Source organism: Conger conger, chromosome 17 (assembly GCF_963514075.1).
Source record: "Conger conger chromosome 17, fConCon1.1, whole genome shotgun sequence".
Lineage (NCBI taxonomy): Eukaryota > Metazoa > Chordata > Actinopteri > Anguilliformes > Congridae > Conger > Conger conger.
In genome coordinates, this window is record NC_083776.1 from 35638688 (window position 1) to 35710776 (window position 72089).

General features: G+C 41.1%; 1 protein-coding gene, 2 non-coding genes and 2 pseudogenes across 3 annotated transcripts; all 5 read left to right on the top strand.

The window, feature by feature from the left end:
• Positions 1 to 2594: 2594 nt before the first annotated feature.
• LOC133117244 (U1 spliceosomal RNA) lies at positions 2595 to 2735 on the top strand (annotated as a pseudogene).
• A 33006-nt stretch (positions 2736 to 35741) lies between these two features.
• LOC133117213 (U1 spliceosomal RNA) lies at positions 35742 to 35905 on the top strand. Its single transcript, XR_009706013.1, has one exon. It is a non-coding gene; the product is annotated as a U1 spliceosomal RNA (small nuclear RNA).
• A 63-nt stretch (positions 35906 to 35968) lies between these two features.
• Positions 35969 to 36077, top strand: LOC133117551 (5S ribosomal RNA; annotated as a pseudogene).
• A 3163-nt stretch (positions 36078 to 39240) lies between these two features.
• LOC133117777 (5S ribosomal RNA) lies at positions 39241 to 39359 on the top strand. Its single transcript, XR_009706315.1, has one exon. It is a non-coding gene; the product is annotated as a 5S ribosomal RNA (ribosomal RNA).
• Positions 39360 to 52597: 13238 nt separating this feature from the next.
• LOC133116319 (uncharacterized) lies at positions 52598 to 65168 on the top strand. The gene is made up of 8 exons (XM_061225760.1): positions 52598 to 52689; positions 54278 to 54375; positions 55428 to 55751; positions 57555 to 57872; positions 58561 to 58737; positions 58850 to 58986; positions 60997 to 61220; positions 64529 to 65168. Exons 1-8 carry the CDS (start codon positions 52598 to 52600, stop codon positions 65166 to 65168), a joined length of 2010 nt encoding a protein of 669 aa, XP_061081744.1.
• Positions 65169 to 72089: the final 6921 nt, after the last annotated feature.

A 72089-nucleotide genomic window follows, 5' to 3' on the forward strand; every position in this document is an offset into this window, starting at 1 on the left:
CTGCGAGTATGCCCAGAGGTTCTGGAGGCTGGCCCTACCGCTGCTCCGGCTGTTCCTGACCGGAGGAACATTAGACGGGCAGCTGGTACTGTTTGGTGGGAGCAGGAGAGTGCTGGGAGGCCCTAAAGGGAGGACAGCATGGCTGTCTTTAAACGCCTGCAGATGGGGTCTCTGGACGTGCAGGTCTTTCCTCGTGCTGGAGGACTGGGCCTTGTCACCACTGGAGGCGTGGCTGATTGCTAAGGCCTCCATAAAGGACTATATGAGGCGGGACTGGAGGAGGCACGGGCGAGAGAAGGCACGGAGCATGTGGGGGGCAGACGCTTGGGACGCCTTGGGCCTGGACTGAGACAGATCACAGGAGCCAGGTACTTTGTGTTGGTGAATGGTGGGATGTGTGGTGTGAGTTTGTTAAGACACATTCTGTCCCGTACAAAAGTGGTTGGTTTTAAGAAAAAGAATTGTGTATAATGGGTTTTTTTCTGTTGTGGTCCGGGGTTTTGTAAGGCTTTGTCTTTTAAAACTTCTTACATTTTATTGTTTTAGTTTTGTATGTGCGTTATATGTTCTATGTATCCATGGATGTTGGTATATTGTGTGTGTTTTGTCATAAATTGTGTGTATTTATGTATTTAATTGCTTGTATATATATTTAAGAGAAAAACCTTGACCATGAAATATGAAAATGTGATTTGAACTGTATATCTGTGAAGATATTGTTGAGGACCCGGCCCTAGGCCCGCCTGATGAGAGATTGACAGAAGATGGGTTAGGCAGGAATGCATTGTTAACCAATCGCATACGCCAATGGGGTAGGAGTAAAAGCTCCCGTAAGAGGAGAAGTATATGGTACAAGAAATGTACAACCGTATATGGACACTGAGGAGTCTGAAGTCAGAGGACTTAGATTTAGGGTTTTAGAGAGCAAGGCTAAAGGTCTGACTGAGGCCATGCGTAGAATGTGTTCTAGCATGACCGTGGAAGATACTCAACATGCTGAACGGGTAATTGGTGACCCAGGGAGTCTGGCGTTCAAAGAAACGGTTGATGTGATAACATACTTAGTTGACACGTGTGGGCTTGCTCCTACAGGGGAGGAGCACAATGCCTGGTTAAAGCAACAGGATGAGGAAAACAATGAAGATAATTGGGAGATCAAAGAGTATGAGGAGATGGAAAAATGTAGGAGAGATAAGGAAAACGGAAGGGATGTCAATACCGAAAGAAGATTAAGAGGCTTTAAGGGCCTTCCTGATTATAGCACAAATAATTTATCGGATAGATTCAAAGGAATAACAGTGGAGGAGTTAAATTATGAATTACACTCCGCTATTAGCTGGATTTCCTTTGTCCCTTAAGGCGCCACAAAAAAGGGCACCTGAAGAGTGTATTGAGATGGTGGCAGGCACTAACTTCTGGCTTGCATGAGGTCAAGGTGTGGAGGAAGTCAAGGAGAGACTATGAAATTGAAACAGACACCAATGATGAATAGGTTCCTTAAAAAAATACAAAAAAGCTAGTGTTTTTCCACTCGTATATTGAGATGGTGGAAACTCCCAACCGGAGGGGCACATGAGAAAGTATTGGGGAAATTTATTTTGAGGTATGAGAAAATGACAGTGAGACAAACCGAAGTGATGAATATGGTCATTAAAAAAGTTGCATAAGAGATAAATGTCTTCCCACTTGGTATACTGGGGACATTTCTTATCAAAAAAGGTACACTTTTATACGAGTTAAGAATATATGATAGAACCTATGCACTTGTAAGTCGCTTTGGATTAAAAGCGTCTGCCAAATGACTAAAAGGTAAAATGTAAATGTAAATATATAAGGAATAAGCTTTTAGAACTTAGGCTAGCATCTTAGAATTTTGCTTCACAAGATATCAACGGGCTGTTGAAGAAAGAGCAACGCAGAACAACTATAATCAAGCTTGAGTGGTAATTATAATCTATATTACTTGTAGAAGTAGGAAAAGTAGCACATAGAAGTTCAACTTTATAAGTTTCCTTTTATTTTTATGTCTTTTATTTTTCATTAAGATACTATATAAGGTAGAAAAATGTAGAGAAGTTTAGAGTTTAGATAAACATAATATTCTAGGAATAGTTTCTTTTAAACGTCCAGAAGGGGGAGCTATAGGATAAGGCTAAGGCCAAAGAGGATGGGTATTTGAGGGGTGTACCTTGAATTTCAACATCTTGGTGGAAAGGTAAATTAGAAAGCGCTAAAGGGGTATATGTAACTTGCATGTGATTAGCAAACTGAAAGATGATGTATAACTTGTCAGCTGTATAACTCTATTCTTTTGATTGATTATAATAAAGTATATCTTACTATAATCATATGTGATAAAGGTTCTTTTAGAGGAATACAGTGAATACAGGAAATCGTATACCAGATTTGCATCACACCCTTCACTTCGAGACTGGGCTGGAAGTTCAGTAGAACTTACCAGGGCTCCAGGACGTTCGGAGTAATTAAAGAAAAAGAGATTTCGTCCCCGAGACACCTCCTGGTGAGGTACTGCGTGTGGGAATGTGAGGTCTGAGCTTGGCAAGGAGTCCATGGCTCACGACAATATAATAAAATCTTTTAAAAGGAAAAGGTTCACCCAGGGCGAGGCTCGGCCATTGCACTCTGGCTGTGTTGACCCCTGCAAATTCCTCAAATGTGGGAATCTCGACTGCATAATTTCTGCTAGTGGGGGACTGCGTTTGCGCTCTCCCCTGATCAAGCGGTCAAACGATAGACTCGATTAATGCACAAATACCCCCTTGTGCTGCCTTTCCTTTGCTTACGGCCATACCACTCTGAATACGCCCGATCTCGTCTGATCTCGGAAGCTAAGCAGGGACAGGCGCTGCGGTTTCACAACGTTCAACACGTTGCGCACAGTGCTATATAATTTAGTCTATTACCCGTTTATGCTTCTCATGTCTTACCCAGACACTTGGGCAGCGCATTGCAAAGGAACAAGGCTAGCATCCAAATTCATTACGTACGCTGCTATTTTAGACACAACACAGGCTAAATCAGTGCAATGCAAATTCACTTCACACCAAGAGTACCGCACATTTTCCTTACACGTCTGTAGCCTGTCATGAAGCAGGATTGACGAGTTAGTGAGCGCCGCACTTCATTGGACAGTGGCACGTGTTTTTGTTCTTTTGGTGCTGTGCTCTAGCGATTTCAGTTTGAAAGGACACAGTGACAACCAAGTTCAACTGCAGACTGTCAGCTTTAATTTGAGGCCATTTTCAACCACACCTGACGAACCGTTTGCAACTGACGTCGCATCTTGCACACGGTCACTTGTCCATTTAGGTGTCACATTCTGGCAGGGCTCCAGCTTGGTGCTAGAGCGCTTCCATCAGACATTGAAATCATTACTGCGCTCTTACTGCACTGAGCTTAAGAAAGATTGGGAGGAGGGTCTACCCTGGCTTATGTTGGCTGCTTGGGAAGTGGTACAGGAAAGTACAGGATTTAGTCCAAATGACTTAGTATTTGGACATAAGGTGCGTGGTCCACTGGCAGTTATGCCGGATGATTTGAGAGACTGAGCCTTCTGTCAATATGATTGACTATGTGAATGGTTTTCGCCTCCGGTTACATCTGGCGTGTAAGATGGCGAGTGAAAAATTGACTGAGGCTCAGACAAAAATGAAGAAGTTGTTTGATCGCAGGACAGAGCGTTGAGTGTTCCATCCTGAGGATCAAGTCTTAGCATTATTGCCTATTTCTGGTTTGCCATTTAAAGCGAAGTTCACTGGCCCTTATTCTGTTATCAAACAGGTTTCAGAACAGAATTATCTGATTGAAACGCCTAATCGTAAAAGGGCCACACAATTGTGTCATGTGAACTTATTGAAATGTTATTACTCTCGGTTGATTAGCCCCAGTGAAGATGCCGCCATGGCAGTAAAGCCTGTTGTGGTGGCCACGGTCAACAGGTTGCCACCTTCTCCGTCTGATCCTGTGGTGGCAGCAGGTTCTGAGGGAGATGTGAGGGGGCCTGGTGACTGTCTTGCAGCCTGGCTGATCTGAGAGCTTTGTTTGGACATTTGCCTGAGAAAAATAGTAGAGAGTTGGAGGGGTTGCTGGCTGATTTTCCTTCTTTGTTTTCTGACACGCCTTCTTGTACTCACTCAGTGCAACATGATATTGAGGTTGGGGAGGCGCAGCCCAACGGTTCTATCAAGTTTCTATGGAGAAACGCCGCCGCATGGATGCTGAGGTTCAGTACTTGCTGGAAAATGGGCTAGCTGTTCCTTCGAATTCTAGTTGGGCATCCCCATGTTTGTTGGTAGGAAAACCAGATGCATCTGATAGGTTTTGCACAGATTATCGTAAAGTTAATAATGTAACAAAACCAGACTCATTTCCACTGCCTAGGATGGAGGACTGTGTGGATCAGGTGGGGTCTGCCAAATTCGTTAGCAAATTTGATTTGCTTAAGGGGTATTGGCAGGTCCCACTCACACCTCGAGCAAAAGAGATCGCTGCATTCATCTCACCGTCTGGGTTGTTCTCATATAATGTGATGTGTTTTGGTCTACGTAATGCTCTAGCAACGTTCCAGCGCCTAATGAACCAGGTGGTTGCAGGGGTGGAGGGCTGTGCTGTATATCTGGATGATGTGGTGGTATACAGTGACACATGGGAGCAGCATGTCAACCGCATACGTTCACTGTTAGAGCGACTTAAAGATGCTAACCTTACCATCAATTTGGCAAAGTGTGAATTTGCAAAGGCAACTGTAACTTATCTGGGGAAGGTGGTAGGACAAGGGCAGGTCCAGCCTGTGCGGGCTAAGGTGCTTGCTATTGATCATTTCCCACCACCCACCACGAAGACCGAGCTCAGGCGCTTCTTGGGGATGGTGGGATACTACCGTAACTTTTGTTTAAACTTCTCTACAGTTGTGGCCCCTGCTGAAATTAAAAGCTAGGTTTGACTGGACTCAAAATTGTCAGCAGGCTTTTGAAAATGTGAAGATGCTGTTGAGCACAGCTCCTGTCCTGGCTGCACCTCAGCTGGAGGAGCCGTTCCAGTTGCAGGTGGATGCTAGTCATGTTGGGGCTGGAGCAGTTTTGTTGCAGACTTCAAAGTGAAGTTTGGTCCAGATTTTGTTTGGAGTGTATGTCACAGATTACTTTTCAGGCATCAGGTAGTTAAATGTAAGAGGGAGACATATGGGAAGCAAGTGTATAAGGCAGTGTTAGCTGATAAGTGCATTGCAGATGAGTTTTTGCCCAAGTGTGATGTTTAGTGTGTAGCGCCATGTCAGTGGTTGGATACGCCTAAAGGGCAGTTCTGGATCTGTCACACTTGTCATAGCAAACTTGGTGAAATGCCAGCTGAAAGCGCAGTTAACAATTTAGCAGTTCATCATATTCCTGTTGAACTCGGCTGTTTAAATAGTTTAGAGCAACATTTAATAGCATTACACATTCCATTCATGAAATTGTTGGAATTACCAAAAGGTGGCCAAAATGGAGTGCATGGACCAGTGACATGTGTACCAGCTAACACTGTCCACACAACAATGTCCTACCCCGATCATACATGGAGGGCTCTGTTACGTGTAAAATTAACTTACAAACGCCATAACTACCAATTTGTAGATACCAAATGTATTACAGGCTTTACGGTCTTTGAAAACTAAAAATAAATATTACACAAACATACAATTTAATAGGGATTGGCTGAACGACTTTTGTATGGACAATGTAGAAGAGGGTACTCTCAGAGATCCCATTGTAGAAGGGAAGGAAGAGATTCCTGGGTATGTTGTTAAAGATGAGCTTTTGCACAATAGACATGGATACATGATTGCAGCCTGTGGATATTGGGTAAGAAGTACTTGATCAGTATTTTGACAGTATTTTAAATGTTGCTCCAGCAGAAGGGAATAATCCAGTGAAGGTGCTTTTGGATAAGACCAATGAAGCCAAGTGTTTCCCTGTGTTGTTTCCACAAGGTGGTCCTACCTTTCATGATCTGTGGCAAATTCGATTGACCTTGTCACGTTATTTTAACGTTAGAATTTTGCATGTGGATGGTAGGTTGTCTATATCTTTTCTGCACAGTATTTGACAGAAATTGTTGTTTCAAATGTGTCAATAGCTCTGAGAGGGTCAGACTAAAAATCAGTACTCGAATACTGAAAGATGAGCAGTCGCTAAAGAAAATGCTCCAAAGTGATGCGGGGTATCAGTTTTTGTGGCCCTTTCGTGGAACTCCTCCTTTTTGGCAAAAAGACCTATTTGCAATAAGGCAATTGGGCTTTGTTCCTTTTCATCTGCAGATATGCGATGGACAAACCTATTAAATAGTATTTTGCATCGTGACCATAGACACGAAACAGCTGAGGGTTTAGAGTGGGCAGACAGATCTTTTAAGACGCAATCCTGTCACTACAGCCCACATGTTTGATTTTAGGTGGCATTGTTTTTTGAAAGAGGTGCTTATGTCTTCTTGTCAACCAACTGGCAAGGTGCTGGACTACTTTTACAGGGTTGAATTTCAATAGCGTGGGTCCCCTCATGTGCATTGTTTATTTTGGATTGACAAAGCACCTCACATAGATAAAAACAGAGATGAAGAGGTCATTGACTTTGTCGATAGATTGGTCACTTCTGAGTTGCCTTGTAATGACACCTTTTTGGACGTTGTCACATCTGTGCAGCAACACAGTAAGAGGCATTCGAAGACCTGTTATATAAAAAAAAAGAAAAAAAAGAATAGTTTGTCGTTTTAATTTCCCCAGGCCGCCATCTATGCAGACGTTTATATGTGGGTAAAAATAGCAATTCAGACAAAACCTGTGACTGCAAAGTAGCAGACAATGAAGCACCAAATGAGCGTGCAGAGGAGGCAGGACATGTGAGGAAAATGAGTAAAGAACATTTTAACAGTAAAATCAGCTGTTGCAGATAAGGCTACATTTGACTTTGTTTGAGAGTGTAGGTATAGACCAGAAGAGTTGAGGCAACATATCAATGTGTTCAACAAAATACTCACATTCTACTGAAGAGGCAGGTAAATGAAGTCTGGGTAAACCAGTATAGTAAGAGTCTCCTTAAATGTTGGAATGCCAATATGGACATTCAGTTTGTTGTTGATGCATATGCATGTATTGTTTATATTATTTCTTATATATCAAAGGCAGAGAGGGAAATGGGTTTGTTGTTAAGTAATACCAGTGAGAAGCAGCAAAGCATGGCAATCTTGATGCCAAGGCTGCATTAAAACAACTAGACAGTGTTTACATGCATAATAGAGATGTCTGTGCACAAGAAGCAGTGTACAGATATAACAGATATAACTAATATGCATCTAAAGGAGAGCTCACGGAAAGAGCAGTTTGCTCCGACAGGTGATAGCACAGTAAAAATGAGTTTGCCGCTTAGTGTTTTGAAGCAAAGAGTAGCGTCAAGAGGTCTCAAAATTATGTGGATGACAAGTATTGTCGATCGCACCAAGAGCAGACCTGTTGCAGGTGTTTTCAGCGACATGTGCTTGGCAACATTTGCATCTGAGAATCGCATTTTGAGTAGAAGTGAAAGGTGTAAGAGCAGAATTAAGTTGGAGAATGACTTGGGATTTGTGGCAAAGAGAGCACGTACACAGCCTGCTTTATACGTTATGCACGGTTTTATGAAAGCGTTTTGCAATTGTTTTTGCCTTAGAGTAGACGGTGAACTGAAGCCACCAGGATTTGAAACTTTTGAGCAGTACTACAGTAATGGACATGTCTGCTGTAGTAATGGTGCTGAACAGACAGTGAAACAAGTTGTTGATAGGAATAGGAACATGTTTGACCTGGATGCAGATGTGTTAGATACTGCTCAAAATGTTGTTATAGTGAGGGTGTAGTTGAGGATATGTGGTGTGAGCTCTGCCCAGAACAGGAGTCGGAAAGGTTAGATTGTGAGCAAGAACGTAGGGAGCAGGTTCAGATGTGTGACAGTGAACTGGAACATATTCCAGAATTGTCAGCAAGTCCACAGGTTGCTTCTTTAGAGAATAACCACAAGGTAATGTCCAGGGCCGATGGTCTGAATTTAATTACGTCTCCACATGAGATACAGATGTGTATTTTTTACAAAGTTAGACAGTGGTGCTTAGATAAAGTCAGAGGCAAAAATTCTCCACCATTTCAGGTTTTCATCACTGGTGGAGCAGGGACTGGCAAGACCCATTTGATTAAAGTTGTACAGGATGAGGCTGTTCAACGGTTGGCACAATTGTGTGACAATCCATGCGTTTTGTTGACTGCTCCCACTGGAATCGCAGCATACAATTTAGGAGCAGCAACTATCCATAATACATTTTGTATTGGCACAGACAACCCTATACACTTTTGGGTGAGGAGAACACTCTCCGTGCCAAATTTAATCATCATGAAATGCTCATTGAAGAAATTTCAATGGTAGAACACAAGTTGTTGACATATATTCATGGTAGACTACGTCAGATTAAACAAACGGGCGACTTTTCTCCATTTGGGAGTGTTAGTGTTGTTACTGTTGGACTTTTTTCAGTTGCCTCCAGTGAAAGGCAAACCACTTTATGTGGATAACACAGGTCTGGACTTGTGGAGTAGTAACTTCAGTGTGGTGGAGTTGACTACAATTGTTAGAAGGACCATTTGAACAGCTGTTGCTGTTGCGGACACTCAACAAACTCTCCTTAATGACAATGTTGTCACAATGTTGAAAAACTGTGAAACTGGTGAACAGACTTCAACATTACATATATTCCCGACAAAAGGCCAAGTACATGAGCACAACATTGGCCAGTTAATTCAAAGTTGTGCTGAATATATACATGTTGAGGCTCAGGATTTTGAAAGAAATCCTAAAACGGGAAAAATTGAATTAAAGAATGGGCATCACTCTAAAGTGTACAATACATGCCTAACAGACTAGTCTTGGGGAGAAATGCTTGTGTCATGCTTCTTAAGAATATAGATGTTGCAGATGGTTTGGTCAGTGGTGTGTGTGGTACAGTAACACAGTACAAAAGGCAAGCAACACATTTCCCGAAACTGTATGTATAGTTTGACGATAAGCAAGTTGGCTTACAACGGCGGAAACGTTATGCCTCTATGTACTGAATTGATGTGTTCCACACCAATATTGCCAGAAGACAGGGTTTCAAATAAAGGTGGATTGCGCAGGCAGTTTCCATTGAGATTGGCTTGGGCTTGTACTGTTCACAAAGGGCAAGGTTTAACTGTTAACCAAGCCGTTGTGTCCTTGGACAAAGTCTGGGCAAATTATTCAAGATTTTAATGGAAAAGCCATTTATTGTAAAGACATTGTTCAGCAGGCACTTTGTCAAATGCCACATTTTATGTGTCACTAATCTTCCACAGTCATTGCCCACAAACAATTTCTCAGTATTTATGCTGAATGTTCAGAGTTTGCGAGGCCATTTGGAAGATTTGAAAGTGTGTACAGACTTTGCATGCCACGTGCCTTGCTGTAACCGAAACGTGGCTACCTGCTACCTTCAGAACTGAAAATGTTCACATTGAAGGATATGATTTTAATAGCAGCCCACGTTGCTTGGCTTATTCTAGCACAGACTCTGCTATCAATATAGGACCAACATGGTGGTGTTGGCATGTATACTAATGCTGCCTTGTCTTTTAATATTATACATTTGCCAGACTTGAATTTGGAATGTATTTTGCTGCACTGTGATGACACAAACTCCATACTTGCTGTCATTTGCAGACCACCATCCTACCCCATCTCTCTTTTTAAAAAACATTTACAGAAATGAGTTTCTATGTTATCTCCACTATGACAATATTGTAATTATGGGGGACTTCAGTGATGCCTTGAAGTCAACATCAATAACCGCCTTCATGGCAAACCAGGGATATGTCCAACATGTCAGTGAACCCACAACAGAAAACGGATCATTAATTGATCACGTGTAAGTAAAAAGCTCATGCCACTACTGTATACAGGTAACAGTTCTGCCAGTGTATTTCAGTATGCATGAAGCAATTTACATTACATTTACAAATAGTGAGTGTTAGTGTTCACGACATTCAACTTTTCATTTTTGGCCATGGTTGGTATGTGAAGCATGTGGTTTTAGAAATCCACATGTGACCGGTGGCACTGAGCATGCATTAACGTGCCAGTGGGGTTATCAGAACCTTAGTCACCTTGGTGCTACGTGTGGTACAGGCGTTCTTGCATGAATTGCTCTGTGCATGGTTAAATCATGTGCACTAAGTATGTGTACTGCTACTATGTACAGTACTACTTTTTTCCTGAGACTCCTGCCCTCCGTCCCCCGGAGCTCATTGTCCACTCCACCCGGGTCCCCCGCTCTGAGGTCATGGACTGCTGCTGTCCTGCTTCTCCTCTGGTTCATCCCCATCTGCTGATGCATCCTGGACCTACTGCTGCATTCCCACCACACCCATCTGAACTGCATATTTACATTCCTCTATGGACTATAAAACTCAACCTTTAGGCCCGCAGAGGATGGGCATCCCCCTATAGCCGGGTTCCTCTCCAGATTTCCTCCCATTGGGGAGTTTTGTCTCGCCACTGTTTGAGGGTTTCTCTCCACTGGGGAGTCGTTTACCTCATATGCTATCTGGGGGCTAGTATTTCCCTTTCCCCTCTGTGTTCTTTGGGGTGTCAATCTGAAATTGAACTACATTAAATTTATATAGAATTCATTTATTGATGCATTAGTTATGTTTACTATTAGTTAAGTAATGTGTTGTCTTCTGGCACTTTTGACTGTCTATTTTAATATTTTACATTCAATGCTATAAAGCACCTTCTGCTGTATGCTCAAGTGCTACACAAATAAAGTTATTACGATTATGTTTCTTGGATCCTCTTGCATTCTATTCACTACAAATGTAGCATTTAAATGAATTTAGAGTCCTCTGTGTTAATCTTTAATATATGATACTCTCCTGCCAGTTAAAGCCTGTCTTTAAGTCTTTAAATGTCTTCAATATTTATTTTTGCTCTTCAATTCATGTACTGAAGATGGATAAGAAGAAATGTTGGGCTGGGTGTTGTCAATACATTTTGTCACGTAGGCTGCAGCTGTAAATCTTACATCGTTATGCATACTGGCTCGCTATAAAAAACTAAAACCTATCGTTGACAAATCACTTGAAGCAAGAAAGTACCACTTTTTGCCAATAGATGGAATCCGCGTATCAGAAATGGGGGAGAAGTTAGTGACGCAGTTAGTCTGAGTAGAATAGATTGTGTAGTCAGCTTCACTGTTTCCACAAGGGAGCCTACAGTGTGCTTTTTAACGGTAGCTACTTGGTCAGTGGAATGATATAAATGGCAGCATTCGATTATGGTCAACAGCACCAAAAATGCCTGTCGCACCATCCATACATAACAAAAGTCCCAATATAGGATCGATTTAAACCTCTATAAATATATATTTTTTTATTTCACGTTGACAGTGTAGGCTATTGTGTATTCCGACGCAAATGACATTTTAATGGGTTATGGCATTCACTTCTCTCGAATGAAGTCTAATAGAAACGCCTCAAATTCCTTAAGGCTTCTTGGTTTGTAAGCTAACTTTCTGAACAGCCGTTTTGTATATACAGTAAATCCTCAAATTGTGTCCAGGATTCTATTTGAAGCCGGGCCTCGGATAATAGCCGGGGGCGTGGCCGATTCAGACAAATAAAGGCCGGCCCCCAAATACAAGCCGGGGTAATATTGCCTACCAGTAGGGCTATCAGTCCATGCGCATGTGATTTATTATGTTTGAGAATATTTGCAATAAACTAAGTCTGATAAGACTGACACTATGACTTACCAAACGGTGTTTCCTGATTAGTCTACACTAATTGATTTCTGATCGGTTGAACAGTGTTGGCCCACTTTAAGTGTAGCCTTTTACTTTATTTCTAAGAATAAAATTCTACACCAGAAGCCTAATAAGAAATAAAGGCCTGCCTCGAATACAAGCCTGCACCAAATAAAGGCCTGTGCTTTGTGCAGCCTAAGTAAATAAAAGACCCCGGACACAATTTGAGGATTTACGGTAGTCCTTAAAATGCTACAATACATTTTAACAAAATAACATTTAACGTCAATGCAAGATATGCCTTTTATGTGTTCATCTTTTAAATGTATGACACTTTCCTGCCCGTAAAAGCCTGTATTTTTTTTATTTTTGTTCTTCAATCCATATAATTAAGGTAGATGAGAAACGTTGCTGGGGGCTGGGTGTTGTCAGTACATTTTGTCACGTAGGCTGCCGCTGTTACTCATACATCGTTATGCTTACTGGCTCGCAAAAAGAAACAACCTGTTGTTGAGAAATCACTTTAACCAAGAAAAAGAGAAACAATACCACCCTTTGCCGATAGATGGCATCCGCGTATTAGAAATGGGGGAAAGTTAGTCATCAGCTGCAAGTTTTAAGACTGGATATAATGAGTCTCCAGCGAAAATAGTGAGCCTTTATTGGTATACGGATGTGATGAGACACCAACAATGAACGTGTGTGTAAAGTAGCCACATCAGGCAATGTCGAATTTAAGACCACTTCCTGTTTGCGCTGTATGATATGTTCATTGTAAGCCTGACCATAGCCATACCTTTCCAAGATATCAAAAATCACTTTATAGTTGTGTGATACTGTGATATAAGCCTCGCTTCCTGTTGCCAGATGGTGGCGCGATAAGATTGAGCCGTTTTTGGTATATGGATGTGATTACACTCCAACAACGAACATGTGTGTGAAATATCAGCCAGATCAGACGATCTAGAATGAAATTACAGCCACTTCCTGTTGGCGCGGCGAGACATAAAATTGTACACCTCGCCATGGCCGTACCATTTGAGATATCAGAAATATCCTGCCAAATTAGTATCAGGACTATCCTGAGACCATTCTCACCACATTTGGTGCGAATGCAATGAACCCCCTAGGAGGAGTATTTCAAAGTTGGAAAACACACAAAATGACTTCCTGTTCCGAGAAATGAAGGGATGCAAATGAGAAGTGAGTGTGTGCCTTGAGGAGACCCACATGTCTACCAGATTTGGTGCATTTACGTGAAAGTACATGTCCACAATATTAGAAAAGAATAGGGGGCGCTGTGTAGCCACGCCCAGATGAGTGTGTATATGGATGTGATTGCACTCCAACAGTGAACATATTTGTAAAATATCAGCCAGATCAGATGTAGAACAAAATGACGCCCACTTCCTGTTTTTGCGCTTAACGTGTGTATTATACACCGACATTGCCATACCGTTTGAGATCAGAAATATCCTACCAATTCAGAATCATGACGATCCTGAGACCATTCTGACCACATTTGTTGTGAATGCGATGAACCCCCTAGGAGTACTTACGTTTAGTACGTGTGAAAACGCACAAAATCCAAAAAGACTGACTCCCTGTTTGCATATTTCCATCGATGCGAATTAGAAATGGGTTTGTCTTGAGAAAACCCACATGCCTACCAATTTAGGTGCATGTAGCTCAAAGTGCCTGCCCACAATAGACGACAATGTGATAAGGGGGGCGCTGACAATGCGATAGAGGGCACTGTGGAGTCCCTCAGCCACGCCCGGGTCTGATCATCTGATAGATCCTGGTGGTCCTCAGTTCTGTTGTGTGCAAAATTTCAAGACTTCTTACGCATGGCAAGCACCTCAAAAATGCCTATTTGACAGAAGAGAAAGAATAAGAATTATAAACTTCCTAGGACAATGTTTAGTGTGCACAGGAATTCCCCTTTGATCAATTAAGATGTTAGTTTTATACATTCCAAAAGCAGCACTATGAAATACACCTCACTTCCTGTTGCCAGATGGTGGTGCTATAACATTGACATTTTGATATATGGATTTGATTACACTCCAACAATAAACATTTCTAAATTCAGCCAGATCGGAAGATGTCGAGTGAAATTAAGGCCACTTCCTGTTGCCAGCAGGTGGCGCTTTGACATTTTGCCTTTATTCGTATATGGATGTGATTATACGTCAAATGTGGAACATATCTGTAAAGTTTCAGCAACATTAGACGATGTAAAATTAAATTGAGCCCACTTCCTGCACGGCCTAATGTGTATATTGAACACTTTGCCTTGGCCATACTGTTTGAGGTAATCAAAAATTACCTTTTCCGTTGACATTTTAGAGTCAGGACTATCCTAAGATCATAGCGACTACATTTTGTGTGAATGTGATGACCCTCTCAAAGGATAATATGATAGTGAACCTATATTGGCATGTGGATGTCATTATGGTCCAGCACGGAGCATGTGACCTCTCAAACACTTCAAACAATACACAGTGAAATGCTGTCTCACTGAATGGTTTTCCTTGATGTGTAATATAGCATTTTAATAATCGCGATTGGATAAAAGCAAAATACAGTACAGTGCAGAAGTCTTAGGCACCTGTATAACATTCTGTACAGATATGATTCTTTCAAAAAGAATGAAATGAAAGGTCCTAAATAAACATTATACATTTTACATTACATTTGAGTAATTTGGCAGAATAGTTAACTGAATCAAATCAATATTTTTTGTGACCACCCTTCGGCGTTAAAACTGCATCACTTCTGAGATGTAGAACGCAGGACAGCATTGGCTGACAGCACTGACAAGCAGCAGGGAGGTTGTTCCAAGCATGTTGGAGAACTAGCCACAGTTCTTCTGCAGACTTTGGTTGGGTCCTTGCTTCTGATCTCAGACAGCCTATAGTAGTCAATTGCTTACAGTAATGTTACTTTTTTTTAAATGAAATACAAAAATCTGTAAAATTAAATCTTTTGGAAAATGAATATTTGGAAATCTCCAATGTTTTCTTTTATACTGACACACACAAAAATACATATAATAAAGTCTAGGGTGCCTAAGACTTCTGCACAGTTCTGTATATGAAAACAATAACAATTCTAATATGCCGTCATCATAGGGAGGGTTTCACCCTCAGATATTTATAATTGAGGCTGTACTGGGGGACACACTAATACACCTGTGGAAATATGTTTAATTACATCTCGTTCAGTCTAGATAGTGCTGAAGTTCTTGAATGCAGTTGAAATAATTGCTGTGCTTGAACATCCAAGTTAGATGTGAAAACACACATTTATACATGTGTTGTAACTACATTGTGTACATTGTACTGAAACATACCCAAACAATTGTTCTTTTCCAAGAAGTATCTATTATTGCCATTACTGTGAATTCTCATGGTGTGTTTGGTGATTTAATGACCTTCTGCAAATTAATATAAATGTACCATTGCTTTAATCTGACACTGTCTTTCATCAAGTACTTGCCCATCATCATTTAAAATAGCTCATCCTTCAGGAAAAAGCATTGGAGGAAATTGTAAGTATATCATTTATTGATATTAACCTGTGTGAACTATTGCCATTTCTATGTACTATTGTAAAGGATTTGGGAAGATTTCTGAAAATACAGCTGAAAAGCCCAAATGTCTTTGAACAGTTCATGTTTCATACCTTGTTTGTTCGTATAATGAATGAAACTTCTTTATAGACAAAAGGATCTGGATTGAGGGCTCAAGCCTCATAGGTTGTGCTGAACCAAGGGCTGTCCAGACCATGGGGAGAAACCTGGGGCTCAACGCCACAGTATCTTGGTTTGGACAGGGAGGCCTGCACTGGAGCGGTGTACTACCATTGCTCTACAAACAGCTGTCCACCCAGACACCACCTGACATTCCTCCATGCTGGAGGAAATTATTTGGGCAAGGTGAAGACCATAGAATTGGTCAAAAGAATGAAGACAGACCTGACACGTATACAGAGAGACTTCAAGAACACGGAAATAATTTTCTCCTGTATTGCACAGCGGCAGGACTGGAGAAATGCAAACCCCGCCAAAATTAACAAGTCTTGTATCTGGGTAAATAATGTAATGACAGTCTTCAGAGGTTTGGGTGGGGCATCTATTCCACACACTGAAATAAAATATAATCAACCGTAACAGTTTAAGGGATGGGGGTACATTTATCTGCACTTGGCAATGATGTATTCTTAAATAATTTCAACCTTGCACTGCTCAGATTGTGTGAATGACACCATTGCAGTTCAGACCCGATGTTGTATTTAGCTCTTTTTACGATGTATTAACAATATTAACAATGTAACAGATTATGTTTCCATTTCAATAAAAATGTTACTATTAATGAAATCTTGCCTTCTTTCATGCACCGCACACAGGTTTTCAAGACGTTGATCAATCCAGGTGATTGAGCTGTTATTGTCTGCAACCATAGCTTTAAGGATATATTATCATCTTAAACAGCACATATCTAGCCAGTTACGATACTAAGTGATGATAGACTACATTGTCTGATCTGGCTGATATTTTACACGTCTGGTGTTGGAGTGTAATCACATCCATATGCCAAGAATGCCTCAATGTTATAGCGCCACCATCTGGCAACAAAAAGTGAGGCTTATATCAGTGTTATGTGTTCCCCTGCGAGGGTGTTCATCACATTGAAACAAAATGTGAAAATGTCAGCATGATCTTAGGATAGTCCTGACAAAACTATGAACTGTTTTTTGATATTTTGGAATGGTATGGCTATGGTCAGGCATATAATTAAAAACACATTACACCAGGCAAACAGGAAGTGGTCTTACTTCAATTCTCCATTGTATGATGTGGCTGCAACTTTACACAAATGCTCATTGTTGGAGTGTAATCAAATCCATATACCAATAAAGGCTCAATAGCGCCACCAGCTGGCAACAGGAAGTAAGGCTTCTATAGTAGTCTTAAGCATTCTTCTTCAATAGGTTCATCACACTAATTGTGGTCAGCATGATGTTAGGATGGTCCTGACACAACAGATTTTTGATATCTTGAGATGATATGGCTATAGTCAGGCATATAATTAACACATCACACCAGGCAAAAAGGAAGTAGTCTTACTTCCATTCTCCATTGTCTGATGTTTCATTGTTGGAGTGTAATCAAATCCATATACCAATAAAGGCTCAATGGCATAGCACCACCATCTGGCAACAGGAAATTAGGCTTATATTGTAGTTTTATGAATACCAATAGCAGCACCAACATCTTCATTGATCAAAGGCAAATTCCTGTGCACACTGTACATTGTCCTAGGAAATAGATTTTTTTCCAACTATGCGGCTGCTTGGAGCTATATTTATAATCATTATTCTTTTTCTAACATAAATGAGCATTTTTGAGGTGCTTGCCATGCGTGAACTCACAAAATTTTGTACACACATCAGAAGTGTGTGACATGGCGAGGCGTGCAATTTAGATTTCGCCACGCCAACAGGAAGTGGCCATAATTTCCTTGTCTACATCGTCTGATCTGGCTGATATTTTACAAATACGTTCAATGTTGGAGTGTAATCACATCCATATACCAAAAACGGCTCACTTATAGTGTCGAGGACCCGGCCCTAGGCCCTCCTGATGAGAGATTGACAGAAGATGGGTTAGGCAGGAATGCATTGTTAACCCCTCGCACACGCCAATGGGGTAGGAGTAAAAGCTCCCGTAAGAGGAGAAGTATATGGTACAAGATAAATGTACAACCATATATGGATACTGAGGAGTCTGAAGTCAGAGGACTTAGATTCAGGGTTTTAGAGAGCAAGGCTAAAGGCCTGACTGAGGCCATGCGTAGAATGTGTTCTAGCATGACCATGGAAGATGCTGAACACGCAGAACGGAAAATTGGAGACCCAGGGAGTTTTGCATTCAAGGAGACGATAGATGTGATAACATACTTGGTTGACACGTGTGGGCTGGCTCCTACAGGGGAGGAGCACGAGGCCTGGTTAAAAAAACAGGATGAGAAAGACAATGAAGATAATTGGGAAATCAAAGAGCAGGAGGAGATTGAAAAATGTAAAAGAGATAAGGAAAATGGCAAGGACGTCAATACCGAAAGAAAATTAAGAGGCTTCAAGGGCCTCCCTGAGGATAACACAAATAATTTATCGAATAGATTTAAAGGACTGACTATAGAGGAGTTAAATGATGAATTACACTCAGCTATTAGCTGGATGACCTTTGTAGATCCCTTAAGGTGCCACAAAAAGGGGCACCTGAAGAGGGTGTTGAGATGGTGGCAGGCTTTAACGTCTGGCTTGCATGAGATCAAAGTTTGGAGGAAGTCAAGGAGAGATTATGAAACTGACACAGACACCAGTGACGAATAGGTTCATTAAAAACAACATAAGGGCTAGTGTTTTTCCACTCGTATATTAAGATGGTGGAAATTCCCAAACCAGAGGGGCCCATGAAATAAAATATTGGGGACAGTTCTTTTGAGGTATGAGAAAATGACAATTGGAAAAACAGAAATAATTAATATGATCATTAAAAAACAGGTTATATAAGAGATAAATGTCTTCCCGCTTGACATATTGGGGGCATTTCTTATCAAAAAAGGTACACTTTTGTATGCAAAAAAGATATATAAGGAATAAGCTTTTAGACCTTAGAGCAGGATCCCAGAATTTGGCTTCAGAAGATATCTACGAGCTGGTGAAGAAAGAGCCACGCAGAACAACTATAACCAAGCTGGAGTGGTAATTATAATCTATATTACTTGTAGAAGTAGGAAAAGTAACATATTATAAGTTTACTTTTATATATCTTTTATTTCTCATTAGGGTACTATATAAAGTAGAAAAATGTAGAGAAGTTATCATATTTAGATAAATATAATATTCTAGGAATAGTTTATTTTTAAACGTCAAGAAGGGGGAGCTATAGGATAAGGCTAAGGCCAAAGAGGATGGATATAGGAAGGGTGTACCTTGATTTTTAAACATCGTGGTGGAAAGGTAATTTAGAAAGAGCTAAGAGGGGTATATGTAACTTGCATGTGATTAGCAAACTGCAAAAGATGATATGTACACTGTAATCTGTATAACTCTATTCTTTTGATTGATTATAATAAAGTATATCTTACTATAATCATATGTGATAGAGTCTTTAGAGGAATACATTGAATACAGGACATCGATTACCAGATTTGCATCACACCCTTCACTTCGAGACTGGGCTGGAAGTTCAGTAGAACTTACCAGGGCTCCAGGACGTTCGGAGTACTTGAGTTCGTCCCCGAGACACCTCATTGTGAGGTACTGCTCGTGGGAACGTGAGGTCTGAGCTCGGCAAGGGGTCCGTGGCTCACGACAATAGCGCCACCATCTGGCAACAGGAAGTGAGGCTAAATATCACAGTTTTATGCGTTCCCCTGCTAGGGCGTTCATCACATTCACACAATGTGGTTTGCATGATATTATTGCCCTGACATAGAACTATGAAGTGATTTGTTATATATTGGAATGGTATGGCTATGGTCAGGCTTACAATGAACATGTCATGCTGCGCAAACAGGAAGTGGTCTTAAATTCTACATTGCCTGATGTGGCTACTTTACACACATGTTCATTGTTGGTGTGTCATCACATCCATATACCAATAAAGGCTTACTATTTTCGCTGGAGACTTTATTATATCCAGTCTTAAAACTTCAACGCAAGTCGCAGCGCTGATGACTGACTTTCCCCCATTTCTAATACGCGGATGCCATCCATCGGCAAAGGGTGGTATTGTTTCTCTTTTTCTTGGTTAAAGTGATTTCTCAATGACAGGTTGTTTCTTTTTGCGAGCCAGTAAGCATAACGATGTATGAGTAACAGCGGCAGCCTACGTGACAAAATGTACTGGCAACACGTTTCTCATCTACCTGGCTTTTACTGGCAGGAAAGTATCATATTTAAAAGATGAACACATAAAAGCATATCTTGCATTGACGTTAAATGTTATTTTGTTAAAATGTATTGTAGCATTTTAAGGACTATATTACAAAGCAGCTGTTCGGAAAGTTAGCTTGAAAACCAAGAAGCCTTAAGGAATTTGAGGTGTTTTGATTTGACTTCATTCGAGAGAAGTGAATGGCGTAACCCATTAAAATGTAATTAGCGTCGGAATACACATAATAGCCGGCACTGTCAACCTGAAATAAAATAGGGGTTTAAATCGATCCTATATTGGGACTTTTGTTATGTATGGCTGGTGCAACGGGCATTTTTTGGTGCCGTTGACTAATCGAATGCTGGCATTTATATCGTTCCACTGACCGAGTAGCTACCGGTAAAAAGCACATTGTAGGCCCCCTTGTGGAAACAGTGAAGCGGACTCCACAATCTATTCTACTCACACACTAACTGCGTCATTAACTTCTCCCCCATTTCTGATACGCAGATTCCATCTATTGGCAAAAAGTGGTACTTTCTTGCTTCAAGTGATCTTCATTATATGAATTGAAGAACTAAAATAAATATTAAAAAGACATTTAAAGACAGACAGGCTTTTACTGGCACGAGTGTATCATATTTAAAAGATTAACACATAGGTTATAATGCATATCTTGCATTGAAATTAACTGTTCTTTTGTTACTAAATCGTATTGTAGCATTTTAAGGAATATAAAAACAGCCCTTAGGACAGTTAGGTTGCAAACCAAGAAGTCTTTTTGTTGCGCTGTATTAATGAACTAACTGTCGCATTCACTTCAGGAATGAAGTCAAAAAGAAACGTTAGTGTCTGAGGTGGCTCATATCAACTGCTCAAACATTTTGTTAACATGAGACCGTTATGTTCAACAACGGTATCGCATGCAGGTCGTTGCGAGATGACACACACACAGGCTAACAGCAGCCAGCCTGTCCATTGTCTCAAACTCAAACGCAAGCACTCAGTTTGTGAAAATGTGTCGGACACAGAGAGGCCAAAAACAGGTCAGCTACGTTGGTTTACATGAATAGAAAACTTTCAGTTAAATCGTCAGCTATGTTAGTTTATTAGGCTAGTCATTACACCAACTAAGAGAACATAGTCTCCCTTGGAAAGGTAAATGAATATGCAAATACCGTATTGAGGGCAGAGTTGGCATCTCCTTTAGATGTGGCTGAACAAATGCGTTTCAGGCAGCATAATTATCGTTGAAATGGAAAAGAATGACACTGGCTAACTAGACATTTAAATCATGCAATATTATCCGACCCTTCATTGAGAAATTATTTAACCAAGAAAAAAGAAACCTACATATTTTGACCAATAGATGGCACCCACGTATAAGACATAGGGCAGTGTAGCTTAGTGGTTTAGTTACTTGACTGGGACACGCAAGGTCAGCGATTTGATCCCCAGTGCAGCCACAATAAGAGAATATATTCTTTAGGCCAATGGTTTTATTTTGAATGCATATTTATAGCCTAATGGCTTTTCAAGCATAAATTGTGCCTCCTGGTGTAAAAACTATGGAAATTAATCTCTGCTCTCCATGATTGTGCGGATAAACATTACAGGACTGTAGCATGTTATCACGATGTGCAAGCAAGAAGTGATTCGTTTCATTCTACATTGTCTGATGTGGCTGAAACTTCACATGTTCATATTTGGAGTGTAATCTCATCCATATACCAATAAAGGCTCAATTGCATAGCAGTAGCAGCTTACATAGCAGTCTTAAGCATTATTTTTCAATGGGTTCATCACATTCATGCTAAATGTGGTCAGTATGATGTTAGGATGGTCCTGACAAAACAGATTTTTGATGTCTTGGGATGATATAGCTATGGTCAGGCATATAATTAACACATCACGCCAGGCAAACAGGAAGTGGTCTTCAATTCTCCATTGTCTGATGTGACGGCAACTTTACACAGAAGCTCATTGTTGGAGTGTAATCAAATCCAGATACCAAAAATGGCTCAATGTAATAGCGCCACCATCTGGCAACAGGAAGTGAGGCTTACATCAGTTTTCCAAGAGCGGCACCAATATCTTAATTGATCAAAGGGGAATTCCTGTGCACACTATACGTTGTCCTAGGAAGTTTACTTTTTCCAACTATGCCACCAAGGCGGCCGCACCCTTGATGCTTGGGCTAGCTCATTGCAGCTATTATTATTATTATTATTATTATTATTATTATTATTAAGTAAATGGGCATTTTTGAGGTGCTTGCCATGCGTAAAAAGTCTTGACATTTTGCACACACATGAGAAGTAGTGGTCATCAGGATCTCTCAGACCTGGGCGTGGCCGAGAGACTCCACAGCACACCCTATCGCATTGTTAGCGCCCCCCTATCGCATTGTAGTCTATTGTGGGCAGGCACTTTGAGATACATGCACCTAAATTGGTAGGCATGTGGGTTTCCTCAAGACAAGCACATTTCTCACTTTTGTCCCTGAACTTTTCTGCACAGGAAGGTAGCCATTTTGGTAACGTAAGTACTCCACCTCGGGGATTCATCGTATTCATACCAAATGTGGTCAGAATGGTCTCAGGATAGTCATGCGTCTGAATTGGCAGGATATTTCTGATCTCAAACGGTATGGCCATGGTGAGGCGTGCCAACAGGAAGTGGCCATAATTTCATTGTCTACATCTGGCTTATATTTTACAAATACGTTCATTGTTGGAGTGTAATCACATCCATAGCCCAAAAAAGGCTCACTTATAGCTAGGGCGTTCATCACATTCACACAATGTGGTTTGCATGATATTATTGCCCTGACACACAACTATGAAGTGATTTGTTATATATTGGAATGGTCAATGTTATAGCGCCACCATCTGGCAACCGGAAGTGTGGTTCTTATATTTGTATGCGTTCCTGCTAGGGCATTCATCACATTCACACCAAATATGGTCAGCATGATCTTAGGAAAGTCCCGACCCTAAATTGTGAACAGATTTTTGATATCTTGAACGGTATGGGAATGGCAAGGCGTATAATACACACGTTACGCACAAAAACAGGAAGTGGGCTTCATTTCATAACTTAAAACGTAACTCATCCGTACACACATTATGCATTAAAAGCTTTTGTGAGGGAGCAGGGGCAGGAGACCAAGAGCGACTGGGAAGGGATCATAAAGTTAACAATAAGTTGGATAACCACTGAAATAAGCAAGGAATATAAAAACAGAAAACAGGAGAGATTCCCTGGCGAAATGCCCACTGGAACAAAACCATTAAAAAAATTAAATAAAATGAATAAAAATCGGTCAAACAGAATAAGCGCTAACTAGCATAGAATGCCCGAAGAAGCAGGTGAGTTTTGTGTGAAAAAATAACTGAAAGGGAATTAAACTCCCCGGCGATTCGCCAACCGACAATCTGAACATAAATCACAATCAGGAAATAAAAAACGAGATTTGACAGGCAGTCTTGAACGGGCTAAACCTCTGCCACTCAGTGGAAAACTCTGCCACTCACTCCTCTAAACAGAAGCGGCCCTAAGCACCAAAAATAGGGAAGGTCCACTGAAACCAACCAACCCAAGATAAACAATACTGGTCCCTATACTTCTAACCAATTTCTAAACTGAATGCTTTTCTAGGCTAAAAGCAATTCAGTCCACCTCTATACCTCTATACCTCTATACCTCTATACCTCTATACCTCTATACCTCTATACCTCTATACCTCTATACCTCTATACCTCTATACCAGCTCAGTGCACATGTCAAAATGAAACAGCAAAGCTCAGAGAAGTGCCAGGAAGAGACTTAAATAGCTCTCCACACAGCTGACTGCAATCGGCCATGATTACACCCGCATTCCGCATGTGGGAGGTAATTTCTCCTGCTGAACATGGCCGGCACGCTCTCTTGAGGTCTAGAGAGGTATATACTGGAATTTCCCACAGTAGGCAGTGAAAACCATGACAGCTTTAGATGCCTGAGATATGACTATATTGTGAATTTCAAGCTTTCCTGCTATCAGGATCCTTTTTTGCCAAAATGATCATAGCTTGAAGAGAAAACACACAAGTATATTACAAATGACATTTGTATAATAGTGGAAGTTTCTCTGTAATATATGCTTAACTGAGCTATGTATACCCTCTGGAGCTTGAGATAAGACTGGAATGAAAACCTCAACCTTTCCCAAATTTTTTAAATTGTTCATATCTTGAAACGAGAATAGACTGACAAATGACAAATGTATGAAGAAAAGTAACATAGCTGTCATCTGTACGCACATTACGCTTTAAAAGCTTTAGGAGTCTGAGATATGACCATAATGTGAATTTCAAGCTTTCCTGCTATTAGAATCCTTTTTTGCCAAAATGATCATATCTTGAAGGGAAAACACATAAGTATATTACAAATGACATATGTATAATGGTGGAAGGTTCTCGCTAATATTTGTTTTTCTCCAGGATTAGTTAAGTATAATTTGTTTGTGTTGTTTCTAATTAAGTTTAATTGTCACTATAGTGTGATTCTGCTGTTTATTTGTTTGTTTGTTAGTTAGTACAAGTGGTGTTCATTTAGATTGCAGTGAAACTGGGTTGTGTGTTTATTTCTCTCAGGTGAGCTAGGCTATTGTTTTCGCTGGCTGGCAGGCCACAGCTTTTGTTGTAGGAGGAGCCAATAGTTTGCACCCTGGTCAGGGTATACATCTACATATTTTTACATTTTTGTCATTTGGCAGACGCTTTTAATCCAAAGCGACTTACAAGTGCATAGGTTCGTCCACAAGTTAAAGGATCACTTCCATAAATTTTTGGGTGGGGGGGGGGGGGGGGGGTTTAGACAAGAGGGAAAGGGATATCAGAAAGGGGGGCGGGGGGGAATCAGGAGGGAGGACTAAGGTACAGTTTGAAAAGGTGTGTTTTTAGTCTGCGTCGAAATAGGGGGAGGGATTCTGCTGTCCTGACAGTGGTAGGCAAGTCAATCCACTACTGAGGAACCAGAACGGAAAACATGCTTCCTGAAATGTATCTAATAGTCTAGCACTGACTACCACCACAGTACCAACAAACAACTCCCCCATAAACAAACTGCCTCTATTTCGGCTTTCTTCAACAGCCAACTTTTTAAGAAATCATTATGCCTATTATAAACCTGGAATGTTGGTTTAACCTCATACAGCATTTTCTGTTATATCTTATCTAAAACACAACTGCCACACTTGATAACTTCATGTGACCTACCAGCCTAATTATACACCACAATTTCTCCCTGTTCTCCAATACTCCCATGTTGCAAAAGCCTTCAGTTACACACACATCACACCAAACGCTCAACTCTGACAAAATTGTCTCCATAAAAAAAACCAGGGACATCGACCAGACCTAACCACAAACATAAAATGCTGGAACCAAACTCACCTAGCCTACACTATTTGTGTTCAGCTCATTAAGTTAGCTACCAAGCATTAAGAGGGAAATGACTAGATGACAAACATAATAATAATTCAGTCACTCACTTCCAACTCCCCCTGAATTCAACAGAGGCCATTAATCTTCCCATCCAACAGTGCACCCAAATACCATCCATGTTTTCTTACATGTCTACCAGAGCATGCAAGAAACTGGGCCCGTCTTGAACTGTGTAGACCAGACAGTCAAGGACGTTGGGTGTCTGATATGACTGTACAACTGATTTCTCCAAAACTCTTAATGATTCATGCCAGAAGTGTATCTATGTGCAAGTCAATATAACACATGTACGCTGCTCATTATCCAATCAAATGAACATCCTGGAGTCTTCAACCTTTTTCAGCCCAAGGACCCCTTGGCTGAGAGAGACACTGAGCACGGACCCCCACCCCTGCCCCACCCCATATTTAGTATTGATAGGCCTATTCATCTTATATTTGGACTGTCAGTCACGAGCGCCTGCGCCCGTGAGCACACACACACACACACACACACACTCCACATGTAGAAACAGGATTATACATTTCTGTAACAGGGGTGCTTTATACAACTTGTTTCAATTTATTCTGTTTATTATTGACATTTCTTTCTACAGGCCTACCTAACAGTTGCAACAATTCGCCCTTACTTTATCCAGAGAGAAATGCCATGCCATGATTAATTAAGGTTAAGGGTGGATCTATTCAGCGATGTTGAAAAGTGACAGTTAAATTCAGGCAAAGGCCTCAGCTCAAACTTAAACAGGCAGAAGGCCTGGTCTTCCTCTTGTCAGTGTAAAGATAACTTATACTTATGTCTTATAGAAGGAAACACAAATATATGAGATTAGTTCACGTTTTATTGTGATGGAATGAATGAATTAAATCGCGGAGGACACCTTGGTGCGCAAGACGCAAATACCCGACTCTAATAAAACAACGCAAAACTTCACAATGAACAAACAAATACCCCCCAAAGTTCAGTGCCCATCAGTCCCAACATTTAGCAACTGAATCAAACAGTCCAAACGTAAATTAAGTCTCAAACTGATCTCCCGGAATCGAAAAGAAGGGTTTGGCTTACGGTCAGATGCCGCTAAAAACGAAGCCCAATTTCGACATTTAACGCACGTTAGGAAAAAGGATCCTTCGCCGTAATCCAGTAACTCTAAAAAAAAAGAATCCACAGCGATCGGTAGATACACAAAAAGGGTCACATTTTAATTATGGAGGGACAAAGAATTAAGCTAATTGATTATGGATGGAATATCTCACTTTTTAAGCCAACCATAGCTCTTGCACCGTCTGTGCACATCGCAACACATTTTGGCCAGGGTACATCATGTTCACGGAAAAAATCATCGATCACTTTGAAAAGTGATCCCAAAGCTCGTGACCATAGGTGAGGGTTGGGACGTAGATCGACCAGTAAATCGAGAGCTTTGCCTTCCGGCTCAGCTCCTTCTTCACCACAACGGTCCGGTGCAACGCCCGCATTACTGCTGACGCTGCACCGATCCGCCTGTCGATCTCACGCTCCCTTCTACCCTCACTCGTGAACAAGACCCCGAGATACTTGAACTCCTTCACTTGGGGCAAAGACTCGTTCCCAACCCGGAGGGAGCAATCCACCGTTTTCCGGCAGAGAACCATGGCCTCGGACTTGGTGCTGACTATCATCCCGGCCGCTTCACACTCGGCTGCAAACCGCTCCAGTGCGTGCTGAAGGTCACGGTCCGATGAAGCCAGCAGAACCACATCATCCGCAAAAAGCAGAGATGCGATTCTGAGGTCACCAAACCGGACACTCTCCTCACCTCGGCTGCGCCTTGAGATCCTGTCCATGAATACCACAAACAGGACCGGTGACAAGGGGCAACCTTGGCGGAGTCCAACACCCACCGGAAACGTGCTTGACTTTGTGCCGAGAATGCAGACACAGCTCTCACTTTGGTTATACAGGGACCTGATGGCTCGTAACAACGGCCCCGGTACCCCATACTCCCGCAGTACACCCCACAGGGTTCCCCGGGGGACACGGTCGAAAGCCTTCTCCAAGTCCACAAAGCACATGTGGACTGGTTGGGCAAACTCCCATGACCCCGCCAGCAACCCTGCCAAGGTAAAGAGCTGGTCCACTGTTCCACGGCCAAGACGGAAGCCACATTGCTCCTCCTGAATCCGACCGACGGTAGGGAAAATAAAGGATTAAATATATAATAATATAGATAATAATAGGCGGAAAAATAAAGGTAAAGAAATGAATAGATAAATAATATAAAAGTATTACGGGCAGTATATGAAGATAATAGCGGGGGTGTATCCTAAATGTATACAGGAGATAGAAACTATCTCCGATAAGTGGAAACAAAAAAAAGAACTAAGAAAATGGCAGCAAACTGGTCGTTTGATAAGAAAAATATGCGGAGGAGAAGGAGAGTGTAATGGCGGCGGGTAGAAGCCGCAGCGAAGTGGTGACTGACTCCTCCTCCGTATGACGCACAGACGCTGGGGAATGGTGGTCAAACCAATCAGTGGAAAGGGGGGGGGGTTACAGACATATCAAAAGTCGTATGTTAAATTGAGAAAAGAAAAAGAAAAAAGAAGAAAAAAAAAATTTGAAAAAAGAAAAAACATCAGGTTGGTAGGACAATACATAAAGCAACAAAAACAGCAGATAGATCACAACAAAGATTATCTAGTTGTTGTTGTCCCTAGCCCAAGAAATTATCCTGGATGAGAAAGAGTTCCAAGATTGTACAGTCACTGGTCGTGCCTTATTAAGTCGCGCAGTTGTATGTTCAAGGTTGACAATGTTGACAAGGCTATGGATCCAAAATTATTTCATACACATATCCGGAGTAAACCAGTTTTTTTAAATAGTTTTTTTGCAGAGGTAAACCCTGAGAATACCATTTTGAACTGAATTTGCTTTAGATTTATCTCAGAATTATCATTAAGGAGACAAAAACCAGGATTAGAAACATAACAAATATCAAGTATATCCGCTAAAACTGAGTTTACATGAAACCAGAACTATAACTGGACAATCTATAAACTATAACTGGACAATCCCAAAACATGTGTAAGAATGTTCCGGGTGAAGCAGTGTTACATATGTGACAGTTGTTAGTAACTAATTTCATCTGGAATCTCTTATAGGGTGTGATGTAGGCTCTGTGTATGGTTTTGAGCTAGGTTCTTAGAAGTCATACTTAAATTGCACCATATTCTCTCCCAATCTAAGTTTATATTCCAACTCCCCAGCTCCCTGTTCCATATGGATTCAATTGGTAAAGCCTTGGCCCTGTGCTGAATCAGTGTACTATATATTAAAGAGACAGAAGATCTGCCCAGTAATGTTGCAATCCATTGTAACATGGGATGTGAGGGGAGAGGAGAATTCCAGGGAACTCCATATGTTTTTATGGCAGATCTTAGCTGAAAGTAAACAAAGTAAGAGGACACAGGAAGAGAAAAGCATGTTCTTAAATCTTGTATGTAACAAAGACCTTGAGTGTCATATATATCACCTAATGTATTCACTCCAAGAGATGACCAAGATGGTTGATGAAATAGCTTGTTACCGCATAATAACCTTGGGTTATGCCATAGTGGAGTGTTCTGACAGAATTTAGAAGGGGCGCCCATCCAACGTTCTGCTTTCTTCCACACCTGTATAGAGTTTGCAATGATGGGCCCAAAATTATTTTTAATTGTTTTGTTTGTTACACTAGAGAATAGGATGTCTTGCAGCTTGTGTGGTAATATTTTAGCAGATTCAATCAATTTCCATGCAGTGGTAGACTGTGGGTCAACCCATGTGCTGAGTGCTCTGATCTGAAAAGACCAATAGTAAAGTTCAAAGTTTGGTACTGCCAAACCACCCAGCAGTTTGGGTCATTGCAGTGTAGTCAAACGAACCCTAGGCCGTCTCCCATCCCAAATAAAACTGGAAATCATTGAGTGAATGTCTTTAAAGTAATTTGGAGGGGGACAGAGTGGTAACATAAAGAAAAGGAAATTGAGACGGGGCAATATGTTCATTTTAACTGTATTAATTCTACCTTGAAGAGACGTCTTTAGATTCTTCCATCTATGGATGTCTGATTTTATTTTGCTTAGCATAATGTTGAAGTTGTCTCTGTTAATTTTATGTATGTTTTTATAGACTGTAATGCCCAGATATGTAAAAGAGCATTTGGTCTGAATATAGGTGGGAATAGGAGTATTTATGTGTATATTATTTTGATGCATAAGTGCAGATTTTGTCCAATTAATTTTGTAGCCTGACAGGCTGCTGAAATTATCAAATTCCTTAATGACTGGGTGAATAGAGGTGTCAAAGTTATCTAAGAACAAAATTATATCATCTGCATATAGAGATATAATATGATTATGATGACCAATTTTCATAGGGGAAGCTGTAGATTGCCTAATGGCTTGTGCCAAAGGTTCCAGAGAAAGACAAAATAAAAGTGGCGAGAGTGGACACCCCTGTCTTGTTCCACGCTGTAGGGTAAATGGAGAAGATATTATGTCCCCTGTTAGAACACTTGCTAAAGGTGAGTGGTATAGCGCCTTGACCATTGCTATAAAATTATGTCTGAAACCAAAACGTTGTAATACTGCCCACATATATTTCCACTCTATCCTCTCAAAGGCTTTCTCTGCGTCAAGTGAAAACACGGATTTGGGTGTGTCTCTGCCGTATCTGTAATGTGTAGCAGCCTTCTCATGTTATCAGATGCATAGCGTCCCTTGATAAACGCCTGTTTGGTCTTCATTGACTAGAGATTGAATAACTTTTTCCAGGTGCAGAGCAAGTACTTTGGCATATATCTTAAGATCACTTGTAAGTAAGGATATTGGTCTAAAACTAGAGCACTCAAAGGGATCTTTTCCCTTTTTCAAGAGTAAGGTGATGAGTGCTGTTTTTTGGTCTCTATGAAATGTCCCACTCTTGATTGCAAAGTTAAATGAATCAAGCATGAGTGTGCCCACAATGTCCCAAAGTTCTACATAAAGCTCTGGTGGGAGGCCATCCAAGCCAGGCGATTTGCCTTTATTGAGACATTTCAAAGCTCTATGTAGTTCATCCAGCTTTAACGCGGCTTCCAGATCATCTTGGTCTGTTTGTTCGAGGCAGGGAAGCTCCAATTTGTCAAGAAAATACTTACAGGTAGCATCGTCATAAGCAATCTCTGATTTGTATAGATTTTCATAAAATGTTAAAAATGTATTATTGATGGCCTGCGGATTGGTTGTAATTTTGCCATCAGGTTTATTTATTGCTGGGATGTGAGCTTTTGCTTCACATTCCTTAAGCATAAGAGCCAGCAGATGACTAGGCCTCTCTGATTCAAAGTAGTACTTTTGTCAAGTTCTATGCAGGATAAATTCGGCCTTTGATACAGCCAGTGTATTGTATTAATCTTTCAAAGATGTCAGCAGTTTAGACTGATCATCTGAGAAGCTATGTTTTTGTAAGTTCTCTAACGATTCTATTTTGTTTTCAAGATTTGTGATCTGGGAAGCTTTTGTTTTAGCTAGAGTTGAGGAGAATGAAATACAGAAACCACAAATAAAGCACTTTGTGGCCTCTCATAAAACTTGTGGATTGGAGCATTCCTTTGACTTAATATCTAGAAAATCTTTTAATTGAACTTTGAGTGAACTAAGAAATCCAGAGTTAGTTAGTAAAGATGTGTTTAAACGCCACCTGGGGGCCTTTGTCTTAATGTTGGGCAGATCGACGTTGCATAATAATGCAGAGTGATCAGATAGTAGAATTGGTGAGATAGTAATGGACGTATGTCTGGCAATTAAGGTTGGGCTAAGAAAAATATAATCTATCCGGGAGAATGTCTTATGTCTATTGGAGAGAAATGTGTAATCCCTAGCAGTAGCATTCTGCATACGCCAAATATCAACAAGATTTAAATCTGTGATAAGTGTATTCAATAGGCTAGATGAAGGATTGACTATTGCATCTGAATTAGATTCATCAAGAGATGGATTAAGAACTGCATTGAAATCACCTCCCACCACTAAAGAACAGTCATTTTGTTCTTTATTTTGAAATCGTGCCACATCGCATTGTTTTAGGTGCGTTTCTTGGATCACGACAATGTCCACCTTTTTACAATGAAGATACTCAAGAACACGAGTTCGTTTGATAGCGGAGTTTAGGCCATTCATATTGAGTAATAATATATTCAGTGACTGCGTCAACATATTATACGGCGAAGATCTGTCTTAAAATATAAATGTGTATAAGATGGAACATATGCGTGCGATTGTCCTGCCAATTACTGTACCGATGCCCCAATGCTGATGTTCTATCAAAGAATATGACTATGTCTGTAACGGGGAAGGGGTGGGAAAAACTATATACAAAAACAAACACAGACCGCACAGACGAAAAACCGTAGGTCTGTAAAAACATAAGCATTGTCTGATTCGTGACCAATCCACCAACTCATAGCTATAGTAACAGATAAGTCCACACAGTCATAACAAAAAAGATATATCACCTCTCGAACTGGTGGAGCTAGGCTAATTTAGCATGCTAGTGTTAAATCAGACTGGAAGCAACTAGTAGCCTAGCTAATCTTACATTACAAATATTCCAAAATACCTTGTAGTAAGGATCCTGCGACTGTCTATTGCTACAACTTGTATATGTTAAGTCATGAAAGTTCATTCCTTCATATCCACTAAGTTGCCTTCTCTGGCATGTGGAGGATCCCCTTGGTTCTTCTCTATGGTCGGATTTGAGGTTGTGGCGGTAGCTCCACCATCGCGCCATACCGGTGTAGAGGTGGACCTCCCTGGAAGAGAGTTGATGAAATCTTCGGTGGCTTGAGGGGAGTCGAACATCTTCTTTTCACCTTTATACTGCTGCTGCGCAGGGTAGATGAGAAATGGCTCCAGGCCCATGTCTTTAGCTTTCTTCATGGTAGAGCTAAAGCTCTTTCTCCTTGCTGTCGTCGCTGGACTGTAATCTGGGAAGAACAGGAGCGTGCTAGCTGTTGGTGCCGAAGCGGTTGGAGACTGGCGGGTGGCTCCGTTGGAAGTGCACTTCACTGGATAAACTTGACGTGCCCCGTTAAGGATAGCTGATCTGTCTTGCCAACGCAGTAATCTGAAGATGAGGGTGCGTGGCTTGTTGGAATTAGCCTCTCCTCCATTATACACAAGATGAGCCCGGTCAATGTCAATGTTTCGGTGCACTAATGAAGGGATCGACTTGGGGAGATTATCTTTGAGGTAGCTGATTGCATCCGAACCCTCCACTGTTTCTGGTAAGCCAACCAGCCTTAAGTTATTTCTTTGCTCCCGGTCCTCCAGATCTGTCAACTTTGTAGTGAGCTGTTCTAGCTGTGTTCTTAGCTCGATAACCGATCGCCTATCCTCTCGTGCAGCTGCCTGAACAGACTCCATGCGGTCTTGGGTCCTTTTAGTAGATTGGGCTATATTTTCAAGTTCACTGCTAATCTCCTTCACGGTTTCATGAGCTTTTTGAATTTCCATTCGTAAATCACGCAGTGCTGGGACCAGGATAGAGTCAACAGCTTCCCTGACAGCGGAGGCTACCACCACATCTAGACCACATTGTTGTTCTTGGAGGGCTAGCTTTATGCTATTAGCTATAGCTGCATCGAGTTCTTCCTTGGAGATGGCAGAATCCTTGAATTTTTTCTTTAAAGGCGATTGTTCATTATCCCTTTTCCGTGTTTCTTTGTTTGGGGAAGGATTCATGATTGAAAAGATGTTGAAGTATTCGAGGTATATGATAGGATTATTGAGAAAACAAGACTATGAGAGCAGAGCTAAAAACTATGCTGGCATCGCTGCCGATGGGTCACGTGATCTCAGAATCAGTGCAATTTTGATGATGCTGGTAGTGGTAGTATTTATGATAGCTGGTATTTATCTGATTCTAATTGGAGTAGATAATCAAAGTAAAAATAAAAGTAAACTTGGTGAACTTAGACAGAGTAGTAACACAGAGCCAGAAGCCTTCCTAAAGGTTCTTTGTCTCATTTTATTTTCCTGGTCATGTGAGCTTGTGGGTGAGGGACGTTGTACCCGGTATTTGTATTTTGGGTTTGTGTTTTTCTTGAGCTGCGTCTCATGGTTCTTTATTTCCGTGCCTAGTGTTTTTTCTGGGTTATATGTTGTTATTTTGGTTGGGGTGTTCGCCCCGTTTTTTAGGGTTTTTTATGGACTACGGTGATTCCTCGTGCTACGAATCAACGTGTTGACAAAATTAAAAGAAGTGTGTGATAATTGTAATAGTTGGGTCACTTAGGATAATACATACAGCTTTACTGGGCCAGTCAAATTACGCAGGATGCACTTGTGCAGAGAGTGTTGAAGGAACCATGGAAACGCCATTATATTGAGGAGTCTGAGGCAATTGGATGCTGCTATAGCAGCAGGGGATGTGCAGGAACCCAACTTAATATGGTGCACTGACCAAGGGAGATATTCGGAGCCATAGGTTTTGACCCCAAAAGAATGTAGGGGAAAATTCACAGAACAAAAGATCTCCCTCCTTAAAGCATGATAAACAATCACAAGTCAAAATCAGACTCCACCTTAGTGAACAGGCTGGTTCCTCCAAAACTCTCGACGATGTATGCTAATGTGTATCAATATATACATATTAAAGTATGATATGTACCCTGTATAGTTTCAAACTGATTAACTGCCAAATTGTGCAAGAATTACACAGTGAGCCAGCTGGGGCGGGGGAGGTGTCTCGAACTGTGTAGTCAAGGACACGGGCAAAGCGAGATATGCCTTTGCAGCTGATTTCTCCGGGACTCTCAATGTTTTATGCCAGGAGTGTATCTATTTGACCTAGAACATTAATTATAGCTGAGCTTATGAAAACGCAAGAAACCACAGTGAAAACTTTTGAAATGAGAGCAAAGAATGCAACGTACATTTACTCCCTTAGAAGAGAATAATTAATCAAATATTTAGTATGTCCGTATATTAGAAAAGCATATTAGAAGTGAATATTAAATCGAATGTTTAGTATGTCTGTATATTTTCAAAGATTACTGCTGCTTAGTTCGTCTTATAAAAGCGAAAGATACAGAGTGACGTGTATGGATGACGTGTGTGTTAGAGGGGGGTGTTGTTGAAATTATATATTCATGTGATTATTTCATTATTAATTGCTTATCATATTATTAATTGCTTATCCTTTACTAATTTCTTATACTATTATTGGTTGCTTATGGTGGAGTGATCCAGAGCATACACACTTATTAAAGTATCATAACTTGCTTTGTATTAATGGAAACTATTTTCTGTAAACTGTGTGAGTTGAGATGTCTCTTTTCCTTCTCTGCCCTGCGGGCTTTGAAGGCCACAAGGCACCACTAGGCATAGAAACAGCATGGTATCTGTTTTTTTGAGAAGGAGGTGCCTGTGATTCTCACAGATCATCAACATTCTGCGTCGACAGAGTGTTGATCTGGGAGTATCTCTCCCTGGAGACAGGGAACCTAAACAAGATAAGCGAGGGCCCTTCGGAATGTTCCCAAAACATACATTCACGTGGACAGATACCTTAAGGGAGGAGAAGTTTAAGAAACATCTGTTGCAAGGAGAAGAGGGGTGGATTGTCTTTGAATATTGATTATTGGAAATACTAATGAAGGGGCGTACATTTGTTGCGCTCTGTGCCTACATATATCCAGACAAAGGTCCTGGACCCTTTGTCCTTGTTTTTGCATGTAACTTGGACCCTATGCATAGTAAAGATTGAATTATTTTACTGCCTTTGTCTCTGAGTGTTTTCTTACAGAAATACATTAAAATTCCTACAACAGGGGGCAACCAGAACTTTATGAGGTCTGGTAGTTTGCCAAGAGCAGGTGCGGGGTGAAGTGAGGACAGGGGGAGTCCTGAACTTTGTTCAGAGTTGGCAGAATGCCCTGAACTTTGTACAGAGTTGGCAGAGCGTAAGGACCGTTGGCAATTTGCCACAATGACGTTGTGGGAGGAGCGTTGGGAGGAGTTACGATAAGAACAGTGTGGGTGATCTGCCAGAATGAGGTTTGAGGAGGAGTTGTAGGTGGAGTAACTGTGTATAAAATGGGTGTAAAAATGACAGTCGGGGTTCAGTTCTGGAGAACAGATCCGGCTTCATGCGCTGATGTTAATAAAGTCTGATTTTCCTGAAGAACTTGCTGCCGTGGTGTTGTTTTTTCCCTCGTGAAGATGTTTTTCGACAAATTGAAGATTTGGACTCTGTCGTTTCCTAGACACGACAACATGAAAAAAATAAGTACATGAATAAAAAGGTTGCCATCGTTTATGCAGCTAGCCGCAAGAGCGCAAATCAGTCTTTTGAACCGGCTAGACAATGTGACTTGACGGGCTGCTAGCCGAATACGCAGAAACCGTAACTGTGCAATGTACCACCAAGCGGTCCGGCCCATCCCTTGCGGATTCCAACTCATACTTATCTGGAAGCGGAGATACCGTGATCACGCAGGCGGTTCACCCAGGGCGAGGCTCGGCCATTGCACTCCGGCTGTGTTGACCCCTGCGAATTCCTCAAATGTGGGAATCTCGACTGCATAATTTCTGCTAGTGGGGGACTGCGTTCGCGCTCTACCCTGATCAAGCGGTCGAACGATAGACTTGATTAATGCGCAAATTCCCCCTTGTGCTGCCTTTCCTTCGCTTACGGCCATACCACTGTGAATACGCCTGATCTCGGAAGCTAAGCAGGGTTGGGCCTGGTTAGTACTTGGATGGGACACCGCCTGGGAATACCAGGTGCTGTAAGCTTTTTTTCACTATGCTTTTGGACAGGCGCTGCTGTTTCCCAACGTCCAACACGTCACGCACAGTGCTATATCATTTAGTCTATTACACTTTTATGCTTCTCATGTCTTACCCAGACACTTAAGCAGCGCATTGCAAAGAAACAAGGCTAGCATACAAATTAATTACGTACGCCGCTATTCATGATTATTCGCGACTGAAATCCGCTCTATTTGTTGCTGAGTGCAATGTACACAGTTGCATTGTGGGGAAACAGAAGTTTGTGCTTGAAATATAGTGGGAAAAACCCCCCCCAAAAAAACCATTAAAAATAAGTAAATGAATAAAAAGGTTGCCATCGTTTATGCAGTTGCAAGAGCGCAAATCAGACTTTTGAACTCGCTCGCCTAATACGCAGAAACCGTATTAGGCTACCAAGTGGTCCAGCCCCTCCCCTGTGGATTCCAGCTCAGACTTACCTGGCAGGGAGATACCTCGTGAGGCCTTCCATGCTGTGTGGCAGTATCGCTATCTTTTGAAACTTTGGCGTCTTTAGATGACTTCTTTGTGTGATAGAAATTTTGTTGTTACATTACATTACATTACATTATTGGCATTTGGCAGACGCTCTTATCCAGAGCGACGTACAACAAAGTGCATACCCATAACCAGTTTGCTGAAAGACCCTAGAGGGAAGTACAATTTCAACTTGTACCTGTACAACAAAGATAAGGACGAGGGCCTTTTTTTTTTTTTTTTGAGAACAAACAAACAAAGAAACAAAGCAAAAGTGACCAAAGTTAACTATCTAAACACTGCTTACCTAGCCAACTAAAAATACCGATACACAAAGCAAGTCACAGAGACAACAATTAAGGTTCACAGGGAGGTAGGGAGGGATGGGGAGAGGTGCTGCTTGAAGAGGTGTGTCTTCAGCTTGCGCTTGAAGGTGGGGAGATTCTACAGTTCTGACCTCAACGGGGAGTTTGTTCCACCACCGTGGAGCCAGAACAGACAGTAGTCGTGAGCGTGAGGTGGAGGTTCGGAGAGGGGGAGGTGCCAAGCGGCCTGTGGAGGCTAAACGAAGAGGTCTGGCAGGGGTGTAGGGTCTGATGATTTTTTGTAGATAAGCTGGGAAAGACCCTTTAACTGCTTGGAAGGCTAGCACCAATGTTTTGAATTTGATGCGAGCCATGACAGGCAGCCAGTGGAGGGAAGTAAGCAGGGGGGTGACGTGTGAGTATTTGGGAAGGTTGAAGACCAGATCTGCTGCTGCATTCTGGATGAGTTGGAGGGGTCTGATGGCGGACGCTGGGAGGCCAGCCAAGAGGGAATTGCAGTAGTCCAGGCGGGACAGAACCATCACTTGGACCAGGAGCTGGGTCGAGTAGGGGGTGAGAAAGGGGCGGGTTCTCCGTATGTTGTATAGGAAGAACCTGCAAGACCGGGTCACCGCCGCAATGTTCTCGGAAAGGGACAGTCTGCTGTCCATCACCACACCAAGGTTCCTTGCACTGGGTGACGGCGTGAGTGTGGTATCCCCGAGGGAAATGGAGAGATCCAGATGGGGAGAGGTTTTAGCAGGGATGAATATCATTTCAGTCTTGCCTGGGTTGAGCTTTAGATGGTGGTTGTCCATCCAGCTCTGGATGTCCCTCAGGCAAGCAGAGATACGGGCTGAAACCTGCATATCAGAGGGCGGGAACGAGACGAAGAGTTGGGTATCGTCTGCGTAGCAGTGGTAGGATAGTCCATGTGCAGTGATCACAGGGCCAAGGGAGCGAGTGTAAAGAGAAAAAAGAAGCGGGCCTAGGACTGAGCCCTGGGGAACTCCTGTGGCGAGGGGCAGAGGTGTCGATACCGAACCAGCCCAGGCAACCTGGAAGGAGCGACCAGAGAGGTAGGACTCAATCCAGTCCAGGGCTGTGCCACAGATGCCCGTTGCTGACAGAGCTGACAGGAGGATGGAGTGATCCACAGTGTCGAAGGCAGCAGAGAGATCTAGAAGAATGAGGACAGAGGAGAGGGAGGCTGCTCGTGCGGCATGGAGTGATTCACTGACGGAGAGGAGCGCAGTCTCTGTCGAGTGGGCCGATCTGAAGCCAGACTGATGGGGGTCTAGCAGGTTGTTGTTAGAAAAGAAAGAAGAAAGTTGAGTAGAAGCGGCTCGTTCTATAGTTTTAGAAAGGAAAGGAAGAAGAGATACCGGGCGGTAGTTCTGGATGATTGAGGGATCCAGAATAGGCTTTTTTAGCAGCGGAGTGATGTGGGCCCTCTTGGAGGATGCCGGAAAACAGCCGGAAGACAGGGAGGAGTTGACAAGGGAGGTGACAAATGGGAGAAGGTCAGGTGTGATAGTTTGGAGAAGAGAAGAGGGGATGTTGTATATATATTCAGTTTTTTCTTTTAGGTGATTGCAGTGGATGGAGTTTTAATCAGCAGCAGCTGATTACGGGGTAAGGCCCTTCAGGGCTAGTTTTTTTCTTTGTAATTCTGTTAAATTTTTTGTAGTTCATGTTATTTGTACAGGGAGGGTAAGGGAGAGGAAAGGGGCGAAAGAGAGGAGGGTAAGGGGGGGGAAGAGAGGAGGGTGGGGGGGAGGAGAGGAGGGTAAGGGGGGAAGAGAGGAGGGTAGGGGGGGAAGAGAGGAGGGTAAGGCGGGGGAAGGGGGAGGAAAGGGGGGAAGAGAGAGGAGTTTAATTTAATTGTTTAAGTTTTATGTCTGTGTTAAATGTTGTATGTATCTGTATTTTGTTGTTTTATGTGTGCATTTATGTAGTTATTTATTCATGTATGTATGTATTTATGTATTTAATTACTACTATTTATTTTTGAGAAAAACCTTTTAAAAGGAAAAGGTTCACCCATTGCACTCCGCCGATTTCCACAGATGTGGTAATCTCGACTGCATAATTTCTGCTCGTGGGGGACTGCGTTCACGCTCTCCACTGATCAAACAGTGAAAAGATAGACTCGTTTATCACACGCTTTTTCGCACGCACTTTGCCGCTTCTTAGTGTCCACGGACGAATTGTCTGTAACCTATGTCCGACTTGATCATCATTATCGCGACTTATTCCGCTCTTTTGTTTAACATGAAAACGGACCACAGAGTCACGTTTCACGACATCAACAGCCTACTATCGCTCCTAACTGTATAAATACGCAATTGTGCAGCCTTTCAATTGCTTACGGCCGTACCACTCTGAATACGCCCGATCTCGTCTGATCTCGGAAGCTAAGCTGGGTCGGGCCTGGTTAGTACTTGGATGGGAGACCGCCTGGGAATACCAGGTGCTGTAAGCTTTTTTTCACGATGCTTTTGGACAGGCGCTGCTGTTTCCCAACGTCCAACACGTCACGCACAGTGCTATATCGTTTAGTCTATTACACTTTTATGCTTCTCATGTCTTACCCAGACACTTAAGCAGCGCATTGCAAAGAAACAAGGCTAGCATACAAATTAATTACGTACGGCGCTATTCATGATTATTCACGACTGAAATCCACTCTATTTGTTGCTGAGTGCAATGTACACGGTTGCATTGTGGGGAAACAGAAATTAGTGCTTGAAATATGGTGGGAAAACACGCAAAACTCCCCCCCCCCAAAAAAACCATAAAAAATAAGTAAATGAATAAAAAGGTTGCCATCGTTTATGCAGTTGCAAGAGCGCAAATCAGACTTTTGAACTCGCTCGGCTAATACGCAGAAACCATATTAGGCTACCAAGTGGTCCGGCCCCTCCCCTGTGGATTCCAGCTCAGACTTACCTGGCAGGGAGATACCTCGTGAGGCCTTCCATGCTGTGTGGCAGTATCGCTATCTTTTGAAGCTTTGGCGTCTTTAGATGACTTCTTTGCGTGATTGAAATTTTGTTGTATATATATTCAGTTTTTTCTTTTCGGTGTTTGCAGTGTTTTAATCGGCAGCAAAATGTTGAATTTTTTTGTAGTTAAAGGTTATTTGTGTGTTTTGTGCACTGTGTTTGCTTTGGGGATGTCGGCTGCTAGTGTTGGCACTCCAAGTCTTCATTGTGTGTTTTAATTTAAAGCAGAAAGACGGTTATTTCTATTTCAATAGAAATAACCAGTGGTCTTAAGCAAGAAAGACCAAAAGTCAGTGCAACTGTATAATTAGGAAAGCTAAATCACAGGACAATTTTTATAATTATTCAAAATTCTGGAAGACAATCAAAGTTTTACAAAATAAAAAAGTTTCCGAATTTCGTCAGGAGTTGCATATTGGTAAGGACATAATGACAGACAAATCTCATATGTTAAATGCTTTTAATAGTCATTTTGAGAAGGCAGGTCGTATTTTTGATCGGCAGGCTCCCAGCTGAATCCTCAGTGTATTGGGATTCTTTAGGTAGGTCCTGAGCCACTGCCCTATCCTTGGACTTTGAACAACTGTACGTCGCTCTGGATAAGAGCGTCTGCCAAATGCCAGTAATGTAATGTAATGAACACTTTCAACGCTGTGACGTCTTACGTTCATTAAAAACTATCGACCCTAAAAAGGCTGCCGGGCCTGATGGTTTGGACCCCTTTTTTCTGAAATCAGCTGCATTGGTAATTGCATAGCCCATCTCCCACATTTTCAATATTTCAGTTGGTCTTAATCAGGTACCAACTACTTGGAAACAAGCTGATGTCCCGCCCCTTTTTAAAGCTAGTAACCTGTCTCACACAAATAACTATATACTGATGTCAAATCTTTCTCTCCTTTCTAAAATCTTAGAATCACTAGTTGCTTCTCAACTGAAATCTTCCTTAGACTCACACAGTTTGAAACGATATGCAATCTGGTTTCCAGTCCAGGCATAGTACTGTGACATGGATGACATCAAAGAGGCCTTAGACAAAAAACGTACTTGTGCTGCTTTGTTCATAGACCTTAAAAAGGCTTTTGACACTGTGGACCACCTGTTACTCATTACCAATGTGCTGAGGGCTGGTATCGGAAGCAAAACGACAAAGTGGTTCCACAGCTATCTGTCTAATCGTTCTCAGTTTGTTAAACATGGCAATGTCATATCTGACCCAGTCTTTTTAACAAAGGGTGTCCCACAAGGATCATTTCTAGGGCCGTTGCTTTGCCGTTGCCGTTGATTTATATTGAGATAATATTTATAAAAGTTTCACCACATGCAGTGCCATGTAATTCTAATGGAGGGAAGAAGGGTGAAACTGGTGTAGGATTAGATGGATGCATTTTTAAATATGGCTAGTGGTCTTTAAAAAAAAAATTATTCTACATGTCCTGGAGCACCAGTTAAGACATGATCATGAACACCACTACATACCAGCATATTTAAATAACAAAACAATGCACCCCCCGGCCTAATGTGCTTACAATGTGCATTGCTCCAGGGAGGATTGTCTCCTGCTTAGTCTAATCAATTGTATGTCGCTCTGAATAAGTGCGTTTGCCAAATGCCTTTAAAGAAATGTTTTGTCATACCAATAAAACAACTTGAATTAAATTGAGTGTGCTTGTGTCACATGCAGTGTGTGTGTGTGTGTGTGTGTGTGTGTTTATCAAAGGGCAAAGAGAGAGTGTCACAGGTTGTGTGTGTATGTGTGTGTATGTCACAGGGCAGAGAGAGTGTGTGCTTGTGTCACAGGTTGTGTGTGTGTCACAGATTGTGTGTGTGTGTCACAGGGCAGAGAGAGTGTGTGCTTGTGTCACAGGCTGTGTGTGTGTGTGTGTATGTGTGTGTGTGTAGAGAGGGTAGAGAGAGATTGTGTGTCACAGGCAGTGTGTGTGTGTGTCACAGGGCAGAGAAAGAGTGTGTGATTCACAGGCAGTGTGCTTGTGTGGGAGTATGTGTGTGAAGGCACAGGCTGTGTGCTTGCGTGCGTGCGTGTGTGCGTGTGTGCGTGTGCGTGTGTGTGTTTACTCAGCTTCACATACAAAGTCAGCACCATTTCCTCTGTCCCTCCAGTATGGAAATCTTTTGGAACACCTGAATGGTAAGTTGTAGCTCAGGTTTAGTGCATACATTAGGACAAATAGTATAGCACAGGCACAGAATGAAGGTAGTTAATTCAGCACTTCAACACCTTCAATGATGATCCACACATCTTCAGGAGCATGGAAAGGTCCTTCACCATCCTTCCGTAGGATTTCAGATGAAAAAATAATAAAAGACATCCCTCCCAAAGAAATGGAAAAGGGAATCTGCCAAAGCATCCAATGGTCTACTGGTGAAGAACAAATTGTTAAAGCAGCGGAGCTGGGTGGAGCTGGGCGGGTAAAGCTGATGAGCTGGGAGGGTAAATAAAATTGATTTGAAATACATTTTCAAAAAGATCAGAAAATACTGCAAAGGGGAGCTGAGGGCAACATGATAGTATGCTACTGATTATTAATACTTCAGAGAATTTACATTTTTGAATAAAAACATCAGGGAATTAACACAAAATGAAAAACAAAATGACAACATGCGATTTGTGGCACCAACAAAATGTAGCACTCAACGACAGAAGGTCAAACGTGTTTAAAGATGCATGAGTAATTGGTATCACCAGGCAGGATCAGTGTCAAACCTGTCACCTTCTTTAGTTTCACTGTGTGGACTCACAATATCAGGAGATCACAGAGACACTATACTGGAGCTTACCAAAACCATTTTAAACACCAAAACAAGAAAACAGGTAAGACTCTTGCAGTTTTCTTTTATTGTTTAATTTCAGCAAGTTTAATGACACAGTAGTTCATGTGTACTGTTCTAGGCACACTACAGTGAAAAAGAAAGTTTATTTTGGTTAACGTAAAACGGAAAACCTAAACCTTTCTACTTCGGTTTAATACATCTGTACCTTGGATGAAACTAAAACCTACACTCACTTGAATTAACCTAGAATGTTTAATTTGAGACAATCATAAAAAAGTAGGTGTAACAAACTGAAGTTAACATCTACTACTTCACATGCATGAAACCTTTAATATTCAAATATATCAAAGAAGCCATTCAAATGTTTTCTTCATTCTAAAAAATGAACACTTATTTGCTTGATGTATGATGAAACACACAATGCTCATTGCAATATATAAATAAATCAACTCTTGTTGAAAAGTTTGGAAAGTTGGAAAACAAGCCTATTTATTATTGGAAATTTGGACAGACAAACCCCAGTCTACAGTGTTGTTGGTCTTGGTCAAGCTCAGGAGGCATGTTGGGAAGACTTGTGGGGTTCCAGCACCAAAACCATGGGTGCCACTTCTCTAGAATACAAATACTTTTTTTTTTTAAAGCCAGAACATTCTCTGGCAATGCTGCCATAAATAATATATGGACTGAAACACGGTGATGGACTGCATTTTGGATTTGAGCTCAGCAGAAGACAGAGCTTGTTCCGCTCAGGGTGCTAATCATCTCCTGATTAATATCTCACTAATCAAGATGGCGTCAATCAAGTGACAGCTTTTAATGGAATTTTGTAAACTGATACTGAAATTCTATTACTCCTTTCAGATGACATATTTAACAGATGGCCAGTGTTTTTTTTTTCATATTCATGATAAATACACATGAATAATCTTTCACATTGTAATCTTGATCCTACAGCAGACGGGGGTATGTGAACTGCCTTACAGTCAGGTTTTGATTGGTCGTAACGCAAATGCTTTCAGTTGCCATTACCATGGCCACTTCTCATTTAAAGACAAACAGACCCATAGAGGTGCATGATCATTTGCTATTTTAACTGTAAAGGCAATGGATGGAAAAAGGATATTGTGTCTCTCTGAAAGTAGAAACGGCAGCGTTTGGGTTGCCCCTGTGTTGCATCCGAGACAGGGCCTCCTGCTGTCTACCACTTCAGTTCATTGCCTGAGATTATTTGTTCCTGTGGACATTTTATTTGGCTCCCTCTGTATGAGATGTCTTCCTCTGACTCAAATGTGCGAGATTGGCTGTGGGGTGGCTATTTGACCGTGGAATGATTGTTGGTGGCAGACAGGGTGGATTGAGTATCTCAGAAACTGCTGATCTCATTGAAAATTAGGGTAGGAATTGGACATGTTCAGCCCCTAGTTGTACACCAATATTATTTTTTTAAATGTCCACAAAGATTGAAAAATGTTATAGATTCATCGGCCATGAAGCATGACCTTGGAAACATTGGTACGTTGGAAATGACTAATCATACAAATCTGCCTAACAGTTTTATCTTTGCATCCGAAGGTGAAAAATCTCTTCTTCAGAAAAAAAACGATGTTGATCTCCAATCATAAACCATCTAAAAAGTGGAAGAGACAGAACACATGTATCCTGGAAGATGTTTTGCAGCAGGGATTCCTGGCCAGAAGCAAAGATACATGTGTAAGTACATGAAAAATGAATGAATTAAGTCATTCATATTACAGCTCCTTTTCATATAGCCTCCTTTTGGCATCAAAACTTATCACAAAACTTATTTTGTGATGCTTTTCCAGGCTTTTGCTGTACCCTCTTTCAGTTGTTGTTCAGGGGGGTCCTTCAATCTCTTCAGGAGGTGAAATGTACAGAACTGTGCAAAGGTTTTAGGCAGGTGTTGCTGTAAATGCTGTAAAGTAACAATGCTTTAAAAAATAGAAATATTAATTGTTAATTTTTATCAATTAACAAAATGCAAAGTGCGTAAACAGAAGAAAAATCTAAATCAAATCAATATTTGGTGTGACCACCCTTTGCCTTCAAACCAGCATCAATTATTCTAGGTACACTTGCACAAAGTCAGGGATTTTGTAGGCATATAGTCAGGTGTGTGATTAACCAATTATACCAAACAGGAGCTAATGATCATCAATTTAATATGTAGGTTGAAACACAATCATTAACTGAAACAGAAACAGCTGTGTAGGAGGGTTAAAACTGGGTGAGGAACAGCCAAACTCTGCTTCCAAGGTGAAGTTGTGGAAGACAGTTTAATGTCAGAAGTCATACACCAGGAGTATCCAACTAAATTTCAAAGAGGTCCAGTTAGGGAAAATCTCCTCAAGCAAAGGTCCGGAACATCATAATGTCTAACTTGCGTTATGACAAGGCCTGTAATCAACAATGGACTGTTAAATGAAGGAAAATACAAGTTAAAAAACATTTCAACAACATTTATTGCTAACATTGAAACATAATACGCTACTTTAGATATAGCCTGTGTACAATCTTCTTCCATCATCAAGTTAAAGAAGGGCTACATTTAAAAATGAAAGAGAAAATAAATAAAATAGCTAAAAATAGCTTAAAACAAAGATTCACAATTTAATTTCAGAAAAAATAAAATAAAGTGTAGCAGCAGCTTGAGTTTCCCTTTTTCTTTAACTTTCACATCTCGACTTAACAGTCTCAACCAATTTTACAACTGATAGATCTCAAAACATCTTAACAATTTTACAGTTTCTCTTTCTTTCCCTCTTATATTCCACTTCCCCACTTTCTGTTGTTCAGTGAGAGAATTGAGCTCTAGCTTGTCCTGCCAGGATTTTAACGATATTTCATTTAAATTATGTTCTTGGTGGAGAAAGCTGCCTCACAGCTGTATGTGGAGCCAAACATGGTCAAGATGTACAGGGCTACTTCCTCAGACCTGGGAAAGCTGTCTGAGAGACCATTTGGAGCCAGAAAGTGGCAGGGTCAGTTCTTCCAAACTGCTGTTTCAGGGCCACATCTGCTTGGAGATCAACCTGTTGCATCTGGAGAGGCCCAGCATTTGCCCACTTGAAGTGCTGTGTGACTTCCTTTGAGAACCCTCTGACATCGGTGATGAGAAATGGGTTCTGAATGAACATGGTGAGCTGCTCTCCAAAGCTGAAGCTGTCAAAACGTTTCCTGAAGTTTTCAATCAGCTTATCAACAAAGTCAACAAAAAAAGACACATCTCTCTGTCCCTGAACCTGTTCCTGCACTGCTGGGAAGTGTGCACAGTCTCCCTGCAGATCTTCTTTGAACACCTCAAGTTTCCTCTGAAAGGAGCGGACAGCTGTCATCAGTTCACAAATTGAATTGCCCTTGCCCTGTAGCTTCAAATTTAGTTCATTCAGGTGTGAAGTGATATCAACCAAAAATGCCACATTATCCATCTTTTTCTCATCATTTAAAAAGAGAGAAAAGTGTGTTGCTTTCTGACTTGTCAGATCCGCCAAGAAAGCAAATTAATTCCCTTCTGATGGACCAAAATCGCTCCAACACCCTGCCTTTGCTGAGCCATCTCACATTGTTGTGAAGCAAAAGATCATCAGCATTTGCATTAACTTCTCTGAGAAATTCCCTGAGCATGCGATGCTGACAAGAAGAGGATGCCCTGAGAAAATTTATCATTTTCATCATTGTGTTCATCACCTCAGCATGCTCATCTGACAGGGTGGAGCATAGGACAGATTGATGAATGATACAATGGTAAGAGATTAGCTCAGGATTGTCCTTTTTCATTCTTGCCACAGCTCCTTTCTCTCTGCCTATCATGGCAGGGGCTCTGTGGTTTTTGAAACCACCTGTTTTTGGATCTATTCCTCGCTTTGTTAACATCTCCTTAATGGCCAGGTAGATGTCCTCTCCTCTTGTACTGGTCTGAAGGGAAGTTACACCTAACAGGTCTTCACAGAACTCATTCTTGTCTTTGTTGAGGAACCTTGCATAAACTAACAGCTGAGCATTGTCAGACACATCAGTGGACTCATCTACAGCCAATCCTACGCATGGTGTCTTATGAATGGCTTCATCCAGCTGGGCTAGCACATCCTGGGCTAATATTTCATTTTTCTTTGTGGCTGATGATGCTGACATAGGTATTTGCTTTATTTTGTCACAAAGCTCTTCTTTTTGTTTACCCTCAAGTAATGTTTCAGCTACTGCACGCATGCACTCCTTGACAACACCTACGTCTGTAAAGGGCTTTTTGTGTTGACCTAAAATCCAAGCAACTTTGAGGGAACATTCATGAGCACGTTGTTGGGCAGTGAATGAATGTGTTAAGATCCTGGTGGATTGATTGTATTGGGCTCTGAGACTGCTAATTTTCTGGGACCTCAGTTCAGAATGGGGTGGGTATGATTGTTCAAAAACTTTGTGCTTTGTCTCATAGTGGCATTTCACATTGCCACTTTTAATAAGTGCCACGGTCTCTGAACATATGAGACACACTGGTTTTGTGCTCCCGACGGGAAGAATGAACATGTATGCGTTGGTCCATTCCGTCTTGAAAGCTCTGTTTTCGCTGTCTACTTTTCTCGTCTTAGAAAGCGCCATAGTTATTTTACATCTCCTGACTCCCACTCACTTGCCTGTCCATCTTCTCTCCCTGTATCGTTACTTGTATCGTTAATCTTCTCGCCTGTCACTCGCCTCTCGCCTTTTTCTTCTATCTGCATTCAGAGACACTTGCAATGTTGATCGCTTTGAATGCACAGATTTGATTGGCTGAGTAGCATCACGTGGCTGGGTTGACTCGCACGCGATTGGTTTGGTCAACCAATCCAGTGCCGTAAACTAAAATCTAGAAAGCTGTGCCGCTTAAAATATAAAAAAATAAAAATCATTTAATAATTTGTTGACTATTGGTCCGGGTCCGTATGGGATGGCGTCTGGGTCTGTACTCGGACCGCGGTCCACCTGTTAGTGACCCCAGTCATACACCATCGCAAGACTGAGCACAGCAACAAGACACAAGGTAGTTATACTGCATCAGCAAGGTCTCTCCCAGGCAGAAATGTCAAGGCAGACAGGGGTTTCCAGATGTGCTGTCCAAGCTCTGTTGAAGAAGCACAAAGAAACGGGCAATGTTGAGGACCGTATATACAGTGGTCAGCCAAGGAAATTTAGTGCAGCAGATGAAAGACACATCATGATTACTTCCCTTCGCAATCGGAAGATGTCCAGCAGTGCCATCAGCTCAGAATTGAAACCAGTGGAACCCAGGTACACCCATCTACTGTGTGGAGAAGTCTGGTCAGAAGTGGTCTTCATGGAAGAATTATGGCCAAAAAGCCATACCTCCGACATGGAAACAAGGCCAAGCAACTCAACTATGCACAAAAACACAGGAACTGGGGGGCAAAAAAATGGCAGCAGGTTCTCTGGACTGATGAGTCAAAATGTGAAATATTTGGCTATAGCAGAAGGCAGTTTGTTTACCGAGCGGTACAATCAATCAGTTTGGACGCATTTCTCCGTAAGTTGGCAGACAGAATGTTTTTGTAGACTTATGAATTCATCTTGCTGCTACTATAATGAGTTAATTAATCAATAAAGATTAGTGAGCCCACTCTAGAAGCAGCCATGCAAGTCCAAGCAATGACACTTCCTCCACCTTCCTCACACAGCTGAGTTTGTATGTTTTGGATCATGAGCAGCTCCCTTCTCTCTCCACACTTTGGCTTCTCCATCACTTTAGTAGAGGTTAATCTTGGTCTCACCATTCCATAGAACTTTTGTGGCTCATCTCTGTCAAGTCTTGAGATAACTTCACCCCTGCCCTGTGGAGACTCTCACAAGGTTTCTAAGTTATATAACTTATAGGAGGGGGGCGACATGGCTCAGGCAATAAGAACAATCATCTGGCAGTCGGAGGGTTGCCGGTTCGAGCCCCCGGGCTGTGTCGAAGTGTCCCTGAGCAAGACACCTAACCCCCAAATGATCCTGACGAGCTGGCCAGGGCCTTGCATGGCAGCCAATCACCGTCGGTGTGTAAGTGTGTGTATGAATGGGTGAATGGAGAAGCATCAATTGTACCATGCTTTGGATAAAGGCGCTATATAAATGCCTGCCATTTACCATTTATATAACCATTATAAAATATACTCAGAATAACTAAATTGCATGACAGATGAAAACAGAGGGAAGTTATGAAACCATAAAATCAGGCATTCAGAGTAGCACTGCTTATCTAATCTTATTTCAATATACACTTTATATATATGGAAGCCAAAAATAAGATAAGGGTTGATTATTTTGGGTCAGGCCGACTTCTGCAATTTTCTGACTGCCTTAGAGTCCTTACTGGTCCTCTCCTTGCTCCAAAGTATCAGAATTGATGGCCCTTTTCACTCGAACCGTCCCTTTCAACTGCTCCAAGTTGTGATCCATCTTGCGGACAAGGCGATTGAGTTCGCTTATCGCTTGAGTCTGAGTGTTGAAAGCGCGGCACAATCCCTCAAAGACGGGCAGCTTCTCAATTTCCAAATGTGCTGCCCGCGTCTTCCGAGCTTTGCGATAGAACAGGAACTCAAACATTCCAAATATTAGGAAGCCTGTTATCATGAATCCAATTATGTAGACGTCTTCAACATCCTCCACGTGAAGTATTGACAAACACACAATCTTCCACGACGACTAGGAATCCATCGTGTATCCGGCAGCATACTTCCCGTCAGGGCATGCGAGAAAATTTGATCGATTGCGTTGAGAGACCAGTTTATCAAATCCATGGTTTTCTGTTTTCGGAAGAAAATGCAGAGAGAAGCTCAGGAGTTCAGACAGAGACTGTACAAGGACAGAGCGCAAGCAGGGGAGATAAGGGGAGGGAGAGAAAGAGAATGCTTCGTCGAGAGTTAGAGAGAAATGTTAGTGTACATGTTAGTCAAACAAACAAAACTGTTTTAAAAGATTACTGTAAATGTGTTGGCTTTTTTCACAGTTAAATAAGAAAAACTATCCCCTGGAGAGAGGCAGAACTGAAGTCTACCTCCCGGCAGTCAAAGTGCAGCATGTGTGCCCACAGACAGTGAGATGTGCCATCAGCCAGTCCTGTCCAGCTCTGCACTGCTCTATGTCTTCTGTAATGTCACAGAGAAATGTCCAAATCAACAGAAAACAGGTAACCATACAGATATGTGATTATCTGATTAAATTCTTCTCTTTTTTTGCTCACAAGGGTAAAGAATCTTCAGGTAAACACAAAATGTGTGACCAAACATTTGAGGGGCACATTTGTGGAATTGCATTTTCATTTTATCACATGAAACTAAAGTACAGATTTGGAGCTGCAAAAAAAGGTTTCACTTCCCTACATTAACCAAATACTTTGGCTGTAATGTTAGATAGATCATTATACTTTTGCAAAACACAGTTCTGAGCTTTTGTCCACTTTTGCATACATTCTCAGAACAAAATCCACTTATAGAAAACAAATTGGTGCTTTAAAAACATAGATAGATTTGGATAGTTCTTTCATCAGTAAGATCATTTTGATTGTGCAGTGTTGCAAAAATAAATCATAAATATATAGTGATATATATATATTGAAATAATATTCAAGTGAAAACAGTAGTATTTTTTTTCAAAATAAGTCCTGTACCAACGGCTTGTGGAAGTTCAGATGCAGCGCTTCAGCGTTGAAAAGACTGCAGTCAGTGCTGAAACCCACTCTCACCTCACACAGTGATCTATTATGTACTATTTTATGAGAGTAAAAAAATATATATATTGGATTAATTCTGAAACTGTTTCTGGACAAATTAATCTAGTTAATTAATGGGAAACACTGGGATTTGTTTGTTAATTTGTCTGCTTAATTCATGTGAACCTCAGCAGGTGCACATCTGACCTTGAGAAACGCTGTTCCATGGGTCATATCTGCGATCACAGGTGGGGATTATTCTTTTAACCTGTCTGTGCAGGCCCCCTAGTGGTGTAGAAGCTGTCTGTGCAGGCCCCCTAGTGGTGTAGAAGCTGCTGCTGACACCTTACTAACATCCAAAATGCAGTGTTCGCACCACCAGAAGAGCCATGGTATCATCAAAAACTACATATCATCATAATCAGTCATTATTTTTATACCGGTGAGAGAAATGCAACATTTCTACATGTCACAGTTGGCTCACTGTTCATAACAGTATCCAGCTGTGTCCCTACAGAATTATCTACAAAGCTGACCACGTGCCAGTCCTAATAGAGCATGCCTTTCATATGCTGAAAAGAAACTGAAGGGGACTAGCCCCCGAAACAAGCATGAGCTAAAGATGGCTGCAATGCAGGCCTGGCAGAGCATCACCAGAGAAGGCACCCAGCAAATGGTGAATCACAGACTTCAAGCAGTCATTGCATGCAAAGGATATGCAACAGAATACTAAACATGACTACTTTCATTTTCATAATATTGCTGTGTCCCAAACATTATGATGCCTTGAAATGGGGGCGCTATGTATAAACACCGCAGTAATTTCTACATGGTGAAGCCAAAATGGAGGTTTGTTTGGGAAATACTTTGTTGTTATGGGCTTAGGTTTTAAAATATAGGCAGTTTTTACAGTTTTGCAACACTTCAGTGCTAGGGGGGTATGGGGGAATATTTTTAATCTGCTGTTACCAAATACTTATGTAGATGTCCTAAAAATATCAAAGACTTAAATGGGCAAGATGAAAATGGTCACTGATCAAATTTAACTCCACATGTTTTAAAACAAACCACCTAATGGTACACATGCTTCATTCAACTGCCCAATCCTGTTCCTGGAGAACCATCCTGTAGGTTTTCACTCCAACCCTAAGAATGTGCACCTCACTTAACTGCTAGCAATCTTGTTGAGTATGGTTGAGTATAGCCTGGATTTCTCCTGAAATAGTAATATAGTCAGCTAGGCAATGCAATAAAAGTGAGCATAATGTAATTTTACAACAATTGTGCAATTTTATTTTTGTATTTATTGAAACATAGCTAAATATGTGTAGGCTGCAATAATATAATTTAATTGCATTAAAGTTTGATGTTAAAGTTCCATTACAATGTATTTAATGTAACATTAGCTAAAATTAATGTCTCATAGCTTACAATTTCTTGAACCTGAAATGAAGCTTTGGAAGATAAAAACATTTATTAACACTATTCATAGCTGATGTATTATTTTGGCTACAAAGCAGATGGCTTTTGCGTGGTATCATCCATACTGCAAAGCAAAATTAAACCGATGTTCAAATTATTGGCCAGCTGCCCGCATAGCAAGTAAATCCGGACCGGATCTGTGGCAGTACCGGCTGACTTTGGGACAGATCCGACCCGGAGTCGCTTACTGTCTGGGTGCAATCCAAAAAAGAAAAACATAGCGTAAATTTTATTTTCCTTGGATTAATAGACTAGGCGGGCAGCTTCTTTATGCTGTGAACCAATAGAGTTAAATGCTGCGGACGAACTGAGTAACATATGAGACTCGCACGTACTATCCGGAAGTACAGGTGAATGAACGAGTGAGCCAAACGAACGCATCTTTTGAACAGACGGAGCCAAATTAATGAACAAACGTTCCCATCACTATAAAATATAGCACTCAAAGACAGGCTTTCCCCGCATGCAAGGTCTATAATAGCACACCCCAAAGCAATTTTCATGAAAACCCTACAAAAGAGTAGATCTTCAGGAACAGAATTGGGCTGCCCTGATTTAAGCCATTTCAAGTCTCTTTGATGCTGATCTCTGGAGTCATAAAGCCTAAAATTAGATTAAATGTCTGCTTATAATGCCCCTGGCGGTGCTGCTACACAAAATCAAGGGTGTCCCTTCCTGTTGTCATAGGAGCATCACAGAGGACTCCAGAAGACCAACAAACAGTCACATGTCACATTGACCATGACTTACCTGGGGCTTGTGGCAAAGTCCCGGGATGAGATGAAGGTGCTGCAGCAGATCTCTGGAGGAGAAAATGTATGTGTCTTCAGAGGGTATCTGAATCCAGGAGGTACAAATAGATACAAAAGATACAACCAATTAAAATGTTCTGTTTTTGCTTGTAGTAGTGTATTATATCCAATGATGGCTTTCACTAATGTACTTCTTAAGGAGGTCTCTTTGTCTGCTTTGTGAAGCACATGTAGAGAATGTTAGGGTATGTGTAATCAGGGTGTGTTTGAACGGGGGCAGCCATGTTTCTTCTGAGTATAACAAATCAAAAATGGTTAGTTGCTGGCAATGTAGATGTGCAAAGAAGGGGGTTGTCCTCAGCCAATTGAATCAACTATTGGCAATCTTAGTGACTTTGACCCTGAAATGATTGTTGGTACCTGACAGGGTGGTTTGAGTATCTCAGAAACTGCTGATCTCCTTGGATGTTCATGCACAACAGTCTCAAGAATTTGTAGAGAATGGTGCTAAAGAAAACAAACAACCAGTGAGCAGCAGTTCTGCGGGCAGAAACACATTGTTAATGAGAGAGGTCAGAGGAAAAGGGCCAGACTGGTCGAAGCTGGCAGGAAGGTAACAGTAACACAAATAACCACACATTACAACACTGGTATGCAGAAGAGCATCGCTGAACACACAACGCATCATAGCTTTAAGTGCACAGGCTACAGCAGGAGAAGACTTAATAAGTCTGAAAAAATAAGTCCAATAAAAACCTAATAAAGTGCTCACTGAGTGTACGTTGTAGTGTTTAGTCAGAGGTCCAACCTGCTATTGGGATGTATAGCAGCTGCTGGGCCTCTGTGTGTTTGCCCCAATTCCAGTTATCAGGGATATGCTTTGATGTAAATTTTCTGCCAGCCAGAATTTTATTATTTATTAATTATATTATTTTTCAGGGCTCTTACAGATGCTTGAATTTAGAAAAAGTTTGGTGGGAGGTCCAAGAAATGTGGTATGGTCAGGTAGTTCTTCCAGAAACAAAGTGTTGATTGAGGAAGATTAACTAAAACAGGCTTTGAAGTGTCTGTTACATCTTTGAGGTGTTTACATTTTTATGAGGACCAAACCATCAGCTCATTTCAATGGGATATTAAAAGGCTATCTGCATTTTGGGGGTTGGAACAACAAGACCACTATAGACAACAACAAACACAGAACTGATGCCTGTTTTAGGACTGTTTAGGACTATTGCATGCATAATACTGATACTAAATCCATGGTCTTGTTATTATATTCTGCAGACCAGTTCCAGTTTGTGTCTCGGAGACACTGTGGTTTTCCTTTTAGCCTCTCGCTCTTCGTGAATGGTATGATGACAGCAAGAATCAGCTCCTGCTGTGAATACCGTTACAGTCCTGGGTTTCAACAAGGCAGCCGGAGCTGTTTCAGACTTACGGATCTGAGTGGAGGGATACCTTGCTATCGGTGACCAGTCCAGACAAACCCCAATGGGGAAACATTGAACATACTTTTAGGATGTACATCTGTAATTAGTAGTACAATATTTCTTGCATTTTCGTAGACTTTATCGATTAATTCAAGTCAACTGTTATGTATACATAACTCTATATTGCAACCATAGAGATTCTTGGATAATTTCTCTTTTTCACTCATTTTTATTTTTAGATGTGCAAGCATTCACAACAGAAATGGGAAAAGGCTACATCTGCACAATGGAATGCAAGATATGTTGCTGGTCTCTACTATGGGAAAACCTGCCAAAGGTGAAAAGCTTGGAATGTATGGACATTTGTGCACCAAAATAAAATGTGAAAGTGAAGGTGTGACCGACTGTCCTCACTACCCTAAGTTGATGGAGGATTGCTACGTGTTTAGCTCCCATAGACCCCGTCACAACACGTAATTGAGTATCATCAGTCACACCTCACATAATGCACAAATGTAAAATAAAATAACATGCTATGGGGAATGCAACAAACAAGCCCCGATTCAAAGAGAAACAGGGCTTAAATAGAGAGGCACACAGCTGACCTTGATGAGTAATCAAACCACATGCAGCAGACAATTTGAATCAGTCGTCAGGAAGATGGCATTGATTACCATTTTGCGGTTCATTGCCAACGTGAAATTAATTACCAAAATAGGCAAGAATGCGACCAGGCGCAAAAAGGTAGTGTCTGGAAATAGTTTCAGCGTCAAGCCAAAACCCATGTTTCATATTACAGTACCTACTCAAAGTCCCCAAAATGTTCTCAAAACCCATGTTGCTGTACAGTGTAAATACCAGAGCCCCATTAGCCAGAAACGGTGCAAACAGGCAAACAGGTCTTCATAGGAACTAAGTTTATGGTCTGAAAAGTACCTAGACATTACTGCTTGCCAGCTATATCCTTCATTCTGTTTCCACTTCTTACCACAGGGATGTTGGGGTTGGGTTTTAGGAGACAACCCTTTTACATGATATGAACATTCCACAACTACATAATATACAATTGCACAATGGTGCACTGCTATAGAAATTAAATATAATTTATAAAGGGAGAAAGACAATTATTCAGATGTCATTTACACCCTCATTTATGTGCCCTCATGAGAGCAAACAATATTATTATGCACCACACCAACCATGACCATATATGTCAACACACTACTGACACCATTCTGATAGATTTACCCCATAAACATTCATCCCCCTTATGTAACAATAAATAACAATCTCTCCCCATGCATAAATTTGCCATTTGATTATCTGCACAGTGTACTCCATACATAACTATTTACTCAAGTGGAACAATATTTATTTTCTCTTTAGAAGAAAGGGAATCATGTCCCTCTTCCCCTTTGTTTGTACCCATTGGAAAGAGAACAGCATCCATGAGACCAAGCAGAAGAGACTGCAAAGATGTGAACAGTATGCTGAATGGCAGTGGAGGTGAGAACAGTCTTGTAAAAGTAAACCGAGGGCGAGAGAGAAAGGAGACAAGGAAGCAACACTTTAACGGAGGAGCCAGAAAGAGGTCAGACATGGAAGAAAACGTCATGGGGGACCACATCACAGCTGGAAAAAAGCAGGGTGTTCATGTTGAAAACTCCAGGCATGTGACATCACACAATTCAAAACACCAAACAAGTGTCACAGGTACAGTTAAATTCAATCTTTTTTTACAAATGTTATTGTATTTAGGCCCAGTCTTTCTGTCTTGTTCTGTTTCTATAACGGGAGAGAGCAGTGCTATGGCTCTAACCTATAGGGTACCTACAGTGGGCTCCAGAATTATTTGCACCCTTGAGAAATATGCACAAAAAACTGTGCTGTAAACTGTGCTGTAAACTAAAAAAAATAATTTGACATACACTTTCATTTTTTACATTTTCAAACATAGTAAATAGTAATGTAGTGTGCTTTATTAATGATTCAGTGGAATCAACCAATGTCTTAATTAATTATTGAAATCAGATTATTTAGAAAAATTATTCAGATAAATACAATTATTTCAGACCACAGGTTTTTGTCTGGAGAGTGAGATGGCTTTTGTTTTTATTTACCATTACCGTTAACAGTTCTGTGTGGATTTTTGATGTATGTTTGAGTCATTGTCTTGCTGGACAATCTACCTAAGTCTCAGCTTCCTAGCAGAGGCAACCAGATTTTCCATCAAGATTTCCTGGTACTTTTTGAATTCATTGCAATTGATCTTAAATAGTTCCCCTGGACCATTGACAGCAAAACATCTCCAAAACATCAATGACCGACCTCTATATTTGACAGCAGGCATGGTGTGCTTCTCCTTGTATGCATTCCTCTTTTGCTGCCAAACATGTCGATGGTGTGTATGGCCAAAATATTAAACTATGGTTTCATCTGACCGTAGCACTCTCTTCCAGCCATAATTCGAATGATGTCTGGGAAGCTCCAGATGCTTGGTTTTGTTTATTGTGTTCAGTAAAGGCTGCCTTTGTGCCACCCTTCCAAAGAGTTTGTCGGTATAGAGGTGCCATTTTCTGGTTCTATTTCAGACTTGAGCCCAAGATGCAACCAATCTCTGCAATTCTTGAACTGTGTTTTTTTAGTTACTTATGGCCTCCCTCACCATCTTCCTTAACATCCGCGGGGATAACATGCTCTTGCGTCCTCTTCCTAGCAAGTTTGCATCCGTTCCATTTGTTTTACACCTTTTTAATATTACCCTTACAGTGCTGAGTGGTATGTTTCATCGTTTATGTATTTTTTGTACCCATTACCAGACTTGTGATGTTCTTTGGCTTTTCCCATGCTAATGGTTGATAAAGGGATTTTCCATTCTTGTACCCTAATTTTTATACTCTCATGAAACAGAAAGTGATGGAATGACACAATATAGTTCCTTTAGACTGAGATGAACTAAATTAAAGTAAAATTGTATTGCTAATTTACTTTGTTTGAATTTACTTACAATAATTGCTAGGGGTTCCAATTTTGGCACCTTTGGTTTTGTGGTTGGTTGAACAAATTAGGTTACTAAATACAACTTTATTAAAATACAGGTAAATAGTTTCCCCATATGTTTGAACATACTGTAACATATAGATCATTATCCATGGTGAATATGTAGCCTTTTTATCCATTTTTAGTAAGGTTGCCAATAATGCTGGAGCCCACTGTATATTTCTTGTTACTCTTGTTAAGTAATTCTGTTCAGTATAAACAATGTGTTTCATTAGGTTTGTACATTGACAGGTCCAGTCTAAAAATGTAGAATAGTTGCAGCCATATTGATTTGGCACTTCAGGGACATTAGTGTTGGAACACTGGGCACCCTCGGAGAATTACTGTTCCACAACACTCTGGCATTGAATGGATTAAAATATAAATGCCAAATGGCCTGGACCCCTACTTGTCAAAAGGGCTGTGACAATATTGACATTTTGTCACCACTTGACTGTATGTTTATTTTCTCTTTAGAAGAAAGGGAATCATGTCCCTCTTCCCCTTTGTTTGTACCCATTGGAAAGAGAACAGCATCCTTGAGACCAAGCAGAAGAGACTGCAAAGATGTGAACAGTATGCTGAATAACTGTGAAGATGAGAACAGTCTTGTAAAAGTAAACCGAGGGCGAGAGAGAAAGGAGACAAGGAAGCAACACTTTAACAGAGGAGCCACAAAGAGGTCAGGCATGGAAGAAAACGTCATGGGGGACCACATCACAGCTGGAAAAAAGCAGGGCGTTCATGTTCAAAACTCCAGGCGTGTGACATCACAGCAGCGAACAAGTATGACAGGTACAGTTAAATTCAATTTTCTTTACAAATTTTATATTATTTAAGGCCAGTCTTCTTTCTGTTCTTTTTTGTTCTGTTTCTATAACAGGATAGAGCAGTGCTGTTTTTTTCTGGAATTATTACTGGGGCAGGACACTGAATGGGGTAGGTCTTACTGCTGACTCTTTGTATGGCCCAGTTTGGCAGAAGACAAAGACAAAGTTGAATTTGTTATGATTACTGTGAACTGACGTGCTTAGTGGTTTACGTAGATGAGAATTGAACCATGTAGTGTATTACTTATCGGTTACAACAGGCCTCTCGGCTTTCTCTCTCGTCCTGCAGAGAAATGTCCACTTAAGATTAATTATTGTTCATTATTTTGGAAGTTCTATCCAGTAGAAGAGATATTTCTCTGCAAATTGTCACTCTGGAGAAACACATTTTCTGAATTGAAATACTGCGTTCCTCCAGACAGAGACCATTATGTGAGACTTGTTCCATTTGCAGTTGGTAGACAGTCTTGTACGTTATAGTCATTATCAAACAAATATTGTTTGGCTTTAGAATGAAAATGGCTGAACTTGTAGAGAAAACACACTTCCTGGGTACCTGAATTATTTTATGTCTTGAGCAAAAAATTATGAAAATATAGTCAACCTGTTCCAGTGATTACTATATTCTTGCATATTCTTGTATTTTCGTATAGTGGAAGACAGGCATGAACTCTGGGAGGAAAGATCAGTAGATTATCTCTGTGGTGATACCTCCAACTCAGAGTTAGAACTCAGCGATGAGAGTGAAAGCCTTCTCTACTCAAAGAGCAGGTCTCTGCTTGGGGGTCTGAGAGGAGAGGAAGAGGGTGGCCATAACCATGTTGCTAATGGTAAGGTTATATCAAAATCACAGTCCAATGCAACAATCCATACTGTTTCATAACCACCACATATCCATCTAACCAATTAAATTATTGATTTGCCCATTTTATCAACGTGCAGTTTCCACATTTGGTTCAAGTAGACTGGGATGTTCCAACAGTTTGGACCTGAACCAGCTCTACACAAGGGGCAAGGATGTGACCATGAGACCAAAGACCCAAGAGGCTTCAGAGAAAGACCACCATCTAGAAACACAGGTAAACATAATATTTAGGGTTATGTTATCTAGGTGTGTTTCTTTGTCAGTGCCAGATTAAATCATTTCTCATACTTCAGTGAAATGTATAGAATACTATCCACTTGTACATGTTCAATGAATTGTAAATAACCATACGGGACAAGCAGAAAACAACAAACTAAATTTTGTCCAAACAAGAATGCAGCCACAATGCATTCAGTTTGACTGATACAGCCACCCCCCTGGAAATGAAATCAGCACAGATGTTAGTGGACCGGCAGATAGATCACCACGAACCGAAGTGGCCCAAGAGACAGATGCCACTGGGTGATCCTGGAGTTGGTGACCTTCATTTTGGGGAACCATTAGAGGGGGGCAATATCAGAATAAAGGAAAAAGTAGGCATCTGCATGGGCCTGATATTTTCAGCCCACACCTGCCCACTCCCATGGCCTCTCTTGCTGCACCCACCAATCATTTTGCTGCTGTGCTCCTCAGAAGCTCCCACTTCCAAGTTGGGAAGTCATAATTACAACGTCACATATTCAAGTGCTCTTGAATAAAAATTAAAAATTAAAACACGGGCTCACAATGGAAGCAGGTTTTTTTTTTGTGGCTAGTATTTTATTTACAAATAGAAACAATGGTTTTAGAATCAGAATCTTGCGCATTTGGGCTTGTTGAAACATGAGAACTATATACAAACAGTATGAACTTAAATACTCTCTGTTTTGCTCACCTGGAAATTGGGTGGTTTTATACAAAAGGTGCTATGTTCTAAATAGTTTAACACATCTAGGTGTAAATACCTGGAAATAAAAGCTGAAATTCTTAACTCTTTTTATCTCACCTCAAAATTTTATTGCAAAAAAGAAAGGAATTGGCCTTGCTGCTGGAGGGGATGCATGCATGCAGTATTGTCATTATCTTCAGATATATGATATACATTTGGTAACCAGCTCATCTAACTTCACAGATGGTCAGTTATCTATCACACAGAGTGTAAATGAAAATATTCTCCTGAATCCAATGAAGTTAGCTGTTTGTGAGCTGAACTGTTTTTATTTTTAATTTACTGAATTAATGTTACATTACATATTCTCTGCAAACTTTCTGTGATATGCATAGGAAAATTCAAATGTGAACAAACAGCCTGTGACAACTTTAATAGGTATCAATTAGACATACTTATTGGTCCTCTGCTGCTGTCACCCATCCAGGTTCTGTGTGTTGTGTGTTCAGAGATGCTCTTCTGCACACCACTGTTGTAACACATGGTTATTTCAGTTATCGCCGCCTTCCTCTCAGCTTGAAACAGTCTGGCCCTTCTCCTCTGACTAATCTCATTAACACGGCGTTTTCACCAACAGAGCTGCCGTTCACTGGATGTTTTTAGTTTTTCGCACAATTCCCTGTAAATTCTAGAGACTATTGTTTTAGAGACTAGATCAGCAGTTTCTAGGAAGCTCAAACCACTCATTCTGGCACCAACAATTATTTCATGGTCAAAGTCACTTAGATTACATTTCTTCCCCATTCTGACATTTGGCTGGAACAATAACTGAACCTCTTGATCATGCTTCTATGCAAGTTGCAAGTTGCTGCCACCTGATTGGCTGATTAGATATTTGCATTAACAAGCTGATGTACAGGTGTACCTAATAAAGTGAGTGTATATTTCCCATATGTAACAGAAATGGTAATAAACTGAGCCAGTGTTGAATGAGGGATATAAAATTCCCTAAATGACACAGACTAATCAAGATAAAACCCAGACTGGTTCTCCCACTGACCACTACACAGAACTCAATTTTAATCATGTCATTCACTAAAATTACTGCATTGGTAATTACTTGTATGTGGACTGTGACGGATTTGGTAACTGCTTAGATGTGGACTGTGACTGCATTGAGACCAATTCGTTTTTATTGTCTATCATGATAATGCTGGGTGATACTGTTTCTTTCCTCTCACATTCTCTACAGAAAGAGGCTTCCTCAGACCTCATATCCCCTCTACCTTTTTGTAGGTGGAAGCCATGATATCGAAGCTGGAATCCTGTGACCTGGTGGAACAGCTGATCTTGAGGAACACTGGGCTTACTGATGAGCTTTTGAACTGTCTTGTCACTGCACTCAAGAATAGCCCTTCTGAGGTGGTGCTGGTCAACCTGAATCTGAACAACATTGGACCTCCCGGAGTGCAGATTCTACTTAACCTGATTAGGCTCAAACCACAAGTCAAGGGTCTACTGTGAGTCATCATACTTTGTACAGTTATTTTAAGCTGCTGTTAAAGATGGCCATGAAGGGATTTAGCTCTATATTAAAGATGACCATGAAGGGATGTAGCTCTATATTAAAGATGACGATGAAGGGATGTAGCTCTATATTAATAATGCAGAAGGATCAGATTGTGCCTCAGCTAGTGGTAGAGAAGGGCCCTTTTTCTTTTATATATATATATATATAAATATATATATATATATATATATATATATATATATATATATATATATATATATATAATATATATATATATATATATATATATATATAAATATATATATATATATATAGCAATAGCAGTTAGGTAAATTAGGCCAATTAAGTATTTCAAATAGTATTCTCTGATAACTCTCTGGAAATGGAGGTAGGATTTCATACATTTTTCACTCATTTATTTTCAGATATAATGTGAAATTACGTTTGTCTTATTGAAAAGTTGAAAAACTACTTTTTAAGTCAAGCAATTAGTATAAAAATAGTGGTGGGTGATATGGCCAAAATATCATGTTTTTTTTTAGGATATTCACAATTCATAGGATGGATCACAGTTTTTTCCATGTGGCTTTTCAATCAATAATTCACTTTTTTTTTTAATAAAGCATATTTCCTGCAGCAGGTGCAACTCAATTTGCTGTACATAAAAAGATAGAAACCAGAATTGAAATAACAGGACCTAAGGACAGAACTAAAATGAGGTTAAACAGGTGTCTCGGTGGCGCAGCCTGTAGAGCACTGAGCGCATGCTCATTGCGAGCTGCGACGTCGGCGGTTCGAATCCGCTGTCCGACATTTGTCGCATGTCTTCCCCTCTCTCTCTCGCTCCCATTCTTCCTGTCTCTCTATACTATATATACTGTCCAATAAAGCTGAAAAAGGCCTAAAAAATATCTCTAAAAAAAAAAATGAGGTTAAACAGACAACAAACAACAACAGAGTAAATGGTAAAATACATTTTGTGCTGATTAAATGTATAAAAGCAGAAGTAGTACAAACAAATAAAATAAAAAGATTTATAAAAGCTAAACCAGGTAAAAGCCATGCCAAGATAAATAAAATAAAATAAAAATAATAATAATAATAATAATAATAATAAAAATAAAGAAATAAGTAATAATATACACTCACCGAGCACTTTATTAGGTATTTCTTCTTCTTCTTTTTTAGACTTCTACTGCTGTAACCTATTACCAAAATCACCACTGACCTGTAGGGATGGAGATCTTTAAGATATTATCCATTATTCATAAGCATTATTGATTCTGATTAGATTTTTTATTCTCTTATTGATTCTTTTTTATTGTATTTTATGGAAAGACACATTTTAGAACAGAATTGGTACAGCTTTTATTTCCCAAAAGTGAAAATACACATGCTTTCTTACAGAACAAATACTGGGTAATATGCATTACCGGTAACCGGAGGAAGGGGTAAACAAGAAAGGGAATAAATAACTCCCCGGCAATTAGCCAACCAATAAAACAACCTTTCAAAACGGTCGAAAAGTCTAATCTGAGTTGAACGAGAAAATAACAAACGGCAGGGAAACTCAACCTCACTCCCTACTGATTACTGTGGTAGAAAAAGATGAGGTGAGCAATAACTAGATACATGAACAGCGCCAGGGAGAGAACTATGCAGACTCCCAACTGCATTATAGCCTACTTAGGATCGGGAACGATAAGCCAAGTGATAACGAAAGACAATTCAGACAATCCGTCTCTATACCACTGACAAAGCAAGAATACTAGCATACACAAAAAACATCAGCAATCTAATTAAACTGACAAACAGGATTATTCATACACAGGTGAGAAGTGTAGACGAACAGCGACGGTGATCTCAGACACAGAACCCTCAGCGATTTCGCAAGGCTCTCCATTGAGAAGGGCGATAGCTCCAACAACCATATACGCTACTTGACTTTATAAGCCAGTAAATAACAGATTTACCACTCACTCTCTGCTCCACTGACAGGAGACTTATGAGAGAGTTGGATAAATACATGAGATGCCATGAGGCTATCAGACAGAAACCCAGGCTAACGAGGGTTTGCAAGCCTCTCCACTGAGAGGGGAGACAACTCCAACAACTCATTGGCAAATTCGCAAAAGCTCTCCCCTGTGTGGGGTGATACTCCAGCAACCATGTATACCACTTGACTTTAGGAAAGTTAGCAACCACAGATATTCACCAGATGCTCACCTAGGCTCATCTGACTGTGCAGGAGACTTACAAATGCGCCAACTAAATACACCTACTGCACCGAGGGGTATAGCTTTCATACACGGCGGAAATAAACTAAGTGGACGAACAGCCAATGAGTGCAAGTGTGCAAAAAAGGGCGCAATAAACAAGAAACCCCAACACTTGGCTAAGACAGAAGGAAGCTGCTAACGAGGTCTCAATTTCCACAGGAATCCCATCTTCTAACCGTCATGTGTCTGATATTTGTCCACAAAATAAAATGTGCAGGTGAAAGTGTGACTCCCACACACTCGCAACACAACAGGTAAATGAGAATTGTCAGTCACCTTGCGCACAAATGCTAAATAAAACAATGTGAACTGGAGAATTCAACAAACAAACCCTGATTTAAAGAAAAGAGGGACCTTCATTGGTAATCAGACCACACACAGCAGATAATTGGAATCAGTCGTCAGCACGAGGGAATAGATTACCTGAGCACCGCTCATTGCCAAAGTGAAATTAATTACAAAATTGGCAGAAAAAAGGTAGGGCCTGGAAATTCATCAGAGTAGAAGTTCAGAATAAATTATATTAGTCTACTTTCGGTGACAATGTGGTGGGGAAGCTGTTGCTAACAAGATACGATTTTAGATGCAGTTCACTGTGATATAGTGGACCTCTCCTTTTGTAGTATCCAATGTGTCGACAATTTACATGAGAAAAACTCTAAACACAAATGTCTCTTTCCACCACAGTTACTCGCAAACATCAACAAAGCTCAAAAATGCACATTTGAATCCAGAACCATTTCTTCTATTGCCGGAACTTGGCAGTGTTCATGTTTTCTTTGTAGTCTAACATTGCAGGCTAAAGGAGTTCTTATATTGTCTTGTCAGAATTTAATTAAATAAACCAAAGTTCACAGCTGGCGAATGAACACTTTGATGTTTCAATATGCAAGCCAAGCGCAGCAAACAGCTGGGTAAAACACTGATGAAAACACTTGGCACTTAGCACTCTGGGTGGAAACATGCTTTAATTGAATTTTTGCCCCTTTAAACTTATTCTTCATTCTTGTCTTCAAAGGTTGTTTGGCAATCACCTAGGAGACAAAGGAGTTTGTACATTGCTAAATGGTTTGGCTGATCTGCAAGGTCAAACAGTGGGACAGAGAACATTGGAATTGTGGTCTGGAGACGCACAAGGAATGGATGCACCATTACTCCCAAGAGAAACATCCAGGGACTCCACAGCACTGCATACCCATATCACACAGGCATTTGTCCTCTTGGAGTTGGACCTTGGGGGGAATGGAGTCAGTAGTGAAGGGCTAAGGGTGCTGTCATCCTACCTGAGGTGTCATTCCCAGCTGAAATATCTGGGGCTGGCCAAAACAAATGTTGCTGATATTTCAGCATGGGAAAATCTGTTTGACAGCTTGACGACCAACGTTTTGCTTACCCACATCATTCTGGATGAATGCCACTTGGGTGACCAAGGAGTGGAGTTGTTTGCGAACATGCTGAGATATAACCAGAGTCTGACAAAGATTGACCTGGACTATAACAGTGTTGGGGACCGTGGAGGAAATGCAATCATAGAGGCTTTGTTTGGCAGAAGATGTCGCCTCCTGAGTCATTTAAGTCTAGAGGGCAACAACATAAGCGTTGCTCTGATTAACAAAATACAGCAGGAGATCCAACTCAATTTACCGAACAATTACTAAATGTACTGTTTTTACAATCTGCAATAAAAATAAATGTATTTGTGATTACAGTGTTGGAAATCCTTATTTTATGGTTTGCATTTTATAAGTTATGGTTCCTTTTGAGACAATGGGTACAATGTAATGTACAATAATAAAAAAGGCATTGTCCTAACTGCAACTGCATTGTGAATTTTTTGTGACCTTAGTCCAGTGCAGTTCCTTGTGGCTGCTGGGCAGCATGCATGGTAAAAGCGGTGCTTGGGACTTTTTTTTAACTCAAAATGAAATTACTAAAATGATTAAATATACCATTTTATTTTGGAATACTTGATGGAAACATTTAATTAGTATTTTTACATTTTCATAAAAAAATCATAGTAACCCTTTCCGTAATTATTAATTTCACATTTCATAATAACAATTGACATTTTAAGATATCCCATATTTCTGAACGCTCAAAAGACAAAACACTCAACAAGAGGAAGGTGCTTGATGCTGACTGACTCGCCTTCATAATCGATTACTTTGGTCAAAGTTGTTCCAGACTGCAGGTCGGACTGCACACTTTTGAATTGTTTCTACTAGCTCAAATATAGCGGAGTTGACTGAGGTTAAAAATGCTTGACATTATTAGCAGACCAAATATAGGTGAATGTTTTGCTCAGGGATAGTATTTTAACATTATGGATTTACTGGCATAACTACTTTGGAGGGCATGAACATTTGGAACAGATTGTAGATGTAAATATAATTTTTAATGGATAAAATTGCCATTTTCTCCCATCAGTCGAACTCAATAACCCATGATGACAAAGTAAAAACATGTTTTAGAACTTTTTGCGAATTTATTCAAAAATCTAAAACCGAAATCTCTCATTTAAATCGGATGGTTGCAGACGTCGGTCGTGAGGGCAGAGGCTGTGGGGCAGCTAATGATGCAGGACATGATGGAGGATGGAGGCAACAGGCCAGAGAGGTGTCATCTAGTTTGTCCAAGGTGACAAACCTATTGTCTGTTTGGAGGACCCAAGGTGGAAGAGGACAGGATAGTTGCCTGCCACGGCGTTTCCTCCCACAAGCTGCGGTCCAGGGTTCTGTCTGGTGTGGTGTGGAGCTGACGAGAGCTTTGGGTCTTGCTCCAAGCTGGGGCCAGGGTTCCGTCTGGTGTGGTGTGGAGCTGACGAGAGCTTTGGGTCTCGCTCCAAGCTGGGGCCAGGGTTCCGTCTGGTGTGGTGTGGAGCTGACGAGAGCTTTGGGTCTCGCTCCAAGCTGGGGCCAGGGTTCCGTCTGGTGTGGTGTGGAGCTGACGAGAGCTTTGGGTCTCGCTCCAAGCTGGGGCCAGGGGTTTTCAGCCTGGCTAGGTGTGGCAGCGGCTGGACAGCCGTAGTAGTAGCAGCGACCACTAGAGAGCTACGTCACTACGTCAGCAGCTATAGTGGAATAGCAGGTCATGGGACAGTACTTACCGACGCTTCCGGCGATTAGACTCAGGTGCCGGTTAGCCTGGCTCTTGGCTAGCTGGAAGCTAGCAGCTGGGTGTTGTTTTCAGCCTAACAGGCTAGTGTCGTAGCAGCAGCTGCAAATGCACAGGTGGAGGTGGGAGCAGTGAAGCCGGAGAAACACCAGCAGTGGTACACTTGTTCATATCCTCAGAACAGGAAAAAATTTACGTTTTACTATTCACTGTATTTCTATATCCCAGTCAATCACACCTGAGCTTGTTATCACATGAGGTTTTATTTGTGGTATACACATGCCCACAGGGATGAAAAGCTGTCCAATATTATTGTCCAGTTATAACCTGCGCGTCAATATCTACTTCCCTTAATTATATTCTGTTCTGTTCTGGTTTTTGGATTTTGGTTTCTGCCTGGCCTTTTGGACTTTAGGACTGATCTCCCGGTTTTTTTTACTTTGCCTGTTTCAATTACGCTCTGTCTGCCCCTTCATCTGCCTGCTTATTAAACCTGCTATTTCACTACATCCCTGAGTCTGCACATGGTTCCTCTGTCCCCCGTACCTGACAAAGTGGATAGGCTACAGCAGCAGAAGTCTAAAAATAAGTCTAATAAATACCTAATAAAGTGCATAAAGAGTGTATATATATAAAAAACAACAAAAGAAAACCCCATACATTTAACATTGAACAATATTTAACATGAAAGACTAAAAACAAATGAACACTTACCATACATTGGAATATGAACTACTTATGTCAGGAAAAAAACAAACATATTTATATTCATATACAACCCCGGCTCAGGGAATATAACAAGGGAAACAGACACAGTGAAAGTGTTTGAAGATAACTAAATTTATTGTAACACAGGAACTATGAAATGATAAAAACAAAATGGTGGAGGTTGAAGGCCCTGCTGCTGCAGAGCTGGCTGCCAAGACAAAGAGAGAGAGAGACCATGTGGAGGAGGGGGAGGAGTTTATATACTCCAGCCTATGGCAGGTGCGGCAGGTTGGTAATCAGTGCAGGATACACCTCCTGGCTTCACCTGCAGGGAGAGACTAGAACCACACATATATCCCCATGCACCCCCCTCCTTAATATGGTTGTTCACAACAACCCAAATAAACAAAACCAAATAAGGCAACTCACGACCTAGACAAGGCATCAGCCAGGACGTTGTCCTTCCCACGGATGTAGCAGACCACCAGGTTGTACTCCTGCAGAAACAAACTCCACTGCATGAGGCGAGAATTGGAGCTACTCATGGTACGGAGGAAAACCAAAGGGTTATGATCTGTATATACCACAAGTGGCTGACTAGGGGAAACATAGACTTCAAAGTTTTTCAGGGCAAGAACAAGAGCAAGGGTTTCCTTCTCAATGGTGGAATAGTGTTTTTGGTGGATGTCAAACTTCTTGGAGAAGTAGCCCACAGGATGCTCCACCCCCGAAGGACTATCCTGAAGAAGGACTGCACCCACCCCTGCATCACTTGCATCCGCAGCCAGCTTGAAGGGACGGCTAAAGTCAAGAGCTACAAGAACAGGAGTATTAGACAAAAGTGCCTTCAAACCTTCAAAAGCCTGCACACAAGTTGCGTCCAAACAAATGGGACCTTTGGACTGAGCAGATCAGGTAGAGGTGCAGCTACAGAACCAGAGTTCTTACAGAAGCTCTTGTAATACCCTGCCATACCCAGGAAGTGCTTAAGCTCCTGTCGATTAGAGGGAGCTGAGAAATTCATGATAGCCTCAACCTTGGTCCCTATGGGGCACACTTTCCCACAACCAACAACCTTCCCCAAGTAAGTTATGGTGGCCTGTTCAAACTCACATTTAGCAAGATTCACTGTCAAGTTTGCAGCAGCCAGATGCCCAAACACTATCTGAAGCTGATCCACATGTTGGGACCAGGTGTAGCTGCAGATAACTAAGTCATCAAGGTAAGCCTCACAATTAGAGACCCCCTGCAGCACTTTATTCACTAGCCTCTGAAATGTAGCAGAAGCATTACGCATCCCAAAAGCCATTACAGTATACTGACAAAAGCTATCTGGTGTCACAAGAGCAGAAATCTTACACGCTCTCGGAGTAAGTGGGACTTGCCAGTAGCTTTTTAACAAATCTAACTTAGTGATGAAAGATGCCACTCGGTCAATGCAATCATCTATACGAGGAAGGGGATAGCAGTCAGGCTTGGTGACAGCATTCACCTTGCGAACATCAGTACAGAAGCGAGATGTGCAATCTGACTTGGCTACGAGCAGGCAGGGGGAACTCCATGACCTCATACTTGGCTCAGCAATCCCATGTTTTAACAACTTATTTTTGAAGAAGCATACGCTTTTCTGGATTTACCCGGTAGAGATGCTGCTTAATTGGGCCTGCATCCCCCACATCAATGTCGTGCTGGATAACATTTGTGCAGCCTGGAACATCAGAAAAGATAGTAGCATGTCCCCGAATTGCTTTGATAATATCAGCACGCTCAGAGGGTTGCAAATATGAAAAGTGCTGATCTAAATCAGCAAATATTGTAGAATTTGGCAACTTACCCTGGGGAACCTCTTTCAGCACCTCAGCGCAGCTCTCAACAGTGATAGGATCCACTACACAGCCCTGAAACATAGGAGATGCCAAAACACTCAATACCCCTACTGGCTTCACTTCCAGCAGGTTAGTCTGCTTCCTGTCACAATACGGTTTCAGCATATTCACATGACACAACCGTATCTTCCATTTGCAATCTGGGGTCTACCAAATAGTCACATTCACCACCTTTGCTTACGATGAGGTATGGCCCGCTATATTTGGCTTGCAAAGCAGAGCCAAGAAGTGGCAAAAACACCAACACTTTATCTCCTACAGAGAAAGTCGTAGGCTGTCTTGTCATACCAGACCTTCATCTTTCCCTGAGTGACTTCCTCCTTTGGTTCTCTTCAATGATATTGTCGAAACACGCATAAACAATCAAATTTACAGTTCTGGGTATGGGAGTTCTGAATCTCATCTCCAGGCTCATATTTCCAGTTATAGATAGAGGGATAGATGCTGACTACATCCGTCATCAGGGGCCAGATTGAAAGCATAAAGCGTGTAGCCGCTGGTCCTTGAAATGTCTACTGGTAGCTAGAACCATGCTCTAGTACTCTGGAACAGCACTGTTGTTGTCAAAATTAGGCTGAAACAGTTTGGCTGGAAACTGCTGCCCGTAGACATACATTGCCACAAACCCGGCATTATAATGCTGGAAATTAAATGGGTTCTTGGTATAAGCACCCGTAAAAGCATAGTTTTCAACCAAACCTATAATGACCATTTTTGTGTAGTTGTCCTAAAAACATATTCTCCTGATTACAAACTTGAATACCTGCCGCTAAAATGAATGTCTTCATGCTCACTCGGTCTATAGGGTATTTAACATCGGATGTCAGCAGAGCCTGCGCATGTCCAAGTTTCACCGTGGGAGAGACGGTGACCTTTTATACAAGTAGTGATGCTGACACCAATTTAATCTTATATTGCCGCGCGTCTGATGTAGCAGATTAGGCAGATTTCCTCCTTCCCCAAACCATTTTAATTTTCATATCGACGCCATTTATCATCAACTTCTCCTGAAAAAACATATCAGCTTGTATGTGGGCAAACATTTCAAATGTGTTGCTGTCTGCTGTATATAGGGTTCTGTTTATCGGCTAGGGGTGGCACCTCCACATAGATGCTCTTCTCATTGCTTGTTTGTGTATATGGAACAGCAAAAAGATCCAGTTCCGACTTCATGCATTCCTCTGACATGTTGTGTATGTAGGCCATTTTTTAAAAATGTATCAGTTTTTCCTTGCAGCCTTCTTTGTGTGCTTTTTCACCCTCCTCTTGTTCTAACAACTGGCCATCTAGTGCTTGACACACCGTTTTTTAGACTTCAGCCCATTAGAGACTGGAGGTCTTTCCTGGCTATGTTGTGTCATCACCATGAGCCCTGAGCTCTGTCTGCGCTCAAACGGCTTGTCACACTGGTGACAATGAATATTTTCATTATGTTCAGATAAACTTGACATGTCTACTAAATCAGCCTGCCATTGCGAGTCAATATTACTCACAAAAACCTTGTTTCTTCTGAAGTTAACTCTGACAGGTTTGTATAATGTGTAGGCATCTTCACCTGACAACCGTTCTGTAACTTTCTTGTTAGACAACCTCTGTCCTACTGTTTCAAACAGACCTCTTTGCAGCCATTCTTTCCCCCCATAAGAGCCAAGGTTTTCTGGGGCATAATATACAGCCTTCAGTTTTCATTATTCACCTGGTACTCAGACTCCCACGATTCTGCAGGACTGGAACCCGGTAACCTGACTGGCCTATACATTTTGTACACAACCTGAGACATACTTGAGGACTATAGAGCATATGAGTTATGAGCATTTTATTTTTATATGGCCTTAAAACATGCAACACCATAATAATAATAATAATAATAATAATAATAATAATAATAATAATAATAATAATAATAATAATAATAATAATAATAATAATAATAATAATAATAATAATAATAATAATAATAATAATAATAATAATAATAATAATAATAATAGGCGGCACGGATGGTGCAGTGGGTAGCACTTTCCTCCCACAGTCCAAAGACATGCAGGTTAGGCTGATTGGAGAGTCTAAATTGCCCATAGGTATGAGTGTGTGAGTGAATGGTGCGTGTGCCCTGCGATGGACTGGCGACCTGTCCAGGGTGTATTCCTGCCTTTCGCCCAATGTATGCTGGGATAGGCTCCAGCCCCCCTGCGACCCTGATCAGGGTAAGCGGGTTCAGATAATGGATGGATGGATGGATAATAATAATAATAATAATAATGATAATAATAATGATAATAATAATGGATCAACACAACATCAAATAAATAAAAAATAGTTTTATTAAAGAATAAACTCACATTAACCACAAAATGATAAAAAAGATGTTCACAACATACTATACATACATATGTGAAACACAGAACCTAAATACCACAATACAATGTTTGAAGTTTTTTTCATTGAATGAAACAAGACCGCATAAACAGTCTCTACTTCTTCTTCCTCAGACACATTTGACCTTGTATTTCCATGAACTTCTCCATTATGTTAACTTTCAGAGTCATAAGATCTCAAAAGATGCAAATCTTCAAAAACAAACGCAAACGCTTTGTTCATCACATCCATGGAACGAATGGATGAGAGTGAATGAAACAGAAAACAGAATACTGTGGTCAGAGAGGGTAAAAAAGGCGAAACGCTCGGAACAGAAAACAGAGACAGAAAAAGCAATGGCAAAAGGGCATGGATGTGACAATTATAATCAGTATTGAAACATTGCAATGTTACAGCATGTTATGAAATGATATTTAAGCTTAAATTAATTCAACACTAAATGGAATATACTTACTACTTCATGTGCTTGTCAAGTACACTGCATGTGCATGC

Bases quoted from the DNA above. Each gene is read 5' to 3' on its own strand.
- LOC133116319 (XM_061225760.1), top strand. From the start codon at position 52,598: ATGACTTACCTGGGGCTTGTGGCAAAGTCCCGGGATGAGATGAAGGTG. The intron at 58,738-58,849 runs GTAAGGTTATAT...ATCAACGTGCAG, and splicing joins CCATAACCATGTTGCTAATG to TTTCCACATTTGGTTCAAGT. The intron at 61,221-64,528 runs GTGAGTCATCAT...TTGTCTTCAAAG, and splicing joins CCACAAGTCAAGGGTCTACT to GTTGTTTGGCAATCACCTAG.